Raw genomic sequence first — 71,318 nt, forward strand, 5'->3', positions numbered from 1 at the left:
CAGCGTATCAGAAACCGAATGCCTTGCAACAGTCGAGACCAAAACCGATAGCTGGATGACCCCCATCATCCAGTACCTCGAGCACGAACAGTGTGTTTAGTACACCATGATAAACGAAGATCTATACCGAAGGGGCTACTCGGCCCCCCTACTCGAGTGCATCCCCAATGAGCAGGCCGAGTATGTCCTTATCGAGATACAGGAGGGGGTGTGCGACAACCATTAGGGGGCACGAACGATGACTGCTAAGGTCCTCAGAGCTGGCTACTATTGGCTGATTGTCCAAGGAGACAGTGCTGAGTATGTAAAGAAATGCGCCAAATGCCAAAAGTTTGATCCCCTCCATCATGCTAAACCAAAAATACTACAGAGCATCATGTCCCCATGAATGTTTGCCATATGGGAAATGGACATCATCGACCCCTTCGCATCAGGGAAGGGGCAGACCAAGTTCCTCCTCGTCGGAGTCGACTACTTTACCAAATGGATCGAGGTCGAACCACTCGCATCCATCTCGGCCAAGAACGTCCAAAACTTTGTATGGCGAAGTATCGTGTTTCGGTTCGGCATACCAAAAACGATAATAATCGATAACGGTCGGCAGTTCATTGACCAAGGGTTGCAGTCCTTCTTTGCCGACCTCAGCATCAAATCAATAACAACCTCAGTCGAGCATCCACAAACCAACGGTCAAGCCGAGGCCGCGAATAAGGTCATTCTAAACCAGTTGAAGAAGCGTCTCGGCAAGGCGAAAAGCTGATGGAAAGAGGAGTTGATAGAAGTCCTATGGGCATATAGATGCAACCCCCAAGACAACCACACAAGAAACACCATATAACCTAACGTATGGGACCGAGACAATGATCCCGGTCGAGGTGGGTGAGCCCACCATCTGAAGGCAAATGTTCAACCTCACCTTAAATGAGGAAAGCCCAGCGGTCAACCTCGATTTGGTAAGCGAGTTGCACGACAAAAGCAAGATCTGAGAGACCGCATGCAAGCTTCGAGCGTCAAGACACTACAACACCAAAGTCCGACCGAAGAGCTTCCAAAAGGGAGACCTCGTCTGGAGGATGCGAAGCGACGTAAGAAGAAACAAAGGGAAGTGGAATGGCTTTCAGGCAAAATTGTACCGAGGACGTGGAATGCCACACACCTCAAGTTCTATTACAGCTAAAGAAATAAATTTTACGTCCTCCTTCAGCGCCCAGCCACGTCGGTCAGGGAGGTTATAAAGAGACGATTTTCTTCAATGTGTCCCGCTCGCATCTCTCGGTTCGGTCTGGATGTATCCTTAACCAACATACCCTGCCGGCACCGTTCAACTTGGATTGGTCTGGACGTAGTCATAACCGGCATACCTTGCCAATACCACACACTTGGTTCGGTCTACACGTAGCCTTAACCGACATACCCTGCCAAAATTGCTTAACTTGGTTCGGTCTGGACGTAGCCTTAACTGGCATACCCTGCTGAAATCTCTTAACTTGGTTCAGTATGGACGCAGCCTTAACCGACATACCTGGCCGAGACCGCTTAACTTAGCTCGGTCGGAATGAAGCCCTAACAGGCATACCCTGCCGAGACTAAGTAAATTCAACGTTTCGTTAATTACAAACCAAAAAGAATTACAAAATCAAATACTGACCACTGATGTTTTAAATTCAAAGACTTGTATAGCCGACCAATGTTTTAACTTGCAAAATTTTCAATTGAGAAAACAACTAATGCATTAATTAAGAAGGGGGGGCCACACCCCAGCTTCAAGGGGATAGAATAAAAAAAAGACCACAACCCGGCCAAGAGTACAAAAAGAAAAAGCCTAGAGGGCCTAAGAACCTTCATCCTCGGCAGAGGCAACAGTCTCCTCGACAACAACCTTCAAGGATTCCACCTTCCCACAAGGCAACATCCGGTCGTCATACACATCCATCTCAACGTCAAAGCTACCAGATGGAGGAGGACCACCATAGAGAAGGTGGGCCTGTCAGATGGCCTGATCAAAACTTTGGCCTAACATGACCAAAGTTTTGTCTATGTTCTTGTCAAGCTCTGCCTCAACCGACGCCTTTGACGCCTGCAGATTTTGACTCTCGGCCTCCAGCAAAGAGACTCTGCTAGCATACCTTTCCAAGGTTTCCTTATACTTATTGTTCTCAACCATCGTCTTCTGGTTCTTCTTCTCTAGCTCGGCCACCCGGGCCTAAGCAAACTCACGGTCAGCCTCTGACCGAATGAGCCAGTCTCCATAAGACGAGTTGGCCTCATTGGCCTGCTTCAGGTTATGCTGAGCCTCAGCCAACTTGTGTTTCAGTTGTGCAACCTCCTCCTTGCGTTGAACATGGCATCAACACCCAGGCGGGTAAGGACAAGGCCACGACAGAACAGTTCCAGGCCACTGTTCAGGAGGTCCTCCTCTGGAATGTCTTTCACCGTGGCACGTGAAGAAGAACCAATGCCTACCTTCACCCCTTTGGAGAAGCATACGTCAGCCCCCAACAAGGTCCTGGGTGACTTGGTGGCTTCAGCAACGACTCTGCTGGCGGCCTAGCGGTCTCGATAGGATGACATAAATCATCAATCGGTGGCGAGTCCACCTGGACAGAAGACGGTCGTGGCGGAGGAGGTGTCGGCAAGGATCCCAGGGATCGAAGGGTGGTCGCGATATTGCCCCCCTCCCGCTGCCTTTTCTTGCCTTTAGCAAGGGTTCGAAGAACCCGTATCAGCAGATACATGAATGCCCCCGATCGTTGTATCTATGCTCGGGCGGCACTTACTCCGCTCGAGAGCCTTCATGAGGAAAACATTCACTGAAATCTTCGCTTGAGGCACCCCTCAGCTCATGATTTCTGCAAAAATAAAACAAGACAAGTTAAAATCACCAAAAGCAAAGAGAGAAGACCCAACCCAACTGAGAATAAGCAAGTTATCGTACCCTCGAAGACCTCCCAGCGTTGTGGCGACGTGTAAACAACTGCGTAGGAAGTTTACGAGGGAGCCTATCAAAACGAGGCCATTCCTTAAACTCGGTCGGCTTACTGGTCCAAGACAAGGGGAACTTGAACCGACCGACTTCACAAAAAAAGTACTTCGCCCCTCGGGACGAATGAAAACCTTAAGAAAATTCTCTTTAAAATTCTTATAAGAAGTGGCAAAGGAGCCAAAAAGCACGTTGCCCGAATGACCAACCAGCGAATGCCACAAGGCCAACTTGGGCAGGTGAGAAGTGTAGTAACTAAGAAAAATCTAAGGAATAGGACAAAGATGAAATACATCACATATAAGGCAGAAAGTCTGGATAGACGCCCAGGTGTTAGGATGAAGTTGCGTAGGGGCCACGTTGAGTGCCCGAAGGACACCCACCGTGAAGTTATCAAAAGGAAGAAAAACATGCAAGTCCGAAAACAAGCAAGGATACATGTAAAAGAAAGAACGCTCGGTAGATGACCGAGTTGAGCACACCACATCGGTCGGCTCACAAGGTTTGATGCTTATCACGTCCAGACTCACATCTAGCTTCAAAACACCGACTTGATCCAAAAAAAACAGGAACCACGTCCCTCTTCACAAACGAGCAGGTGATCCGGGTCACCTTCGAATCCACCAGTCAAACCCATGAGGAGATGATTGCTTGGAATCACCCGACCGATCAGAAGCACCAGTCAGGTCATCCTCCCTCACCACTCCCACAGGGGCAACGTTTCAATTGCCCCAACCGATAGAGTCTCAGTCGTGGAAGAACCGGACGATGATGAAGAAGAAGAAGACTGAGACGAAGAAGGAGGAGATGGAAGAGGAGAAGCGGGACCCGTAGAAGAAGTGGGATGAGACAAAGAAGAAATAACTAATAATATCTTTAAAAAGATGGAAGGACGAGAGAAGAAATAGGGATCATTCAGCGAGACACAAAATCACTTGACTATCGAAGCAAATACGCACAAAGAAACAGTGCCTCGACACTATGGAGACCCCTTATTTATACCCTTAAGGGTCTCGGAATACGAAACACCACAATCACCTCAACCGTTAGATATCCTCAGATCCAACGATTCTAAAGATACCGAAAATTGGCGCCAAAAACCCCTCATTAATGAGGGTCATATCAGGTGCGTAGGCACTGCCAAAACATCACATCGAAGAGCCCATTCGTCACATCAGATCCCGACATATCCCAACTGCTATCACAAGCACTGAATCCACCAAACGGACAATAAGACTCTTCGGGTTAAATACCCTCGAGCATGGGGGCAAATGTACTGGTATGGACCGAACGGTCAAGTACCTTGACTGAGCCGACCGAGTTTGGCACGTCCATGTAGGCCGACCGACTCACCTAAACCATTAATTCTCAAATCAAGGTCAATAAAGTTAAACTACCGTTAAGAACTAGGTAATACGCCCCTAAGTACAATCCACATGATAAAAGTGGTATAGGCTATAAGAAAAAAAAAACAAAGAAAATTATAAAGAAACCCCATATTTATAAGGTTATAATGTTCTTCTCCAATCCTTTATTTCTTGGTGTAATCCTAAATCTTAAATTTCTATTTTCCAATTTATATTTATTTATTTATTTTCAAAGCTCACCTTTATAGTTACATCTATTAAAATGAATAATAATATTTATACACCTCCTTTCTAAGTCTCTCCCGAACTGTCCAACTCAATTTGGATAAGAACAAGTTGTTTTCTGGTGTTAATGCTTTGAAACAATTAACTCTTGAAACTCTAATTCAAAATCAGTGAGTTTTTTTAGCTCAAATTCAGGTTTTAGAAGTAGAAGACAATTCTATGCTTGCATTGGTTCATTGAATTGCACGACAGAAAGAGACACGTGGCAACTTGGCTAATTTTTTTTCCAAACACGAGCTAAAGACAATTGCTTTAAAAATGTCTCATAATCGCTGTGGAGGATCCTGTTCCCACGTTAAAAGGTTGTGTTTGTGCAAGGCACGAAATTGAATAAAAACTTGGAAGGTCTCTCTTTGATCCATGGAAGCAAAAGTAGGAAGGAAGAAGAAATTTAAAACAATTTAACTAATGGAATATTTCTCGAACAAGCCTTCAAGATCCATATGCTACAATTCTTACAAAAATTGAACAGCATTAAACAACAACAACAACAAAGAATAGGTAGACCTTTATTCTAGATGGTGATCAAGAAATCACTCAGCAAACTGAACACTTCATTCAGGAGCATCAATTAGCAACTACAAGAATTCCCCTCCCAAAGCAATCGGCATCTTGCTGCAAGAATCACTATCAAGGAAACACCAAGCTTATACTTATAAGCTTCGCTTCTGCAATGTATCCAAATAATCAAATACATTTTCGGATTACTATTACTCTCTCTATTCAATAGTAGATTCAGAATAAAAACAAGATACAAAGAGTATCTTTCTCCAAAAGTACATTAACCACCCAAGAATACGCTCAGAAGAGATGTTAACAAGTTTTGAACTGAATGATTAGGATGTGGGGGAAAGAATCTCCATCACAGAAGTGAAAGTTCCAGTAACTGCAATCACAAACCCAAAAACCACAATTGCTCCATCCCAAACAAGACAACTCCACCCCAACTCGTCCTTAAAAACAATAAGATGAAACAGTGCAGGCAACACAAAACTCAACACAACACACACACTGCTTCCCACCAGGGACAAAAAATCCGCAAAATTAGGCACCAAAAGCGCCACCAAACTAATCACCAACACCATGAACCATCTCAACCACAAGCAGTACCTAGACCCACAGAACCTTCTCTCCATCACCTCATTCACAGGATTCATCATAATCGGAAAAGTGAAAAACAAATTGATACAAAGCCCCAACTGAACCAAAAGAGTAATCACCCCAGGACCCAAATTGGTGGTGATAATACCCTTAGTTTCTTCCCCAAACGCAAAGTAACCTAAACCCCCAAACAAACCAAACAACACAGAAATCGACCCCATCCCCAAACCCAAAACCCTACCGAACTTCTCCTTATCCTTGGCCTCAGTTTCCAACGGCAGAACCATTCCGATTCCCTCAAAAGCATACACAGCCACACCGATGCCGTAGAAAAACACAGACAAACCCCCGAACATTTTCAAATCGGGCCTATTCTTAACAGAAACAAAAACATCCTGGACCATGACAATACTCTTGGCAAGAAGATCAACCACGTCAGCGAAGATACTCAACGGAGCCAAAAGAGTCAAAGTGCGAACCGAAATGAGTCCTAACTGGAAGGGGAAGCAGGCCCAGAGGAACAAAACCTTGGGGGTGAAACCGAGGAAAACCGGCGTCGTTTCGTTGTTGGTAAGGAACGCGAGAGTGGAGGAAATAAAGATGAGGTAGCTGACGCAAAAGCCAGATTGGGAGAGGACGATCATGAGGTCGACGGCGAGGCGGCCCAGTGGGCCGCAGATGGTAAAACCCAGGTCACCGAAGGAGGGGATTGCGGTGAAGGGTGTTAGGGATTGGAGTTTGCGGCGCGTGAGGACGAGGAGCATCATGCAGTGGTAGGTGAGGAAAGCGACGGAGAAGAGCATGAGGAGGCCCATGAGCCAGCCCGTTCGCTTGAAGCTGTAAGGCAGGCCCAAGACGCCGGCTCCAACCACGGAGATGAAGATGTTGGCGAAGGTCTTGAGATTGGAGGACAGAGCTGGTGCCTTCCCCAGGAGAGGAGTGTCCTCTCTAGGGTAGGGTGGAAGGGAATAGGACGACGACCCTGCTTCCTCGGAGAACACCATTGTTTCTCTCTCCAATGTTCAATTCTCAGTTCTCAATTACTGCTACATAGGATTATGTTTTTTTTCAATCTCTGTTACCATTATATAAGAAGTAGGTTGGATAAAATATTGGGATATGTAGAACGTGGTCAACTTGCTATGGCGGCTATGCTTTTTCTCACTGCACCACTTTTAGTTTTCGTGTTACGCTTCTCTATACCTTTTATTTATTTATTTTATTTCATTAATTGGGGTGTTTTTTCTTTATTTTTCTCAATCTTTAATAAATAAACGAGATCTAATCTCAACTGTAAGAGGGCTCCAGATTAATGGTTCTTATTGATATTTTATTGTTTTTTTTAATACAATATATGTCCCTAACAGTTAGCAGTCCCTAACAGTAATAACTATCTTTTTTGCCAATGGAAGCATGTAGGCACTCCAAAGAAATGGCAGGTGAGTTAAGAACTACCCAACAGAGAGAGAAGTTTAGATTAAATGTCTGTAACGCTAACGTGTGTGGGTTGCATTCAGTGACTTATGTTGATTTGGAAGCGGAAAAAATTACTAAAGTCGAAAACATCATACGCACATATATGTGAAGAATTATGTAGATCTGTGATAATTTATATCTCGCTACCTTTCCTTTTTGGTGAACTGGTGGTGTGTGATACTTGGTAATTTATATTTCTATTTATTTAACATTCTTAATAGTTTAGGAATTTTATATTTTTATTTAAATATAGTATTAAATAGTTTAAAATTTCTATTTTTTTAAGATTTTTAATAATTTTTAAGAATTTTATTTCATATTTTTATTTAAATAAGATATTAAATAATTTAAAATTTGTATTTAGTTAAGGTTTTGAATAATTTAGGAAATTTATTTATTTTAAATTTTAATTTAAAAAGGATATTCAATAATTTAGAATTTGTATTTATTTAGAATTTTGAATAATTTAGGAATCTTATTTATTTTATATTTTATTTTAAATAGAAAATTAAATAAATAGTTTAGGAATTTGTATTAATTTAAAATTTTGAATAATTTAGGAATTTTATTTATAACAACTTTTTTTAAAAAAAATAAATAATTTAGGATTTTTATTTATTTAAAATTTTGAATAATTTAATAATCTTATTGATTTCATATTTTTATTTAAATAGAAAATTAAATAATTTAGGTTTTATATTTATTTAAGAACTTCAATAATCTAGAAATTTTATTTATTTTATATTTTAATTTAAACAATATATTAAATAATTTAGGATTTGTAATTATTTAAAATTTTGAATAAATTAAAATTTTATTTTTTTCATATTTTTTAAATACAAAATTAAATAATTTAGATTTATATTTATTGAAATTTTTATTTATTTCATATTTTATTTAAATACTAACATTTAATAATTTAGATTTATTTTAGAATTTTAAATAATTTAATAATTTTATTTATCTCATATTTATATTAAATAGAACATTAAATAATTTAAGATTTATATTTATTTAAAATTTTAATAATTTAAAATTTGTATTTATATAAAATATGTGTCAAAATTTGTAAAATACTTTACATAAATTTTAATTTTTTTATGTATAAAACAATTTAATCATATTATATTTTAATTTAATTTAATTTTAAGTAAAAAGGTAATTAGAATCTTATACTTTTATCTATCTTAAAAAATTATTTTATTAATTACACTTATCACATTATTATCACACTTTCATAAATTTATTTTTCTTTATTTCACGTTTTTCTTTTAATTCAAACAATCTTGACTCGAATTCCCTCCTTTAAATTAATCTTTAAATAAAATCCAAAGAAATGTTTCACATCATTACGTTCAAAGTTAAGTTAGATCAAACTCTTTCAAATTGTTCAAGGACACCTCTTTTAAATTGTATAAATACAAAATAACTATATTATTAAACACTTGTAAAAGTCAACTGATAGTACTTTTATTATAATATTAAAAAGACTGTGAAATTTAACAATAATGCTTATAGCTTCTTATAATTAGCCATATTACTATATTGTATTTGAATAGATTAATTATTAGGATTTTATTTTAATAAAGTAACATCTTTCCCTCCTAATAAATTATATATTTTATTTAAAAATTAATTACATTCTTTGTTCTTTTTATAAAATTTATGTTAGATATTATTATGAATTTTGATATCTCATTGAGTTAGACACCCCGTCTCAAAATCTACCAATCATCTATCATCACATAAAACATAAGAAAAGAAAAGAATACAAAATATGGAAGGCCAAACCAAAACTCATATAAGAAAAATGAATACAACATAAATACATAATAAAGGAAATTGGTATATATTATGGAAAAAATGCAAACTAAGATAAGGAGGCATAACAAAGTACCCAAAAAAAAGTCTGACTTATTATCAACATCCAAATTGGCCAATTTATCAACACATTTATTTCTTTCACTAAACATATGAGAAACTTTGAAATTCATACAAAAAAAAGTGCATACACCTTCTCCACCTCCCTCTAAGAGTCCAAGCAACCATTTCAGCATAAGACAAAGCTTGATGGAGCAAAGTAGACTCACTCTCCAATCAAAGTTTTTCAAACTCAACCCTTTGAGCATTTTCAATGGCAAGAATGCCCGAGTGACCTCAGCATACAAGACATTTTGATTTCCCAAAAAAGCATAAAAATCACCAATATATTTCCTACAACTTCCTTTGAAGATACTTGCATGAGCAATAGGGCTTGGAGACCTCCAAATAACACTGTTAATGTTCACTTTAGTCCAACCCACAACAAAGAAGTTCCAACACACTTGCACATGAACAAAGACCTTACCAGTCTAGTGTTAATGCTAAAAAACTTCAAAACAAAGAATTCATCCATATCATTAGAGATATTACTTGAAATCCAAATGCAGCTTAACCATGTAAATGACAAAGACCATTGGAGAGAGCACATAATTTAACGTGCTTAATAATAAAGCTATCAGGAGACTTAAAAAATGTAATAAAACCAGAATATGAAAAATTATTAAGATAAGGAAAAATATTCTAAAGTCATGACTAAATAAAACAAGTACAAGGACAACTGAAAAACAGATGGTTAATACTCTCTTATTACTCCTTACATCAGAGAGCGCATAGAACATAAAACAACACCTCTTTTCTGAACCTCATTATTAGTATGAAGCTTTATGAAATGACTTTCTAAAGCACTATAGATTTAGCACGAGGAATTGAGCTAAACCAAATTAACTTTCCTCAGTCACAAGGAGAAGAGAAAAAAAAATCTCTGACAGATCTTTGATTAAGAATCCCATTGTGCTTCATCCTCCAAATAGGAACATCAGACAGACCATAGAACATCAAATAATTAATAGAATGAATATAAAGATGTTTATAAATATCCGGAAAAAGATATCAATCAAAGTTGTAGAAATAAGACTAATTCTTTCAAGACAAGACACCTTAGTAATAATGAAATGTATTTAGGAGAACATCATAAATCATTTCAGAAATTAATTTAATCATCCTTCTTAACCGTATTATTATCATAATATTCAGTAATGTGAGACTAAATAGACCAAAAGATATTACTGTAAACAAAACCACAAGCTAACCAAAAGAGATAGGTTTTTTTTTTACCGAAATAGGCTTTGTTTTGCACCAGTATACCCTTGCAAACTCTCATCCTGTTTAGAATTGTAAACATAATTCCATTCAAGAGTAACCTTCATTTCAAATGAAACATGTTCTTAATGTTTACTCAATATTTAAAAAAGATCGAAGTTTTCATCTCACTGAGAGATCAACCAAATCGTTGAAAAGGGCACTAATAACTTTTTCAACATTCGATTAAATACCAAATTAAAAAAAGGTTTAATAAATTTTAGGTGCTTTATTGGTTTTAGTTTTTCTTAAAAGTTATAATTTCATTAGATTTTTATGACAGGTTGCAATATTTGAAAACGGTATCAAATTAAGATTATTTAGAGTAATATCATAAGAGCATTGTAGAAATGCAAACACATAGGGAGCTGCTACTCCCCTGTTTATGCTAGTTATTATAATGAAAAGACATTTGATTCTCTTCTTATTTTTTTTATCAACATTTTTAATTTAGAAATATCCTAGTGTGGTAGGCACTTGCTCGCTATATAATATGAATATCCTACATCAAATTCAGATATTTATAAGGGAATTTATTTTGATCGTGGCTATTTTATTTATTCACTAAAGGCCAAGGCGTTTGTCGGTCCCCATTAGAGAAAGGACACCACAACTTTGTTTCTCCTTTGTTCATCTTTCAAGCAAGATTTGTCCAAAAAAGTCATGTCAAGTGTGATAGGGAGTGAAGATAATTCATTCGATGTAAATCTTAAAGATGCAGATAAAATAAAAAAACTCAAATATCTGTCGTGTGTGATAGTAACAAGCTAACTAATAGCCTACCATCATCATCCAACTGGTCAGGTGTCGGTGTACCCATTCATAAGTTTGAGGTGTTGCAGTGTACTATTTCTTGTCGTTTAACCCGAAGAAGACGTGAAGTTTTTTGCTGTCAATACGGAGAACCAAGAGAAATTTAAGAAGGTATGGACACCCATAGCCATTAAGATAAGGTTTGTAGGAATTAACTCGGAGTAAACGACAAAAACACTAGGTGTTAGATTTAATTGATGGAAGTCAGTCGCATCGATTTCCACCAAATAAACAATTCCTGAATACTTAATGTGTGGGGAGTATTAAGAGTGTGAAGCAAAGACATTGTTTGTGGGACAGAGTTTGCAATATGATTACTAGAGTATGTCATATACGTCGAGTGTATTCTTATTGATACGTCTTTCTTGACGCAGAGAGAGTAGCAGTGAATTCCAAATAAAAAGGTTGGGAAGGATGCCTTTGTCTACCATTTCTCTGAAGACTTGCATGGCTTTTTGAAGGTCCCCTTTCCTACATAAGACATCTATCAGAGGACAGTATGTTTCTGTATTGGGTGCACAACCTCTTGCGATCATGTCTTCCACCAACTTCAAGGCATTCTCAACTCTTCCCTGTCTGCAAAACCCCGTGATGACAGCATTGAGTGTAGATGGAATGGGAAAACAGTTATTAGCAATCATTTCATTCATCAGCTCAACTGCCTCTCGGACACTACCTTGTTGGGAAAATCCATGAACAAGGCAGTCATAAACTAAAATACTTGGAATTCCACCTTCATCAGTCATCTGATCATATACCCTCTTTGCATCCTCAATAGATCCCTTCTTGCAGTGCTCTAAAATCTTCAGGCTTCTGTCAACAGCTCTAGGGAACAAGTTCCCCATCTTTGTAAGAAACTCAGCTGCCTCATCAAATCGGTTTTGCTTAAACAGGCCATATATTATGCTATTATAAGGACTGATGTGCCCTCTAGAGCCTTCTTTGCTTTCCTCCATTAGCTCCAAAATAGAAAAACCATCTTCAATTCTTCCTTCTAAACACAGACCCCTAATTAATGAGTCGAATGTAACAAAGTTCCATTGGATCCCATCTATTTTCATATCATTAAATAGATCAAGAGCCAAATCCAACATCCCAGATTCACAAAAGCCAGATATCAGTGCATTAAAGGTATCCACATTTGGAAGACAGCCTTTACTCTCCATCTGCTTCAAAAAATGAAGCCCAACCTTCACCTTCCCCACTCCACAAAATCCCTTTATCAAGGTGTTGTAAGCCACAACATCTAGCGAACCTCCCATGCTCTCAACTCTCTCTAAAACCTCAGCAGCCTCTGTGGCGCGGCCAGAATTGCATAGAATTTCCAGCACCTTAGTAACAGAGACAGTATCAGGCACAAATCCCAGGCTAAAACTCTTCTCCAGCAGGACAAGAGGCTGAACTGAATTCACTTCCTTACAGTACCCAGATATCAAAATATTAAAGGTAACATCATTAGGCTCCTCCATCTCACTCATCAAGCTCCTAGCCCTCCCTACCTTCCCATTCCTACAAAGCGCATGAAGCAAAGTGTTGTAAACCACAGTGTTTGGAGTAACCCCTCTGGACTTAATAAGCTGCAAGAGCTTAAAACCTTCACCTATCCTATTAGTGAGGCACATCCCTTTCATCAAAATCCCAAAAGTGTAATCGTCCCCCTCAACCCCACTCGCCATCATGCTCTTTCTATAAAATTCCCGGGCCATGTCAATGTCCTCCTTCACAAGGACATCCAAAATTGAGTTGAAAATCTTGAGGGAGGGACTGCCATGGAACTTGTACGCCAAGTCAAGTACTTTGATTACAGTTCTAATCATCCGCGCTCGGCCGAGGCCGCGGATGATGGTGACGAAGATGGCATCATTGGGTGGTACACCGAGTGATTGGGGCATTTCGTCGAGCAGTTGCTTGACAGTGTCGAAACGGCGGAAGGTGCAGAGCTTGTGAATCAAGGCGCGGTATGTGGATTGAGAATGGGCGAAGTTGGGAACAGTGGACGCCCATCTGAAGCATTCCAACGCTTGGGTAGCAGATTTCTGGTCCAGTATCAGCTGCGAAACATGCTCCTCGGTTGGTGCAGAAGAAGAATACGAAGATGAAGATGAAGATGTAGATGAAAGCGTTTGGAATTGGAAACGCCTTAGATAAGGGATTGAGGAGGATCTACGATATGCCAATGCTTTCCAAAGTTTATGCATCTCATCAATCGAGGCTAAGTGCAAAGATTATTCAGAGTAAAAAATCTTGCTATAAACAATGACTTTCCCAATGAACAAATCGCCTCACTCAATCCAAATGTTTTCCCGTTAAAGAAAAAATGAGTCATTTTTGTCTATTCTTATTGAGTATCTATATCTATATACGTATATAAATTAAACTCTTCAGCATTTAAACACCATCCTTTCCCAAAGATTAATGGGTCTAACATTCGTAACTCTTGATAATCATCCCTAAGTTTTTACTGGTTCTCTGCTCCGCTATGGGATTTACTTCTGAAAGCTTATGTTTTCTTGATTATTGTATATATTTAACACCCTTTTTTCTTATAAAGGAAGGGGCCTAAAGTCCAAACAAAGGGACACTAACCACAGAAAAGGACAGCTGAATCATTTGCTGACAAAGGAATGCAAAGAAAAATAGGAAGACTTTTATTCATGCTCTTCAACTATATCAACCTACACCCTCTTCTTTCATTATACAAGTTTACTTACAATTGTAATTCTGAATTAAGAAAGTGTTTCCTTTCATTCCAAAAAGATTATTGTCCATTCCGGGTTAACCTTTTCTAAAATGAACAAAAGAATGTGTTGATATTATTGGAGCTTAGGAATAGCATAAAAAATTCTATGGCCTGAGATCATGCTCATGCCTTATCTTGCGCGCTGGACCATTAGCTTCTATGAAAATGTGATTGCACAACAAGGATTCCAGGGAATTAGTACTAGAGAGAATATCCCTGACAAGATTGTAGCAATGAGGCTGAACATGAACACTATCAATCCTTCCTAAGTATTATGTCCATTTATCTTTTTAACAGAATCATTTTCAACTTTGATAAGTGATTATCTGTTTTTCCTTTAATTTGCCAAATGTGTGCAGGCAAAGACAGGTCAACAACAATAAGAAAACATGGTGAATGTTCCTAACAAATTTACAATGACTTGAAAATGTTGTAAAAGATAAACTATGGGGGGGGAATACAAATCATTTACTTCATAGCTCTTTTCAGTGGACAATGGAAGTTTGCTACTATTGTGTTGTGTATTTGTATCACTTCCCGCCATTGAAAATGGGAAGACTGACACTGAAGGATACTCAAAAATTGGACTTCAAGAAGCTTGTTGTAGACAACAAGACCAGAAGTATGTGCGAACCTTGCCGGGTGATAGTCCTTGTAATAATCATATAGTACAAGTAATGAAGGCTCAGAATCTGATTGGTAGGTACTCCCCAATTCGAGTTGTTACAAGTCGTGTAACATTATTATTGACATTTAAGCAAACAACAATATTCAAGGGCAGTAGGGGTAGCAGTTAGTCAGAAAAATCCCCACTGAAGAACACCCTACTCAATAATCTGTACAAATCAGCAACAACATTTATTCATCTACCATTCAAGACACCCTTGAGAAGATCAAGGCCCTCAGCAGAAATACTCCTCCTCCTATATGATCTAGGAATTTCAATTTTAGAAGGTGGATCTTTGGAGAAACACACAATCACTACTGTGAGGTTGTCACATGTGTTGCGTTGGAGGGCCTCCAAAACAAGTACTTTTGCACATTTGTTGGGATCATTATGCTGCATGAGCTCCTTCCTCACCATTGTCACGGCACACTGGCTGCTCATCACATCCCACAATCCATCACAGCCCATTATCAAAAACTCATCCTCTTCGGTCAGCACAATCTCCTCCAGCTCCGGCTCGCAGCTTAAAGGACTCTTAGAACCTTTAGTGCCTTTTATGTGCCAATCTCCAAGAGCACGAGCAACTGATAGTTGGCCATTAAGGTATCCATCATAGATAACCCCACCCAGTTTTTCAATTCTTAATCTTTCAGAAGTGCAATTTGGTTTATGGTCTTTGGAAAGTTCAACGGCTCTGCCCCGTTTGCCCAATACAGCACGAGAATCTCCTGCATTGGCAATCAGCATGGAACTGCAAAATAGATTACTAGTACAATTAACACCATTTGCTTGTGCTAGAAGCATGCATTAAAATTCATATATGCAACCACCAACAGCGTCTAAAAATCATTATTCTAATCATATAGTTCTCAGTCCTTACCTTCCCAACATAAAGGCTATCAGAGCGGTGGTGCCTGAAGAGCTATCAAGAGCACTGGCATCTCTAAAAGCAAGATCAGCCTTCACAAATGCGCTCTTAATTGCTTTCTTAATGCCAAATGGGAAATGGGCATCTTCAACTATAAACTTGAGGATGTTCTTTCTCGTAAATGATGCTGCGTCAACACCACCATGTCCATCAAATACCTGTATATCATCAATCCCCATGAATACCTAATCTAAGGGACATGCAAAAGGCAACGGGATTGGAATACTAATCAAAACATGGTAGTCAAAGAAATAATTTCTATGATGTATTAATCTTTGTAAATCTTTTAGGTCAATGTGGTAAATCAGTGATTGGGAACTCATTCATATCTTATGGAATATTGCTCCACTTATGAAGAGAATTTGCCCACTTCATTAGGTTAATAATAGGATCGATCTAACTCAACACAAGAAACATACCCCATAAAATGCTGCAGGAGAAGCAATGTTTGCTCCAAGACCGTCACATTCACTAAGAATATCAATGCATATGAATTCATCCTCCATGTACTGCTTTGGTCCTTTATCAGAATAGCTTCCAGATCGAATATCAAGTGGAAAGTGTGATTTTTTTTCTGTTCTTGATTTAAGTCCAATAATATTAATATTTGATTCCTAGACAGAAGAAGATAGGGCATAATTACTGGCTAGGACTACGTCAAAATATATGGATAATAGCAGCTTGAACAAATAAACAATCCATTTTCTTTACATGGAATTAATTGTCTTTCTATGCTTTCATAGACATGAACACTATACTTGAAACAAACCGGTCAAAACAAGGACATAAACCAACAAATTGCTCAAAAGTTTAATAGTAAAATGCCATTTCAACTTTCAAGAAAAGTTATCCTACGGATTGCAGCTTTTATAAATCACCAGAAATTATATCGACCCTTTTGCAATTAGCTGCAGATTCAATCGGATCCAGATGCACGTTTGAAAACTGTTTGAGAAATAGGAAATCATGTCTGGGATATGGAAGTTATAACTATTAGCTTCTCAATAAACGCATAAAACTACATATCAAAGGTGGAACGAAACACGCCAAAAGCCTCTTTTGTAACAATACAACTACTATATTAACAAGTCCTAGGATAATATCAAAACAATAAATGAGAGGAAACAATATGTTCCAAGCTTTCCTAAATCCTATGTTTCTTTCAACCAAATTGTGTCGAGCCATCAAAATGCTGCACAGGTGTTGTTGAATTGAATCTAGTTGATATCCAACCCACAAGAACAGAAACATGGAATTTCAATTTGATTATACTAACCGGTTCAGCAGACCAAGAAGAGCTGCTGAAATGTCGCATAGACGAATAGTCCCTGGGAGGCTTCCCTGAATTCTGATTCAAATTCCCCACCGTATCCCCATTCAGGTCCTCCATGGAACCCTCACTACTACGCCTGGGGCAGGGGCATGCACCACTAACACCACCACTCATTGTATCTGCCTCACACGTGCAACATTTCCTTGTCCCATATCACCAATCCACCAATCAATCACAACCACAACCAAACAAAGAGCTTAAAAATTTATTTTTTCATAATATTTATTTATTTTAATTTACCCTTATACCAGAAGCTTCTCCAAAACTATTCAAACAACCACCACACCCGAGAAAGAAGCCATTTTTAAAGCACCCCAGAAGAACACACAGGCAGATACAGCTATAGGAAACGTGGTTGGCACTTGATCCAAGCAAAAAAGAAAAACTGTAGCGAAGGCAACCGTGAGAAACACGAGAAAAATGTGGTAGCGTGCAGAGAAAGGAAGAAATGGTGGTGGCAAAGTGAGAAGATTAAGAGCAGAAAAACGAAGACCAATATAGATATAAATGGATATGAGAGAGAAGGGGGAACCGTTGAGAAGAGTATATATAAAGTGATTGGCAAATGCAAGTTTTGCGGTCGCCATTGTAGCGCTTGAAAGGAACTGACATGTGGCTTCTTCTGCTGCCATTTGTGTTACTAGTTGACCGGATACAAGGCCTTCTGCTCCTCCAACCTCTTGCATTCCATCATCATTTTTCTTTCATCATATCAACATACTAATCATACTAATCATTCTTTTCACATTTTTCTATATAAATTCTCACCAAAATAACAAGGTCAACACATTCTCTTACCTTAATATATTTTTCGAATATTAACCTTTTTATTTCTTAATCATTGTACTGAAGTATGTTACTCACTTCAACTTGGAGGAATCAAATTTATAAGAGAATCCCAATTATCTGAACTCAGCAACTATACAATTTTTATCACCTGTTATTATCAAATTATGTACAACCAATTCATTTCACGCATATAAACAAATAAATTCACTAAAAACTTCTAATCCTTACAATTTATTTTGCCCCTAATTTTTGTAACTATTTTTTCCAACGGTATTAGTTCAATGTTAAAATAATTAAGATGAATACTTGTATTTGAGAGTTTAACTGTAAAGGCATTAATATTTATTTATTCTTTATTTATAATTTTTTCTACTTAAAAATAAATAATTTTAAAAAAAAAATAGTTTACTTCCTTAGTGTATTATCGTGTCAAACTAAATAATATATTAAGTTATTTTTTTATGTTATTTTTCTAAATAAAACAGTTCTTTTAAATATTTTAGGGGTGCAGTAGTTCTCAAGTTAATGCATGCATAATTAATGGCATGTGCTCTGGTCACGTATTCAGAGAGTTTATCAAGTTGCTAATTTTTTTTGACAAAGTTTGAGTTGGATTTAGATACTTCTAACATTTCTAATGTTTTCTATTCTTTTATTGACTTTTGCACTATTGACGTATAGAACATTTTCATTTATTATCAAGAGCAATGATTAATACTACCCAATATTTTTAATATATATAGAATTTTTTTATTTTATTTTAATGGGAGACTATAACCAATAAATTTTGATAATTGATGTATTGAATGATGAATATTATAAAATTTTGCAATTATACATCTTTTTAAGACAATGAAATTCAATCTAAAATATTGGAAATAATTTTTTCCATTAACTATTCATTATTTTATAAAGAAGTTTTTATCTCATTCTCTATGTAAAAGGAACTTGTGAAAAAGAGAAGTCTAAGTAAGTGAGAATACAGAGAATAAATGAAATGAGAATTGATATTCATCATAATTTGAGATTAAAAATTCTAGTAAGAAGCTATAGAATTGTATTACATCCTCCTATAGTGAGATTAAGTGTTATCATCGTAGGGTGAAATAAACAAATATTGTAATAATACTTTATTATAGTAAAAACATTTTTGACATTTTTTAGACTAAATTAGATGAGTTTTTACTTCTCAAGTTAATGATATTTTTTCATATTAATTTTTTCTTTATATCATTATCTTATTTTATTCTATTTTTTTATCTATTTATTATTTCTGTCCGTAATTATCTCAAAAAGACTATTTTTTAATTCAACAACATCATAACATATAACAAAATTTATAACATTTTAAAAGGCTAAATACAAAATGGACGACAAAAAGAATAGGACGACATATCCAAGAAAGTTATAAATTAAAATAAAAAGTGATTAATTTTTACATTTATCTAAAACATTAATATGAAAAAGATTTTAAAGTAGATTAGAAAAGTCTATAACAAATAAAGTATGAGTCTTAATTTTTTAATTTATCTGTACATTTTCTTATTATTCGACTATCATTTTTTTTTAACAAATTTCCTCACTTTTCTTTTTTTATATTTTAGCATCATATTTTTTAATTTCCATACACTTTACCAATTTCTTAAATAAATAATAACTCAGTAAATAAAAAAGGTAAAAGCAACTTTGAATTTATTTTCATATTTTATTTTTTGTTTCAAGGCACGTTAATACGTAATTGGATATTTAATAAATGAATAAATATGAAACTAAAATACATGCCAATAAACTATAAGAAAAAAACCTGAACAGTAAAAATTTACAGAATAATAGTTAAATAATAAAATGAACAATAAAGAAGAATCATTAAATTATTAGTTATAATAGTAACATAAAAGAAAATAAACTATGTCTACATCACTTTTGTTTTGTTCTCTTATTCTGTTTTTTTGATGACTTTATTTTGTGGATTGAGAAGGACGTTATACCGTAAATGAAACATTGCTTTCGACACACTTTACTGTCAACACAGTTACACAGTATTAAGCTTATTTTTTATTTCACTTTAAATTGTGCTAAAAAATCAAATTTCAATTAATATTGAAATTGATCTAAAATAATAATAAAATTGTGTTACGCAGATAAATATTAAAATCGTATTAAAATTTATTTATTTTAATAATTTTTAAAATTTTATCTATTTTAATAATTAATTTACAAAATTATTCTACTTTCGTAAAAAAAAAACTCATAACCAATAACTTTACTTTGAGGCGGAGATCCCGTCATGTGTTTCACATGAAAAATCAAACATATTACTACTATTATTAGTATTTTATAGTAAATATACCAATTGTCACTACATGACAGTCCTTAAAGTTGGAAGGGGTTCAAATCTGTGCTGTTGTGGACACGACAATTATCTCCAACTGTTTCGAGGCAATTTCACACTTTGAGGTGCAATTTCAGTACCCAATTTATTGGTGCCAAGGGTCATTATTGCACATCATCACTCAAATAAAACAGAAGGAGGAGCAATATCTTCCCAGTGGCATTAATTTTGATGGACCATATCTCCCCTCACCAACCTTAGCATTAGCAATAGCCTTAATTCCAATTTCTCCCCCATTTACTTTTCTTTTCATCAGTGTTCAAATTCTTCATATTCCACTATGTTTTTCAAGGTCTCTTGCTTTTACTTTTGGTTCCCTCTTCCTGTGCAAGTATTGGCCACTGGTTAAAGTTTGTCTTTTTGTGAATCTACCAGGCATGTATAATCCTTTTTGAGAAAAGTTGTATTTTTACATGTTGGTGTATTGCAAATCTGTACTTGTTTGCCTTAGTTGTAGGCACTTTAGTGTTTTTTTGTTTCCCCATCGAATGTTTGTCTAAGATTTATTTATATTTGGTATGTTTAAGATTTGGTTTTTGAATTTGTGAGCTATCTTGTTTTGGGGGGAGGGGGGGTTCTATTACTACCTCTTTTCAAGAACTATCTCTTTTCAAGATGTTAGTTTAGTTACTAGTAGTTGTTGTACTTTCTTTTAGAAAATAAAACAGAATTGGAGATATTGCTTCACTTGTTTGTAGAGGAGGTTGTTCATTTGTGGTTATTGTTTAACAGGCCCCTTATCCAACCATGATTAAAGTTTGGCCCTTGGTTTTCATGATTCTCTCCATTGGATGCTTTTCAAATGGGCGTGGCGGGCAAAATTCCACAGTACCAGATTTTGTAAATATTGGGGCTCTCTTCTCCTTCAATACCAGTGTTGGTAGAACTATAAAAGTTGCATTAGAAGCTGCCTTTGAAGATATAAATTCTGATCCAACTATTCTTGGTAGAACCAAGCTAAACCTCTCACTGCAAGAAGATTCTAAGTACAGAGGTTTCCTGAGCATTGCCGAGGGTATGTCTTTCATAGTATCACCCTTGTTATGTGTTAAAACCATAAAAATAATCTTTCTCAGCCACAGATCAAGTTACTTCAACTCTGTGAAATTATAGCTCTACGTGATAACAGTTTTGCAGGTCATGGCAAGACAGACGGTGGCGATAATAGGCCCCCATAGTTCTGTAACAGCTCATGTCATAACTAATATTGCAAATGAGCTCCAAGTTCCTCTTTTGTCATTTTCAGCTTTAGACCCTACTCTTTCTTCACTTCAATTCCCATTCTTCATTAGAACTTGCCATAGTGATCTTTTTCAAATGACTGCAATAGCAGACCTTATTGACTACTATGGCTGGAAAGATGTTATCGCTGTCTACCCTGACGATGATAATGGGAGAAATGGAATTGGCGCATTAGGTGATAAGCTTGCGGAGAGGCGTTGCAAGATATCATATAAAGCAGCTTTGAGTCCCCAAGCATCTATGGAAGAGATTACTAATGTGCTTGTGCAGGTGGCTCTGGCAGAATCACGGGTAATAGTTGTTCATGGCAATACTCTACTTGGCCCCCAGGTGTTTACAGTTGCAAAGAATCTAGGAATGATGGGAACTGGTTATGTCTGGATAGCCACTGCCTTCCTCTCTGCTCTGCTTGATATCAACTATCCCCCTTCTCCTGATTCAATGGATGAAATTCAAGGAGTTCTTACACCACGTATCTACACGCCAGATTCACAGCGCAGAAGAAGTTTTGTTTCTAGGTGGAAAAACTTGACTAGTGGAAATACTGCGAATGTCAAACTTGGATTGAGTTTTTTACCTCTCTTTGCATATGACACTGTTTATGTACTTGCTCGTGCTCTTGATGCATTTTTCAAAGAAGGTAACCAAATTACATTCTCAACTGATTCAAAGCTATCTAGCATACATGGAAACAACTTGAATCTTGAGGCCTTGAAAATCTTTAATGAAGGAAATATGTTACGTAGTAACATCTATGAGGTAAACATGGTTGGTGTATCAGGTCCATTCAAGTTTACATCTGATAGAAACCTTGCTAATCCTGCATATGAAATCATTAATGTGATTGGAACAGGAACTCGGAGGATTGGTTATTGGTCTAATTACTCTGGTTTATCAGTTGTTCCTCCAGAAACTCTTTATTCCAAACCAGTCAATCTTGCCAGGAAAAATCAAAAGCTGTTTCCTGTGATTTGGCCTGGAAACACAGATGAGAGACCTCGTGGTTGGGTTTTTCCAAACAATGGAAGGCTCTTAAAGATTGGAGTACCAAGAGGTGTTAGTTACCAAGAATTTGTCTCACAGATAAAAGGCACTGATATGTTTGAGGGTTTCTGCATTGATGTATTTCTTGCTGCGGTGAATCTGTTGCCTTATGCTGTCCCCTACAGGTTCATCTCATACGGGGATGGTAAGAACAATCCTAGCATGACTGAGCTTGTCCGTCTGATCACAACGGGTGTGAGTATCATGCCGATAACCTTTTGTGCAGTTTGGATGTTTTATGGTAATCCTCCAAGACCAATTTTCTTCTTCTCATGCAGGAATTTGATGGTGCGGTAGGTGACATTGCAATTACTACAGAAAGAACAAGGATGGTGGATTTTACTCAGCCATATATTGAGTCTGGTCTAGTGGTAGTAGCTCCCGTTGGGAAGGCAGAATCTCATGCTTTGGCCTTTTTGGCCCCTTTTACACCAAAGATGTGGTGTGTCACAGCTGTCTTTTTCATATTAGTGGGAGCTGTTGTTTGGATTTTGGAGCATAGGGTAAATGATGAATTTAGGGGACCACCCAAAAAACAAGTAGTTACCATTTTATGGTAAGGAAATCTGGCATCTCTCCTCTTTGGACCTTTTTTAGAACTCATCTTTGTTAATGGTACATACTACAATTATAAAGAGGCTTCAATTTTCCTATTATATTTATGTGTATACAGCTTTGTTTGTAACAAACTTGAGGTAGGAACAATTATGTTTGTAACTTGTTTGGTTTGCATCTTGCAGGTTTAGCTTTTCAACAATGTTCTTTTCCCACAGTAAGTGCCAAACTTTTGTCTTTTGTGACATCTATTGTCAAAGTGATAGCTCCCCTTCGATTAATCAAGCTGCTTTTCTCTAAACCATGTAGGGGAAAATACAGTGAGCACACTTGGTCGTGCTGTGTTGATTATATGGTTATTTGTAGTTCTTATAATTAACTCAAGTTATACGGCAAGTCTAACCTCAATCCTCACAGTGCAACAGCTTTATTATTCCATTAAAGGCATTGAAAGTCTAGTAAATAGCAAAGAACCTATCGGCTACACGCAGGGTTCTTTTGCAAAAAACTATTTAGTTCAGGAAATTCATATTGAGGAGTCCAGGCTAGTTCCTCTGACAACACCAGAAGACATTGCTAGAGCACTGAGAAATGGCCCCAAAAATGGGGGTGTTGCTGCTTACATTGATGAGCGTGCCTACACTGACATCTTCCTCTCTAGCCGTTGTGATTTTACTGTCGTAGGTCAGGAGTTCACGAGAAATGGTTGGGGATTTGTAAGTATCACATGCCCTTTACCTTGGTTTTTTTCTTTTCCTCTTGGAAGAAGCAAGTGTGACAATATGATCTGCAGCTCATGTTGCATACTTAACTGCTACTGTCAATGGACTTTATGCTTGGGTAAACAAGGATAGGTCATTTCAATCTACAGAAACATAACCTACCTGCAAAATTCAGACCAACTGCCTATAGAGCAAGGGCATTGTTAATGACTAAAAACACATATTAAAGAATGAAAATAACATTTTTTTACTCATGTTAAAGAAGAAAATATTAAGTGTTTTTTGAATGTTTGAGATATTGGATATTTATACTTGGCATCAAATAGTTTCTAAGGCAGAGGTTACCGAAACCCATATAGGAATCACCCTAGCCGTTCCTAATCTTGGAATTCATTAATTCTTTCTGCCATATATGATCATAAACACAGCCGCCCAAGATCCGGTGATACATTTGTAGAATCATGAAACATCAATAGTACAACTTTGTTTTGGAGGCAAAGTGGAAAAACAAATGTGATTTTCTTTATATATTATATGCTTTACTTGATCATTTTTCCCCATGTTATATTCTTAATCTATTTACTATTCGAATGAATTAGTCCAACTTGCTGAACTTAAATAGGAAAAAAGATTGAAGGAAATTACCATTCAATATTTAGTTTAACGACTATACATTGGAAGTGTAAAAAAGGTATACTAATTAGAAATCACAGTTGATGTGAGTTTTAAGGCAATCATTGTAAAACTCAACAAATCTGCCATACAGTTTGTGATTGGATGAATGTGTAAAACAACTTTGTTCAGTGTTAGTGCATTACCTATTTTTTCTTTAGTTTTTTACATTTTGAGTACAACATGCTTAGTACTAGTCCTTGGAATCAAGTTCAAGATTAATATACTCCTTAGTTCTTGGTTCCCATATTTGATGTTACCAACTTTGGTAATATGTCTTGTTTTCCTTCATTTTTCTTCAGGCTTTTCCACGGGACTCACCATTAGCAGTTGACATGTCAACTGCCATATTGCAAATGATAGATAGTGGAGATTTGCAAAGGATCCATGACAAATGGCTTTTGAGTAGCGCTTGCTTATCACAAGGGGCAAAGCTTGAAGTGGAAAGACTCCAACTTAAAAGCTTTTGGGGCCTCTATGCTATTTGTGGACTTGCCTGCTTGCTTGCACTCTTCATGTATCTCATACAGATTTTGAAGCAATACCACAAGCACTACTCAAAGGAACCTGAGTCCCCTGACGGCCAAAATGTTGGATCATCAAGATCTTCACGTCTTAAAACTTTCCTTTCATTTGCAGATGAGAGAGAAGAGACTGTTAAGAGCAGATCCAAGAGAAGGAAAATGGAGAGGATCTCATACAGAACCACTGAAGGAAGCTCATCCATCGACTCGAATAAGGGATATGCTTCACGCAGAAGTGAATATGCTAGTGAAGTATTATGACCAACATTTCTACATGGATCAGCAACACTCTTATTCCTACTGCAACTAGTGGTCTACTAGAACTTCCTCTTTTTCCTTTTAAGAAAATATATGTAGGATAAATTAAAACTTTGGCTAGCTATATGTAACACTTCTTTTAACTTGGTTTTTAATTCTTCATATATGTAGGATAAATTAAAACTTTGGCTGGCTATATGTAACACTTCTTTTAACTTGGTTTTTAATTCTTCACATATGTAGGATAAATTAAAACTTTGGCTGGCTATATGTAACACTTCTTTTAACTTGGTTTTTAATTCTTCATATATGTAGGATAAATTAAAACTTTGGCTAGCTATATGTAACACTTCTTTTAACTTGGTTTTTAATTCTTCATATATGCAGAAAAAAGGGTTTTCAGTTTATACTAAATATACATTAATCATTTTCAATCCTCTTGCTGACTGTAGTCACAATAAAAGTGTCATTTATGTCTTATGTGACCAATGGATTAAAACATAACATCACTCTATATCTGACTAACTGCTTTTAATTAATGTCTTGGTCTATTTAATTACGTGGAATTGTTTACTTTAGTTTTTTTTATAGGTGAAAAGAATCGAATTAGCTGCTGTATGCACTTCACTGTGCACCACAACCACAGATATCGAATGAAAAATTTTCCGAGACAAAAAAATAAGTTAACCTATATATAATGTCAGTTTGGAACTAGACATCATACAAGATTTTCAACCTATAGATAATTTAACCTCCGCTCCTTTTAGATTTTCGTAGAATACTCAATGTAGAACGAAATTAGTTAAAATTTACATTCAGGGGATGTTTGAGATGTCTTAATAAGGATAACAATAATCTATTTTACATGAACTAAGGGGCAAACTAACTGCCTGCTTCCAATTCCTGTTTGTATAGGCCTCCAAGACTAGAACTTCAACGTGTGAAATTCTGATAGATAAGTTCTTACAATTCTGAATTCTGTATGGCTTAGAGTTAAAGTAAAGAAGTAACCGTTGAAGAATACATTAATGTACATTTAGCTGAATTCTATGAGCACTAGGGAAAATACAGATGGCATTCCACTGTAACTTTGGGTTAGTTAATCTGTGAAGAGTGACCACATATGTACATTGCATTACACTACAAATCTATTGCTCCGTTCTGTAAATCCGAACACATTTCGCTCCAGACCATCCTGTCTTTTCCGACTGATAAATTCCAAGTCATCAGAACAAAGCGATGGTACTAGTTAATGTATCTAAAATATCTTTGAAAACATTCATCGTTCTTGCAATTTCTGTGTATAACTTTGTACACTTCAATCAAGAGCCTTGGGAATCGACTTGCAAAGTAGTCATTGAATCCTTCTGGAAGAGGACCTATCAGTTCCTAATAAGTAAGAAGAAATAAATTAGAAGGCACAGCATTCGTTATATGTATTTACAGCACATTACATTCACATTCCCTCAAGTTTAACAATATTACACTCAAGAACCTTTCATTTTTAATTTTACGCTGACCTCCCTCAATTCATAAAGAAATCGATAAGTCATATCAAAAGAACCATAAAAAAGGGAAAAGAAAAAAGACGTTATGCTGGAAATGAGTAGAAATATCTCATAAAAAACCCCTCCTCCTAAACAAACTCTGTTTCAGCCCTATCCTTCATCATTTGTGAGTTGTAACTTGTATTTGGAACGTTTTTTTTTACCAGAAAGGGTACATTATATATGTTATATGAATTGAGGGAGGTTCAGGAGGAGTGGTAAAAAAAAAAGGAATGTCAAGTATAATTTGCCTCATATTGAGTATAATTTCATTAAACCTTAACAAGTGAGTAGAATTTGTCTTTTATCGAGTATAGGAATAAGGAATAAACCTCATATAAGTCAAAGATCTGGAGGATTGTATCATTACATTAATGGAGATTCAATTTCAATGAAATTCATTGCGAAAATTTAAAACTTCAACTCAAGCACAATCAAACAAAAAATGCAATTGCAATCAACAAAGGCTAGGATGTCTAAGAATAACCCACACTGTTGCATTTCCCAATCATCACACAAGATAACAACATCAGTAACCACAAAGTTACAATACTGTCGTGACAACCAATTATCAGAATTATCACTGTCATGTCGTGCAGTAAGGGTTGATGTACTAGGCTTAAGATAAAATGCTCAAGATATTCATAATGTACAGAATTGCTTTACTGTTACATTTCCTCTAATAAATATGCTTTGCTGGTATATTTTATCTAGTGAATATGCTATTTAAGCGACAATTGCCATTATGATAAAACATCAACATTCAGATATGGCTTTAGCTTAAAATAAATTTTGTAAGACATTGTTTTGATATTGGGAGAAGAGTTACTTACAAGAGTTTATTAGAAAAAAAAATTGTTATTAAAGCGAACAGTCACTAGAATAGTCATAAAATATTCAGAATCACCGTAACATAACTGGTATCAGGGATGTACTTTGAAAATGAAGTTGACCCCAACATTTAGAGCTGATTTGTACAAGAATTACATTTGTTCACTTATGCTAATTGATGCATTTGTTAAAAGCAGCATTGGACTATTTAATAAAATTCTGGATGAGACCTATAAGTGAACAAATAGTTTCATGGATTTCAGCCGGAGAAAAAAAAAATTGAGAAAATGTAGTTCAAGAAAAAATACCTGGATTTCATGAGGCAGTTCCCTGTAATGATTTAGCTTATTTCTCATGACCCTCAACAAGTCCCGAACACTGTCAAATTTATATCTCCGGTAACGACCAATGTTAGTAACGAAATCAGGATCTAGCTTCTCATCCCATTTTGCACCTAAAGCCAGTGGAGCAGTGCTTTCTAATGCCTTCAAAAGATCAGAACCGTATTCTCTATCTTCAAGTTCCACCCTATCACTAACATCGCGAAAAAATGAAAGTCTCATCTCAGAGCTCCAAAAGAGAGGATGTTGCAATACTTCAATCGCCATTGGCCTGATAACAAATGACTTAATTTCTTTAATGAATTGAAAACAAAAGTCCAGTTCTCTAATCATTGAAAGCCATCAGACAAACCCTCTTAATCTTATCATAATTTAGGCAATCAAATCTCACGTAAATTTAGCAAATGTATGCAATATAATCATCCTCTTTGATAACCTCCCAGGGATAATATTTTTGCTGCAACCATGCATGTGAATGCCAATCACCTTTCCTCGCAATTTTCACTTATATAGCTATACAGTAAATAAGGAAACAAAGAAACATAATTATATAGCCAGATTACAAATCAGAATAGTATATAGATCCTAAATAAATTATATTTTCACTAAAGAGATTTAATTTTCCTAAATAAGAGATATTTTCCAACAAGCTTCTTGTTTTGGACTTCATTAATGGCCAACGCACCAAAATGAGTATCCATACATCTAGAAATATCTGCCAATTTCCAAACTGCAATTGGAATTAAAAAGCCAGTTGAAGGTGCACTGCCACTGGCAATGCCATTAAATACAGATTTTTCAGTAGCATTCACTAGATATCAAAGTAATAGTACCAGTAACAAATATTACATTATGTAAAAACTGAATGACCGTTTTATGCATCATATTTGAGATGAATAACATGATAAATCAGATCATTTTCATTCAATCCATTTTCACCAATCTTAGGCTCAACTTAAAGGCAGTCTGATCAATATCAGCCTATTTATAAAGATTTCTACAGATTTATCAAAATAGAATAAAGTTCCTGTTTTATTATTTATATTGACATTTCATACATGGAAACAACTAGCAAAATCAAAAGCTGAATTTTCCGAGAGGTGATAATGTATTAGAATTTATATTGCACAACAATCAAGTAATTCAGAAAGAGATGCAAATTATTAATAAATATGAAAGGTATAACTCTATTCTCCTAAAACTGATTTTGGATGAGAATGATATACCTAAGATCAGGATTAGGGTTTAACAAACAAGAAATAAGATCCTCGGCTTCAGGAATAAACTCCACTAAGAAAAGATCTTTTTGATTTTTAACAATATTGACATCACGCTCAAGCCGCTCTCCAAATGGATGTCTTCCTGCAGTCATGCAGAAAAAGAGGACACAACCTAAACTAAATAAATCCACAGCTCGTGTTTGACGCCCTTGAACAAGTTGCTCCGGTGCTTGCCAGCCTGAACTGCCACAGCCTACATGCAATTAACATTAAACCTTAATGTAAGATTAAGAATAAGAACAAATAATTGACTAAGACTGGTAAATTAATGCAGCATGAGACTAAATGTGTGTTCGGATTAACATATTTTGAGTTCAATAAAAAATATGAAAACTGGAGAAATTCCTGTAAAGCTTGTCCCAAAATTAAGCAAAACTAACTTGTGAAAGGGACTTGTACGTAACTAAAATCATACAATGATAGAGCCATCTCATTCTAGACACCATTAGTCATTCATAGAGTCAATGCTTTAAAAACACAAATAAATTATTCTACTCACCCGTAACACTTTCACCTAGAGAAGACATATCTTCGAGAAGGCGTTTGCTAATTCCCATGTCAGAAAGCTTTGCAACTAATGATCTTTCTTTTATTATCAAAACATTTTGAGGTTTCAAGTCCCGATGGATTATTCCTAATTCATGCAAATGAACAAGCCCAGAAACTACATCCCTGTGTTGCAATAACGTGAAAGTCAAGATGATGTCCACAGAAAATAAACAAGACAAATCAAAATAAATGTCCATGGTTGAGTTATAACTAAGTCATATAATAACAAACAACTATCAACCTTCATTGACTGAATCAACTGTGAGAGTCCTAAATGAAAATTAAAAAGGACCCTCCCTGCATATTCTTATCTCTTTTTGTCACGTCTACCATTTCAACCAATCTTTGCTATCTTATCTTTTTGCCTTCATATGTAGTACTCATGTCTTTCTTATCCTATTTGGATTCTCTTATGACAAGGTAATGCCCGTATTATTCTAGTCAATTAGCTCATACTCTCTTTATGAAAACTACCATCTTTAGATCCCCATTGACAATAGATCCTTCCATTTTTTCCCTAGTTGTAGAAATGCTCCTACACGTCACCTTAACAAGGTAGATTTCTCTAGCTGAGAACTAAGCTACCATATCAAAACTTTAGCTTGTATATTCTATTGAAAAACGGTTTTCGTAGTTCTATTTATAATAGCAAAACATTAAGTGCATGTCAATTGCAGAAGTTGCTAAACTAGTTAGCTACTATGACACTCATCCATGCACAAAGATATCTCCCTAGCAACTCTCACTCACCGTTTTTACACATTAGCCAAGAGAAATATAATATTTCTCTAACCTAGGAAAATGTAATCATTGTCACCTTGTAGATCACATCCATAACAATCAACAAGTGTTCAATATTTTCACTCACCTCATCAGTTTAAGTAGCAGAGGTGATGGAAAACCATTTGTTTTCCAAAGATTGTGCATAACAATCTTCTCTGTCTGCATTTGAGAAGTTCTAACTGCTGGATTATCTGATATATCAGAGTACAAATGAATCAAATGGTCCAAGTTGCATGTACAGCGTTCCAGAGCAAGGTAAACAAAATCATGATCGCATTCCACCCCATACCATCGAACAATGTTTGGATGTCTGTCAGATGCAATAAGATTTTGGATTTCTTTATGGGCTACATCGTGATGACTTTGCACAAGACGTTTGACAGCAACTGTCCGACCTTCGTATGTCCCCTCAAGGACAACAGTACCATTGCTTCCCTTAGCAATTTCTTTATTAGATACAAATAGTTTACCGATCCTGCGTCCATCAACTTGCACCTGTGTACTGGAGTTTGTTTCATTAAGTGTGAATGTGTCCTCCTCCTGGACCAATAACGATTGCTTATTCTGTGTGACAGCAATGATGTTGTTCTTTATTGACTTGCGGGCTTTCTTCTTCTTAGGAGGTGAACTTTTGGTATTTATCTCCCTATTCTGGTCTTTATTTGTAAAGAAAAGAGACTGGTATATAATGAAAGAACCAAGAAAGATGGTAAATAATACAAGAGGTACTGTTTTTGACCATTTATTCACCCTGCCTGGATCAACTTCTTCTGTAGTGATCTCCATACGAGACCGAGGGAGCATAGGTACATTATCATTGCTCTCAAAGAAGCCATTTTTTTGTTGCAAAGAAGGCAAAGAATTTGGCATAGGCAAAGATAGGATCGTATATCCATCCTGGCCTAGGACAAATTGATCAGTAGCAGGTTTTGATGGAAGCATGAGCTCTGAAGTACGAAATGGAAGCATATCAACCTCCTCATAAACCTCAGACAATCTCTCAGCAGATTCTATCAAAAATTTCTTACGTTGGCGATATACTTCATTCAGTTTCATGTCCCAACATGCATAGGGCATAGCAAAATCTAAGCCACCGTCCAAATCATACCCACCCTCTGCATCTAATGAAATCCTTCCAGAAGTATGTGGGCAAACCAATGCAGCCTTAAATTCAGCCACTTTCATAGTCCACAAAACTACCCCAGAACCAGGAACAACGGATTGCAAAGTATAATCCGTCCTAGTTATCTCAAGCAAGAACTCAGGTGGCTTCAGCTGGGCAGGATCAACAAGCTCATTATCATTCGTACTTGAAACATGCAGCCGGTCATCAAAACTCGACACCACATTAGAAGCATGATCATGTTCAGAGTAACTTCGAAAAAGCCCTCCAGTTTTAGCATTAACTACATACATAGTGGTTCTCTTGTGACCAAATACCGATGCTCCATCCTTTGTCTTGATAGGGGTAGAAGCAACATACTCTTCAATCGATTTCGATAGTCTCTGCAAGCATGAAAAAGGTCCTAAATATAATTTCTATTTGAATCCAGAGAACCATCCAAGTAGACAATCACAAATTTGCAATTACACTAAACAAAATATAAGTCACCACAAACCTAACCTTCTCAGTCATATGAGAGGAACAGGAAGTGCAGAAAAAAGCAATGAAATATTTGATATGTTAAAAGACAATACCGTTTGACCCAAGTGGGGGTCGTGGACGATTAATTCCCAATCATCTCCACATTCAACGAAGGCGGTGAAGTTGTGGTTAGGGTTGTTGATGGGAGCATGATAGGAATAGTAGATTGGAGATCCAGTTGAAAAAGACCAAAAGACCCTTCCAGAATCACTGTCCACCAAATACACGGTGCCATCAAGGGCGGCGACGAGAGCGGTGGCCGGTTTAACTGAGGGTGGAGAAGGGCGAAGGGAGAGTTGGGATTGTGAGGTGGAGAAGGTGAGGAAGGAGAAGAAGAGAAAAAGGAGAAGAAATAGGGAAAACGGAGAGCTTAAAACAGAACAAGTTTTCATCTCCGTTCTCTGGAAACAAGGTGACCGACCGACATCAAAACACTTTTATACGCTGTTTTTGGCTAAGCGGTTTTGTGTTTTTCGTCAAACTAGGAATTATGATGAAACCCAGTCACAAGAATTCAAGATTATGCATTCTAAATAATATTCTCCGTTTTTCCCAACCTAGAGTTTAATTATTTGTTAGTATTGGACAAATAATTATTTGTTACACAGTCCAACCATTTAAGCACATACTCTTTTTTATTATTTTGTTACTCTGAAGATCATACTGGTAAATATATTTTTTTGTTATAAAGGTTTATGAGATGATAAATTTAATTGATTGATATTCCTATAAATTTTTATGACAATATTTTGGTTTTTTATAAATATTTTACAAGAATAAATATAGACAAAATAAAAAATAAATAAGAAATAATTGATTTACAAAAATATCCTTATCTAATTGTTAGAGTCAATTTATATATATATATATATATATATATATATATATTTATTTGTGTTTCAACTTTTTATTTCAAGAAAAAAAACATCACAATTATTTTGATGATCATGAAGTAAAAAAAATTATAAAAAAAGTTTGTTAATGAAAAAAATTGTGAATGATTATACTATTCGTGCATTAAATTTCATAATTTAATAAAATAGGTAAATTTGACTATAATTATAAAAATAAAAATAAAAAATTAAATGAAACAGAAGACTATTTCAACCTATCCGGAAGTTTATAGTTCATACTTTCATCAACATTAATCATATCATTGACATGGTCAAGATCATGAGAAATGTGGAAAAGAGTATTCAAACATAATTAGAGTCCTTACATACCTTGTTGCAATCCCTATCTCTCCATATTCATTTTCACTTTTCAGGTTTTCTTCTTGTGGTTGTTGTTATGGACCATGCTTCCATAAACTATTTATGATGATTCAATTTTTCAAAGATTTTTCATTGAGAAAATATGGTCAAAGTAATTTTGAGTTAGCCTCCAACTTCAAATTGAAGCCTACATGCAAGAGTATATGAGTTATCATAAGAGCATAAGGTAGAGGCATGCCATTTGACTTACAATTTCACATATGGCAAATAATATGGTATGACCAATTAATGACAATGTTATGTTTCATGACCCACATCACAAAGACATCATCATGTAGTAGTTATGCATAGTTTCTATTGTGTGGAATGAGAATATGGACATATACGTAATGTAATAATCTATCCTTAACAGTTAAACTTCATACATTCTTTCTTGGACGACCGCGAAGTTGTTACAGTAACATTTCATCCAAAACATGATCCTTGTCGTAGTTTAGGTCATCAGGGATGACACTTAGGTTAAACATCATGTTTGCAACATTAATCCAATAATCTAAAGTGATCCATATCTTCTTCTTCAATACCTATATGACTAATCGTTAGTGTCGAGGAGTTTCAAATTTGTGTAGAAGACCTTTACGAGATCGTCATAGTATTGACCTTTCCATGACACGAATTTATCCAATGACTGAAAAGATAGACCTAAGAAAATGTAAAACCAACCATAACAAAGAATGAAAAATTCATGACCTTTGGTTGCACAAGGGGTTTATTCTCATAATTGGCGTAATATTTTTTCATTTGTCATTCATTTGAAAAATATCATTTGTGATCTAAGAAATGGGGAAAGGAGGTAGGTTTGGTGGAGGAGAAGGTGGGTTATCAGCTTGCATGAGTTCTTTCAGTTTTGATATCTTCAATCAGCTTGTGATATTCGTTTATCTGGATTTTGATGTCTTTGCCTTCGATCATCTCCTAGCGGTAGTAGTTTGCAATTACGAACCTTTGTCTGACGATGTCTTCGACAGTATATTTGAGGATAAGAGAATCCCAAATATCTTTTGCGTTCTTATAAGAAGCATAGACATCGAACAGATCGTTAGATAACACACTGAGTAAGGTGTGATGACATACCTTATTTGCATGGTTCCAATCATCAACTTGTTTCGCAATCGTGGTTGAGTCGGGTTTGGAAGTTGTAAGTGCAAGAGCAACTTCATACATGTCCAATAGGATGGACACGCATTCTTGCCAACGTCGGAAATTCTGACTGGTGAAGACTTCAATTTTCAAGACATCCGGAAATGGTTTCGCAAAAATGATTTGCGTTGCGGAAACAACATTTGACGTTTTCGGAATTGTGTTGTTGTTGTTGTCTGTATTTTCAGCTATTAAGTCCTTACGATTGTAGTAAAATAGGCTTTAAGACGAACAAAATTGGTTTCCCGAGGCGTGAGTAATCACTGTCCGTAAGGACTTATCCGCGGTCTATTGGCGCAAGTCCCCCAGGATACAACAGGAACTTCCCAATAATTTATGAGGATCAGAACTAGCAAGTTACTATTAAAAGAGTAAGAACCCAATATAATATTAAAATAAAATAAAGTAAATGAGGAGAGAGAAAGTGGAAAAAGGTGAGAGGAAGAAGATGGTGAACGAAGTGCGTTTGAAGAAGATGAAGAGGTGAGTGTGTGAGATGTGTTTTCTGAAGGGGATGGAGATCTCTTTATATAGGGAGAGGAACAACAAAATTTGTTGCAACTTCCAGACCCACGTGCTTCCGTTTAACATCTCAATTGCGACAACGTTCTAAAGTCCCGAAAGACCAGCTAGTGCGAGCGCGAAAGCGGAGCAACGTTCTTCAACTTTCGAAGGACCAGGCAGAGCTTTCCCGGTCATGCGGCCACGATGTTGAACCAAGTGGTGTTCAATGTTTTGAAGAATCCAAATCCTTTGAAGGATGTTGAAGCCTCTCTGGTTTAAGCTTTGTTCTGGGGTAGTTTATATGTTGTAATCCACCATTTGATTAAATCTCAAACAATTAGCATCTCAATCTTTATGAAAGTAAAATGTTTTTCGAACTAAGTTGAAACAACTGATTGTTTTGTCGAAACAACCGATTGTTTATACTTAGGTGTTTTGAGAAAGATTGAAAACTGTTTTTGAATAGTTGAAACTGTTAAGTACCAAAACAACTGATTGATTCGAGAAAACAACCGATTGTTTGTTTTGGAATCATAACAGAAAAACTGTTTTGTGTTTGACTGAGCTTTAAATGCTTTAAATGCTTTGACCAATCTTTTAATGCAATTTAAGAGTTTGTTAAGATTTGATAACAAACTACATCTTTGAATATATTAAGAAAAACAGATTTGAGAATTAAGTATCTTTTGACAAAGTTTTTCTAAAGAGTTTTTCAAAGAGTTGAGATTGCTAAGAGTTTGTGATTGATCAAGGTGCTGGAATAGGATTCTACTTGTATTGATTTCAGATATTCATCTGTAACAAGTGTAATCTTTGTACTCTATTGAACAATTTGTTTCTGTGCTTGCTGAGATTGGTTGTGTGTTCTTGAGGTGTTCAAGATCAGCAATCTTAGTGTTGGCCAAGGAGAGTGTGTTTCTTGAGGTGTTCAAGGTCATTCTCTTGGTTGTTGTGTAAGTGATCAAGGTGTGGTTACTTAGTGGATATCCTCGGGGTTTCTGAGAAGACTGGATGTAGCTCTAGTTTGGAGTGAACCAGTATAAACAATTGTGTACAATCTCTCTATCTCTAACTCTTTAAACTCAGTTTATTTGTTGTTTGCTGGTATAAACAACCGATTGTTTTTCTGGTACTACAACTTTTGCTTGCTGTTTTGGCTAACTGAATTGCTGAATCAATTGGTTTCTAAGATAAACTCATTCTAGTTATTGAAAAGTTTGCGAAAACCCTTTTAAACTATTCACCCCCCTCTAATTTAAAGCCATCTTTTCTAACACACGATCCTGGGTGGAGGGTGCAACGAGCGCGACAATCTCGGTGTAGTTCCAGTTTCAACCGCATTTCCGATATCTCCTCCAACGGAATCGAAAAATCTAGGGTTTTCCACGCACACTCTTATTTGTTTAAAAACATACTCTGTTTTTCATTTATTATTGTGCAATACCAGATTCTGTGATTCTGTTTCACAACAATCCCCAACATATTGCAAAAAAAATACATAGAGAGAAAGAAAAATAATATTGGATTCGTCTAAGATGTAATGCATTAGAGCTGGTATAGCAAGCTATATGAACCAGTCTTAGATTGATGAATTTAACACATAGTGTAGTTGGTACAGCAAGCTATATGAACCAAGACACTTAATATGTGTTAGAGGTTTATCAATCACAATACACCCCCACATTACTTCCTGTTATGGCTATGTTGCGCTACTAGGCCATGCGTGTGCCTGATATTCATGAGTGTTATAGAGATCTTGCCAAGATCGCATGCAAGCGGCCCTACTTGACACTCATATAGGTGATTTCATCAAGCGTATGCTGCAAATCATACACCACTCATAAGATATATGAAAATCATTAAAAACTTTGTAAATGTTAAAACTCTTTTACCTCGAGATTTTAACCACAAAGTTTATGCTCTCGATAATGCATTATCTAGCACTTTCACACACACCATAAGAATGGAAAAAATTGATTTTGAATCAATATTAGTGCTAGCAGAACTAACAAGTGACTTGTTTTTACCCATATGAACCTTATTCATGGGATCTCCAATTACAAAGGTTGGGTTTCCATCACTTGTTTGTTTGCAAGTGGCTTAAGTCACATTCCCCTCGATGTTTCTAAAATTATTTTTCTCCCTAGGGGTTTTGTCAGAGGATCTGTCAGCTTCCGTTCTGACTTGTGTATGTCTATTCTTCCCATTGTAACTTTTATTTTTAGCTATAGCTATTGCCGATTGGCAATCACAAAGCATTGATACAGATGGGGTTGGTTTCATTCCTAAAGGAATGTTTGCTAAGAAGTTTTTCAACCACTCAGTTTCACTACCAGCCATCTCGAGAGCAACAAATTCAGATTCCATTGTTGATCTTGCAATAATAGTTTGTTTGGCTGATCTCCATGTAATTGCACCACCCCCAAGTGTAAATACATAACCACTAGTGGATTTTGTCTCATCTGAATCAGAGATCCAATTGGCATCACTGTACCCTTCTAGCACAACGGGAAATCCACTATATTCAATGGCATAATCCATTGTACCTCAAGTATTTCATGAGTTTAGCAAATGCATCTCAATGATCCTGACTAGGACATTGAGTGTACCTACTTAGTCTACCCACTGCATAAGCAATATCTGGTCTAGAAAAGCTCATCAAATGCAATAAGCTCCCAATCATTTTGGCATACTGAGTTTGAGAAATAGATTCTCCTCTGTTCTTCTTTAATTTAGAGTTAGCATCATAAGGGGTACTCACTGACTTAAAGTCATAGTAACCAAACTTCTTAAGAAGTTTCTCAGTGTATTTTTCTTGGGATAGTAATATACTATCTCCCTTCCTTATGATTTTAACTCCTAGAATCATACTTGTTTCCCCCATGTCTTTCATCTGAAACTTAGATCCAAGAAACAATTTTGTTTTAAAAATTATATCATTGCATGTACCAAAAATTAGCATGTCATCCACATACTAACATATAATGACATATTCACCATTTTCAGATCTAGAATACACACATTTATCAGCATCATTGGTAGAAAAACCTTCACAAAGTAAAACATTATCAAGTTTTTCATGCCATTGTTTTAGTGTTTGTTTCAAGCCATAAAAGATTTTAAAAGTTTGCACACTTTTTCCTTTTGACCTGGAACTACACATCCTTCAGGTTGAGTCATATAAATTTCCTCTTATAGTTCACCGTTCAGAAAGGTTGTTTTAACATCCATTTGGTGAATTACTAACTTATGGATAGATGTTAAGGCTAGCAACACACGGATAGAGGAAATCCTAGTAATAGGGGAAAAAGTATCAAAGTAATCTATGTTATGTTTTTTAGTAAAACCTTTAGCAACTAATTTTGCCTTATATTTCTCTATGGATCCATCAGGATGATACTTCTTCTTAAAGATCCACTTACAACCAATGGGTTTTGCTCCTTTAGGCAGATCTACTAAGGTCCACGTATTATTTTTCTTAATTGAATCAAGCTTAGTTTTAATGGCCTTATCCCAATGTTTAGCATCAGGAGCACTAGTAGCTTCTATAAAACTTATTGGATCATTTTCAACTAGATAAGTGTAAAAGTCATCTCCAAATGATGTTTCCTTTCTCTGTCTTTTACTTCTCCTAACATCCTCACTCATGGCATCACTAGTACTATTTACAGGTTGTTCAAATGTACCACTACTCTTTAGGGGAAAGATATGTTCAAAGAACTCAACATTTTTCGTCTCTACTATAGTGTTACGTTCAATTATATCACTATTAAGAACAAGAAACCTATAGGCAGCACTATGTTCCGCATATCCTAAGAACATGCAATCAGATGTTTTAGATTCTTAGGATCAGGTAACATCACTTTAGCTAAATACCGCCACACTCTTAGGTATTTCAGATTAGGTTGATAACCTTTCCACAACTCATAGGGTGTTTTACCAGTTTTCCTATGTGGTATCCTATTTTGCAAAAAAACACGCAGTAAGCAAAGATTCACCCCATAAATTACCAGGAGCATTAGAACTAATAAGCATGACATTCATCATTTCTTTAAGAGTCCTATTTTTTCTTTAAGCTAATCCATTAGACTCAGGTGAATACGGTGGAGTTACTTCATGAATAATACCTTCTTTTACACAATAATCATTAAATAAAACATATGCACCACCTCTATGTGATCTAATTCTTTTAATTTTCTTATTCAATTGGTTTTCTACTTCCGTTTTATAAGTTAAGAACATGTCAAAAGCTTCATCCTTATGTTTAATTAAATACACTTTGGTGTATCTAGAAAAATCATCTATAAAAGTTACAAAATAATTTTTACCACCTCTAGACATGGTTTGTTTTAAATAAGCAAGGTCGGTATGTATTAAACCAAGAAGTTCAGTTTGACGTTCTACAGAGTGACATGTTTTCTTCGTTATTTTAGATTTTACGCATACATCACATTTACTGTTTTGTTTGTCATGCATGTTGATTAATCCTAGTTGTTGCAATTTCATAACATACGAAGAATTCACATGTCCTAATCTAGCATGCCATATATCATACGAGTCAACAATATAAGCAGAAGATTCAGTTCATTCATAACTTCATAAATGTTCTATACAAAAAGACCTTGATCACAATATCCCTTTCCCACAAAAACATTGGTTTTTGTCATAACAATCTTGTCATATTCAAATGACACTTTAACCCCAACTTTGCTTAGCAATGCCACAGAGATCAAATTAACTCTAATTGGTGGCACATGTAGCACATCACTCAAAGCCAGAGTTTTACCAGATGTGAGCTTCAAAAGAACTTTTCCTTTTTCTAGGACAGCAGTTGTCCTGGAATCACCGATATATACTTGTTCTTCTCCATCCCCCACACTTGTGTAGGAGGTAAACACATTTTTTTTTGCACAGATGTGTCTGGTAGCCTCAGAGTCTACCACCCATTTGCTCACATTTGTCACAAGATTTACTTGTGAAACGACTGCCACAATTGTATCTTTCCCATCCGCTAGATTTGTCTTAGGAGGATAGTCGTTTTTGGCCCTATGTCTACATTGTGGTGCATGATGACCTGGCTTTCCACAGACAAAGCAATTACCCTTTTTTTATATAGTGGGGTTAGTTACATTGGGACGAGAGAATTTATTATTATATTTCTTTTTGTGATCAAATTTTTTCTCGTACCTTTTTGGAGCTAGTTTGTCTTCTACCACGTTTTCTTTGGCAGACAAATTTTTGGCCTTTGCAGCAGCGCACTCCTTCCTGTTTGTGTCTTTGATGATGATGTTGGTGATCAGATCTGATAATGACATCTGTTTGTGTCTGTGCTTCAGTTGTTGTTTGTAATCCGTCTAAGATTGCAAAAGCTTTTCGATCAAGAGTTCGAACACGAATTCATCCGGCAAGGTTATGCTTTCAGTTTTGATATCTTCAATCAGCTTGTGATATTCGTTTATCTGGATTTTGATGTCTCTGCCTTTGATCATCTCATAGCGGTAGTAGTTTGCAATTACGAACCTTTTTATGACGATGTCTTCGGCAGTATATTTGAGGATAAGAGAATCCCAAATATCTTTTGCATTCTTATAAGAAGCATAGACATCGAACAGATCGTTAGCTAACACACTGAGTAAGGTGTGGCGACATACCTTATTTGCATGGTTCAAATCATCAACTTGTTTCGCAGCCGTGGTTGAGTCGGGTTTGGAAGTTGTAAGTGCAAGAGCAACTCCATACATGTCCAATAGGGTGGACACGCGTTCTTGCCAACGTCAGAAATTCTGACTGGTGAAGACTTCAATTTTCGAGACATCCGGAAATGGTTTCGCAAAAATGGTTTGCGTTACGGAAACAACATTTCACATTTTCGGAATTGTGTTGTTGTTGTCCATATTTTCAGCTATTAAGTCCTTACGATTGTAGTAAAATAGGCTTTAAGACGAACAAAATTTGTTGCAACTTCCATACCCACGTGCTTCTGTTCAACATCTCAACTGTGACAACATTCTAAAGTCCGGAAAGACCAGTTCGTGTGAGCGCGGAAGCGAAGCAACGTTCTTCAACTTTTGAAGGACCAAGCAGAGGTTTCCTGGTCATGCGACCACGATCCTAGGTGGAGGGTGCAACGAGCGCGACAATCTAGGATTTTCTAGGATTGACCAAGCAGTTCCAGTCTCTACCGCACTTCCGAGATTTTCTCCAATGGAATCGAAAAATCTAGGATTTTCCACGCAACTCTTATTTGTTTAAAAACATACTCTGTTTTTCGTTTATTATTTTGCTATACCAGATTCTGTGATTCTGTTTTACAACAATGCTTAGTCAATTATGTATGATTATGTCCCATGTCCGAATACTCCACTACCATGTTGAAGCCCCACTAAACATGCAATCTCACCCTTATTTGACCAACCAAAGCATTCAATTCAAAACAGTAACACAAACTATACAAAACAAACATTCAAATTGTGTTGAATGCCCTGATTCTTCCCGTTCTATCAATGGTTACATCACACACACATATATATATATATATATATATATATATATATATATATATCACTCACCTATATCTTGAAAGTCAAAGAAACAACCAATTTTTTTTTTTAAACAGAGTATAGGACTCTTGCTTCCACCACGTCCAATAGGTTGCTTATCTCATGCAATATCTTAAAATTCATAACATTCAACAATTTCTTGTAATAATCAATATGTTGTTCAAATTATTTTCAGTCAAGTTTTTCATTAATGTATATTGTGAGAGAAAAATTTCATCGGACCTCATCAAACTTTTTCCTATATGTAAAGGCCTTCAACCATCTAACACCCTAACCAAAATATTTCTCCTTCTACTTTTTATAATATTTGTTCCAAGTCAAGAATGCTTAATATATACTCCTAACTTGAGGAGGTCAGTCAAAATTATACACAAATTCGAATTTGATGGCACTAGATAATACACTTAAAATACATCAAGTCATTGGTATGAATGTTGATTTGACTTTGAAATGACATAGTATAATAAGAACCTGAAAGTGGAACAATCTCACAACTCAAAGAAAAGTACAAGTTTTGGCTTGAGACAAAAAATTTCATCACTATTTTGTGTTTGCTGGTGTGTCATTTTCGTGGCTTGGTTTTGAAGGTTTTAAAAACATCAAATATAACTTTATGCGTGATGAAAACAAAGGAAAAATCACTCAAAAATATATTAAAATGAGACATAGACTTTTTAATATGGGTGTACACAAGAATACGAAAATGGAACAATCACTATTTTAAGCCTTTAGAAAAATGGGTTAGGAGGGATCACAGGTTTTGCCTTGAAGTGTTAGGAAGACTACAAAGCAAGACTTTCGTGAATAGCAATTTTCACTCTCTAGTAGTTAAAATTTTTACAAAAAATGGTGTTATGGCTAGTGAGATTTTTCGACCTTGTTTTCACGCTCGTTTCTTATGATTTTTGAGAAAGATTTTGGTTAACTTTAGAGGAGCCATGAGGTAAAATAGTTAGTATTACGTGTTATAAGGACCAAGAAACAAATTTTTCAAGCCCAAGATATAATTTTTAGTCGTTAGGAAGTTTTTTAATAGCATTTTTGTGAGGACAATTTCTTCCTGCACCATATTACACTTTTAACCTGCACAGTATATTTTTTAAAATTTCCAAAATTACTCTTATTTTGAATTTGAAAATCTAGAATAATAAATATAATTCGAAACTCAAAAAATACATTCCAGATAAAAAAATTGAAGAATACAAAATTAAAAATTCTCTCTGAATAAAAAATTTTAGAATTCAAAAATATGTTTCAGAAATTTAAATCCAGAATACTTTTAAAAAAAAAGTTTTGAAAGTAATTTTTATCAACACCCTCTTTTTATTTAAAGTTATTTTTATATTTTTAGGAACATTTTTTTCATTTCAAATAGCAGATTGAGTGTATGCAAGAATTAAAATGGTGCAGAGAGAATTTGCCTTTTGTGAGTCCAAATTTTTCATCCTAGTTTTCGTGCAATTTAGTTCATGTTTTGGTTACCTTTTGGATGGTCCATGAACTAAATTTTTTTATTCTTTATGTTTTCAGAATCCAGAGATAAGAACTATTTGAAATGCATTTTATATTGCAAGATATGAGATTTTTAAGAAAATTGGCTATGACCAAAAGTTTTGGAAGTACGAAATCATACTCTTTTATGTTCTTGAGATTGTTTAGCTGTGTTATGAAAATCTATAAATAATAACCACCAGTCTTATATGATGTGTTATGCATTGAAATGTTTGATGATTTTGTGCATTGTAAAGTAAAATATGTGTAATACATATAATAGAAGACTTGTTATTATACTGAAACTTCTATTAAATAATGGAAACTTTTATGACAATTATTATTATTAAACACAGACTTGTTACTAAAAAAACTTCAAGAATTGAAATAAAAATGAATAAAATACAAAGAATAATAATAATTGGACTTTCTTTTCTTTTTCCAATGGAGAACTCTATAAAAAAACACTAAAAACCTAATGATAGAAGGTGGTCGAAAAGGAAAATATGTATATGTTGTGTATGGGGCATGATCAAAGCCATTCACTTCAGGCATCTAACTTCTTTGTTGTGTAGCAGGGGTTGATATAAGAGCAAGCAAAGCCAAAATTGCACTCAAAATTGCAAAAGTACCATTCTTCTTTCATGTGACCTCGACTAGGACAAAAGGGGTGAAAGAAAACTGCTGTGTACCACACTAGAGTCTGTCACACAGCCATAATATGTAGAAGAGTTTGATCTTCTGAAGAGTTTTTGTATTTGTTTTTTTCTTTTTTGTTTTAGGGTTGACTTCAGAGGCAGTGAAGTCAGGAACTGAAGACTCCTTAAGATAATAGCCACAAGAGGAATGTTGACCAGGCAGTGAGTGCTATGGCTGCAGCACTATATGTCCACAACAGAATAACTGAACACTCTTCATTTCCTACATCAAATAGCTGAGCCATGGTACCTGCGTGATAATTGCATTGAATTTTGTCAATGAGAAATCCATAGCTAATGAAAGATCAAGTAAAGGTACTTCAATTAAAAGCATGTGCATGGAATGGAATCTTTCACTTACTGATATTCATAGCCGGTGGCATGGCATACTGCATCACCAGCACATACTGAAACAAAGGATCAACTGGGAGTAAGCCAAAATTTGCTGCTGCTTTTACAATGAACAATCCAATCACAGGTAGTAGGAAAAGTCGGCCTATGATGATGCTGATGAGGGTCAATGGTTTGATAGTAGATGATTTCAAGCCTGCAATTTCAAGACAAGGTTGACTAAGTCATTTTTTGGACCATGAAATTGGTTAAAGAGTATGCTATGATATATATGGCAGCTAGTTTTTTTATACCTTGAGTGAGGTTACCACCCAGCAAAAGGGTGATGCAAGGAATGGTCCCATTCCTGAAAAACAATGAGTTCAATCAGATAACAACGTGGTTGGAATTGAACTGCAGAACAATTTGGTTTTATGAGCAAAGTCACGTACCCTAGTAATTGAAGAGAGTCTTGGATGACATGCAGTGGAGCATTGTCTCCTATTATTAGGTTTCTCAGCCATGCAACCGCACCGAAGAGGAAACCAAAAAACTGATGGTGCAAATAAGGAAGTAGGTGAATGTCAGAATACATTGAAGTAGTGCAAACTAGAGACCAAACCAAGAAACGAATCTAACAAAGGAAACAGAAAGGAAAGCAGAAGAAAAAGAAACTCACTGTTGCAATTGCTGGTGGTGACATGAGTTCTTCCAGAAACTGACTACTCACTTCCACTATTCTATGCCAGAGCGATTCGGTCTTCTTTGATACACTGGACTGACCTTGGTCTACAGGCTGAAAATTCACACCCCTTTTATTAACTATAGCTGTATTCGAGGATGTTTGATATAGATATGTGCTATATTATGCATGCTTTGATCAGGTATAAAGAAAATAATACATGCATACATTTGGATAGGATTATACTAATCGTTAATTTGTTACTTGATTAACCGTGTGGATAATCACTTTCATGTAGTTAAATAGATTCTCACATTTTTTATTAAACTGATGCCGAGTAAATGTAAACTATAATTTTCATTTTCAAAACCTTCCTTCGTACTAAAACAAGTATAGCAGGTTGTTGGTCTTACAATTTGGTTTTCAGTGTCACAAACATAGGTCGATGTCGGCACCTCTATTGAGTTTTGGCTGTCATTGTCCTTGAGAAGGAGAGTTTCTGCATTAGCATCAAACTCTTTGTTGGGAACCTTAATGATCTCAGCAGCCTCGAGTGCCTTAAATTTCAATGATCTGCTTTTTATAGTCTGAAAAGTGTAGGTCCAGATGAAGATGCCACCAAGCTACAATTAACATAACAAGACGAGATAATAAGATACACAACACAATATGCTACAAGCAAAATTTTAAAAGTAAAATAGAGGCCTCACCGCCATAGAGAAAGATGCATAGGAGAGTGCATTATTGCGGCAAACGTCACGTGCACCAAATGGTCCTCCCTTCTCATCACAGATAGCAGGGATGATTACAATAGGAAGGTTGCCCATATTTCCTGATCAAGAAGCATTCATGAAACAAGAACATTTTAGATGAAGTTCTTCTGATAAAATTATTAAGACACGGCTTAGAAGTAGTGGAAAAGGAAGTATTGGGGGATGGTGGCATAAATTTTACAGTGTATCAAGACATGCATTCATGTCTAAAGACACAGTCAATTTTTTCCACCTTCAGCTTCTCTATTCCTTCAAATTTTACTCTTGCTGAACATACTATAATTTTGATGCCATGATACCTGATGAACATGCAGCAATTATAAGACCTTCCACTTTCAGATTAGGCTTCAGTAATTTCACAAGTATCCATCCGATAATTCCTCCAATTAAGAAGGTAAGTCCAACGTTAACGGGCATAAACCACCTGCATGAAAGTTAAGCCGAACACAATCATGAAACATGCACAAAAATTCCATCAGTACTATCGGTGAAAAAAATATGTAACAAAATCAAAGTCTGTGTTATAATTATGAAGCTTATAGTTCTGACTCTGCCCCTAACAGAGGTTATTATATTCTAACAAAAATAAACAATGCAAACATGGTCATATGATCCGTATCCTTTTTTGAAAATGAGTGACGAAAAAGTGAACGTGCAATAATGTCACTTTCATAAAAATAAATACAGATGAATAAAGTTAGCAAAATTTAACACAAAATTTGACGGAAATCATAAAATTGCTTCATCTCTTTTATACAAAACTTGGCTCATAAAATTGATTGAAAAATATAGTTCTTGCATGTTTGACAAAAACTGTTTTCGTTCTGACCAGCATTTCTCTAAAACTGACTCAAAAACCATACAAAGTACTTGAGTTGAGAGTGGAAAACAAATCTATCTATCCGTACCATGATATCATATCTTCTAGTGAAACACTCTTGGCGAAACTGGCAAATATAAGTGAAGGAGTGAATATAAAGAAGACAATCTGCAAAACAGGAAAAAGAAAACACAACAAATGTTTGATAAGAACCATGCAGAATCTGTGCTGCATTTGTTGTCTATTAATGGAGGAACATTTAACAGGTGTATATTAGTACATTAACCATTACACATATGTTTAATATGACGTGCATATATATTATCTTACCTTGTTCAAAGCTTTCCGAATATCTGACGAAAGAAGATGGTCGAAATACCGAGTTGCCATCAAAGCTCCCAATGCACTGATAAGAAGGACTTGAATAATTGGCATAGAAGCCACCTCTAACAGTTCCACAAAACCCATCTTCCTTTGACCTTCTTGTGCTGATCTACTTCTTCTCTTTGCTTAATATTACTCTTGAACTCTTTTCTTAGTTTTATTCACCCCCTATATACATAGCATAGGAAACAGGAAAGAACAGACGAGTCATTAGATCCAGGACAAGAAAAGGAAAATGATGAAGCGTGACAGCAACCTATGATTAACTAGTGTTTTGAAGTGGGGCCAGTGCCTACAACCAATCTGTGAGTATCATACTCAATATATTTACTGGACTAACTAGTGAGTGTAGTTTTGGAAACTGTAATTGACCGTGGTTTAGGTTCTTCAAATTGTGAAAAGACTATTAGATGATCTAATATCACCAAATCAGTTTTTAAACGTATTCAAAAAAATTAACTAAAAAAATTAGTGAATGATTTCAAATCAGCTAGAAGTTCATAAATGTGCATGCCTTACTATATGTGATGTCATTGCCTGGCTCCACTGCACCACTGTCGTATTATGCAGATCACGGAGTGGGTGGTGCAGTGACAAACAGGATCACTGAACTCAATGAAATCTTTTATATGCACTAATAATGTAGTGACAGATTCCTACCACATCTCCAACTTGAATCCTTATTAAACATGCAGAGAAAGTGACTAAAAACTGTACTTTATAACTGGCATGAAGAAACATACTAGTCCCCACGTATTTAACTTTACACCATCGTTAATTTATTTATAACAACATAGTATATAAGACAATTTCCTTGTTTATGTTCAATAACTATTTTGGTAAAATTTTAATCTCTTAGAGTGAATAATGACACGAAAGAAGATAATCCTAGAGTTTCAATTCAATGTAGTTCAACTTTTTGGGAGAGTTTTTTTGAAAATTTTCCCACGTTAATGAATTCCCAGATCCTACCTCCCCGTGTGGATGGCTTTGTTCCGTGTTTGGCCTCCACGTTCCAACTTCAGCCCACCTTGCCGTTTTATCTCTATTATTATCTCCAGAAGTGAATGATTGATGACAACACAGCAAAACCAAGTCCAAAATCTATTTTAAAATTATTTTAATTGTTTAGTTTATTTATTACAGGTGGGATCACATCTTTTCTGATCAATGGTTCATTTGTTTTTAGCTGGTTCTTTATCATTGTTAGTCAAAAGTAGTAACTTTTAATCCAGTCAATTCAAATTTGGAATGAAGATATCATTACTTGTTTAGAATAATTGAAATTGCATAACTAGAGTACGTCTCTTTTGGTTATGGTAAGTTACCCGAGTCATACAGATATTTTGATGGTTGGTAAGTACATGTACTAATACTTTTAGCAAATGTATCCTATTTTAGCTGCTTTTTGTGTAGACATCTTATAAGAGTGATTCTCTTAAATTTGTTTGTGAGTAAACTTTAATTGGAAAGATGACTCAATGATATGATGTAAATAGTTTTAATCAGGAGACCTTTCAACTCTTTTTATAGGTGAGACTAATTAACTAATCATAATATTTTTTGAAAATTTGGAGTATTAGTTAAATACTTCTCTTAATTTTATTCATTGTTTACTGATAAAAAAAATAATACCAATAACTATAAACTTATTTGATTTCTTCCTTTTAAATTTATCTCTATCTTTAAAAATGTATTATATGAATAATAATCTATTTAAAATATTTTATAACCTAATAGATCATCGTCTAAGATATGACTCTACATATATCATAAATATACATCTTTATAAATAAAAGATGGAGAAAGAAATAAAAAAATAAAGAATATAATCAAATTAAAAAAAGTCAAATAAAACAATTATTTGAAACAAAAGAAAAAAAAAATTAAAGTTGATAACCCTCCTCCCAAAAAAGGAAATGATTATGAATTGTACCAAAGTTGACTCTATAGATAAATTATTAGGTTTCAGATTATTATATATTTAATAGATCTCCTTATGACATAAGATTGAATGTTAATTGTAGTTTTTATATGCTTAAAAAACATAAACGTATGTAAGCTTACAGTTATGGTTATGTCATTATAGATGGGGTCTGAAAAAGAAAATATGTGGTAAAAAATACATCTAAAACCTACAAATCCCATGATTTAGAAACAACCGACTAAACTTTGTTTCAGCAAAACATGTTTTCTTAGAAACCACGTGTCTGCAAAGTTGTAGTTGCAAAGTTGTGTTATAACTCTATCATCAGAGGTTTCGTAAGTACTTACACTTTTGCTCACATCTTTCCGAAAAAACAAGGGAGCACACTACACCTTAGCTGGAACGACAATACAGGGAAAAAGATGAAGCATAGAATAATTCCACTCACATCTGTAACGATAATATTTATTATTTGACAATTCTAAATATGGTGTACATTTTTTTAAGTTTGGGAGCCATATAAATAAGTTAAAATCTTTCCTGATAAAAAAAAAAGTAATATATAAATTGGTTGAAACACCCAAATGTTTCATTTAATTTTATTTCTTATAATTGATAAAAAAAAAGAACTTACACATTTACTCTTTGTTATCGTATTTTCAACCAACTTTCCTTATCTATCAGTGGCCTCTAAATATAATTTTGTTTTAAATGTTATTTTGATAAAGATAAAAATTAATGATTATTGTTGTAAACTATGAAAAATATATATAAATTTATGGGTCAAATGAAAAGAATATATTTCAATTCAAACTTCCTGTCAAGTTATATATGTGATCACTTTATCTCACATGAAATCTAATCCAATAATTATAATGACATTCATAAGTCAATCTCTAATTACTAAAAACCACCAATCAAATATGATTATTTTTTTATCTCTTTTTTATTTTAAAAATATTTACCACAATTATTTCTTTTATTACTGATTATACACCCTATCTTTGGGGTATATATATAGATGGAGAGAAAACACATAAAAATATTATATTAATATAAGTAGATTACTTTCTCTCTTATGTTTTTCCATTTTCATTGGGCAAACAAAACCCTTCATTTCATTATGAAAACAAAGTAATACAAAATCCTCATTTCATTTTAGAAAAAAAATACTAATGATGTTTAGTAGATGAGACGATAAATGAGAATAAATTAGTGTTTGAAACAGGAAAAAAAAGTTAGAAAATAATTCTTAAAATAGGGAGTCTCAATGTATTATTTCTGTTCATTTATTTCTATTGAAGAACTTAAAACTTGTAGTCATAGATATGTACGTGAAAAAATTTAGGTATAACTTTAAGATTTTAAAATATTTTCAATGGTGTTGATTTTTCTTATAATTATAAGTTAGAGTTTTAATGATTTCTCTGTGCATTAAAATGTAATTGAAATCTCAAACACCATTGATAAAGTTAGATTTACCTCCGATCTTAATGTGGTCATGGGATGAGGGAGACAAAGAGAAAGGAGGGACGCAAGGCTTCCCACCAAAATACTTTGGATGAGAACGATGCGTGTGCTCCGGTTGCTTCGGAATGATAGGAAATTCACAAACACATGTACCATATGATATGTACATGAAGGTGAAAGACAATATTTTAAAAAACCCGTTCACAACCACCAATATGAAAATCGGTTAAAAATCTCACATAATATTTATTTATTTATTTGTAACTAACTATAAATCTCACTTTATAAGAAATTAAGTTAGGTTTAAAGTTTATTTTTATAAAAGAAAATATTTTAAAACCTATGAATTTGTTCAAGAGTTATGTGAAATTGTGAGTTAAGAAGGATGAACCTAAATGGTTTTCGCTATTCTCACCCTAACTCAATTAACATATCTAAACAAAAATCAACATCAAATATAAAATACGTAAGAAACAGTATCTATAGGGTTATTATTCTATATACATACATTTGTACGTATTGACACATGCATATATAGGTATAAATGCAACACACAAGCGTCCCCAAAGAACATCTCAGCAGCCAAAAAGTTTCCGACGAAACGGATTTTCTTTTACGAATATGATGATTATAGAAATCATCTGAAAAGGAAAACTAAATGTAAAGCTATAGGTCTTGAAATTGAGAAGGGAAAGCAAATAAAATCAGATTTTGAAACAGTGATTGATTCGAGTAACTAATGCATTTGAAACGAAAACATGCTTTGTGAGTGGAAAATTACAGTTGAAATGAATGATCAGAGAAAGAAGAAATTCAAACCTGGAGTTACAGAAATATTCAGCAAAAGAACAGCAAGGAGAAGTGAGTTGAGAAGGAGAGAAGATATTTGCCTCAGAAGATTGAGTTTCATATATATATATATATATATATATATATATATATATATATATATATATATATATATATATATATATATATATATATATATTGACAAATAGAGAAAGAGATATTGTTCTTTATCTCCTCCAACTTTGACCAAGTTAACAAGTCAATAACCAAATTCAATTTTATCATTCTATGTATTATTTCGGGGATATAGTTATATATATCATCTACTCATTAACACCTAGGCCTAAATGATTTTCTTTATTATTTATTTCTTTCTATAAAAAATAATCTACTCATTTATTAATACATTCATTATTTTAACGTTTATCGAATATAATTTAGAACTTGGACTATATATGTTAACCTTTTCTTTTCATTCCTATATTGTATGTTACATGCCAAGTAATAATTAATAATATAATTTTAATCAAATGTGTTACAGTGAGCAATTGATATTTTCAATTAAAGAATTTGTTAATTACACAGCTTTTTTTTTTTTAAAAAAAAAAAGGTATTTTGAAATTAATCAGAATAATAACCTGTCAGTATACTCTCTTGTACAAGTGGATATATTATTTCAAACTTATTGAATACATTTACATCTTTATACCTAATTGTTTTTTTAAGAAAGAATATTTGACAAGTTACAGCCAGATATTTAATGATAGTTGTAGATAAATTTCTTAGGATATATACTTCTTTTGAAAAGCAAGTAATTATATGTTAACAAATCTCTTTAATTAAATATTGAGTAATTTTTAATCAAATGTCAAGTAATTATATAACTTATCCCAAAAACAAAGACTAATCATTGAGAAGAAAAAAGTAATATTGTCAAGGATCTTAGAGTGCATATAAAGTGGGTAAATTCCCTTTAAACATAGTTTAATAATCTATATCATCAAAGTAACATCACCAAAAATAAATCTTTCAAACAGAAATACGTGTAATTACTATTATGTCTACCAACATTAATTAATTAACTAATCTTAATAATAATCGTTGAACCACTTAAAAGGCTATTAAATTATGTTATAATCAATCATATCTACCTTGGAAACAATATCTATCAAAATAGATCTCAAATCTTATCTTTTTAATTTTTGCTAATTGATATGAAATGAACGTCTTGTTATTTGACTTCGTGATCATATGATCTCACACTATGTTATGAAATTAACTTAAAAGTTTGTGAAAAATGTTTACTATATATTTTTTCTATTGTTTTATAATAATAGTTTAAATTTGTTTCACTCAAGAAAAAAACATTTATTTTTTATTTTTAATGTCATTTCACATATTAATTTCTTTCGTTCCAAGATCGAGTCATTAGCTTCCTACCCAATATATAAACAAATTATTATAGAAATCTTGTTTGAAAGCATAATAATCTGTGAATAGTATATGATGTGGCAGAAGTCGTGCCAAGTTGACACGACTTCTGTATGACAGGGCAGAAGTCGTGTCAAGTTGATATGATTTCAGTATGACGGGGCAGAAGTTGTGCCAAGTTGGTACGACTTTAGTATGACATAGCAGAAGTCGTGCCTAATTGGTACGACTTCTGCATATGAAGTCGTCCCAATTAGGCACGACTTGCCTAAATTTATAATTTTTTTTAAACAGACATCATTTTGGTAAAAACCAAAAAAAATAATCCCATCATAGTCAATAAACCATTCAACGTTGCTTGCTATTTAATAAATTCAACTTTAAACAAAAACATAGCTTAAAATGAGAATTACAACATTCGACTGGTATTAATTATTGAGCCACCAAACTTTGCTACGTTATAATCAAGCTCATCACATTGATTTTGCAGAGAAAACTTTATTTGGAGCATAAATGAGTTTTTTTATAATAACTTTCAGAAGAAAATAAAATAAATATTTTAGATAACTTAAAATTAAGTTATGTATAAATTGAAAAGTAAAATTTATATAAGAATTTTTTTATATATTAACCTATGTATAAATATAAATGCATATAAGTTAATACTAACTTTTATATATATATATATATATATATATATATAAGTTAGCTTAAAATTTAATTTGTGCAACAATTCATTCCATATGAGAGAAAAGTTATCTAAAAAAATAATTTAGTTTTATCTCTTTTTATTTAACTATCTAGTTATTTTAACTTTTTTTTAAATTCAAACATGGTCGTCATTATTGCATGTTTTTTAAAATGTATATGATCAATATTAACTATGACATAACTTGTCATGATCAATATGTCAACATAATTTCATTTGTCATCATCATATAATCATCATATAAATTGCTGATAAAAAAAATCATATAAATTAATAAATAACGATAGTGCTAGAACAAAGTTGATATTATTCTATAAATAAACTTAAGAGTTACTTTTAAAATTTAAGGTTAAATAAGTCTTTGTCATCTTTAAAATTTTTCCCGTATTAAATTTGATATATTTTTAATATTCAACATTTAATAAATACTTTTAATTTGCTCAATGAAGTAGTTTTGTTATTCTTGCGTTAACATATAGCACATATAATAATTTTAGTAGCAAATGTACATATATATTAGCATTTGACATAGTAAAAATAGCATTTTAATAACTATTAGAATCAACATATTTATCAAATGTTTGACATAAAAGATAATGATTTTTTTAAGATATCGATACAAATCAATTTTGAAGTTACCAACAACCTATTTAACCCTAAAAATAATATTACTATTTACTGATAAACAAAAAGTATCAAGCAAGAAGATTTCATTTATTAATACAGTGTTGCCTAACGAAAATATTAAACCGTTGGTAAAAAGATTGTTTGTCTATAGTAATAGTGATGTACATAGTAATATTACATTATATTTAAATGTATATACTAATTTTATATTAAAAACTATTTAATCAATACAACGTTTAAGTATAAATTGTTAATATTTTTACTAATAGTTCAATTTTGTTTAGACCAAATTATGCCAATAAAGGGCAAATCAAAGCAAAGTTGTAAATTTTGCATAAATTTATGCGTGAGTTTTACAAAGAAGCATGCATGGTAGTGCTTAAAACAGAGCCAATACATTTTTTGAGCTTATTACAAAATAAAATGGTTTTGCAAAATTGCATATATATTTATTTTAATTTTAATTTTTTTAAAATTTATAGTGTTTTTAACAAATATTGAAGATTTCACATTAATTTAAAGTATAATTAAATAATAATAATAATATATAAGAGTAAATCTTGTCTTACCAAATCTCTGTCCGGTTTAGGTCACCTTAAAATATATTTTCTTTATTTACAATTGCATAAGTTAGTATCACTATTTTTAGAATGTTTTTTTCCTAATCGATTAGTTAAATATAATGTCTGTTTCTTTGACACAATTATCAAACGTATTTTATATATTTATATATGAAAGAAGAAAATTTGGAATGAACAACAACACTTGCATGTGTTTTGGCACAATTTTGTGGGCATTGGGATGTTTCAGTGTATCTGTCAGCATCTCCATTCCAATAAGTGAGGTTGTTATTTTCTGATTTGGCTTTCCTAATTGTTTACAGTAAATATTGATGGCCGTTGACATTGATTCATGCATCAACTTTGTCTCTCTGATTCTTATGGGGACGTTATCACCCATCAATGTAACAGAGAGGTAACTTACCAATTATTTCTCTCTTCAGTATATATATATATATATATGGAAAATGTTACTATTGTCAAATTCTGCTATGGATTGATAAATAGGATTCTGTGGCAAATTTCTCAGGAAGTAGTTATTAATTTGAAAGAAAAATATGCAGATTACTTCTTTAGAATCTGTGTATAACTTAATTTAAAAACTAATGACAAATTATTTCACTTTACTTGTATTTTTTAAAAGTGTATATGAAAAATTTCATCGGAAAAAAAAAATAATAAGCATTTAAAAGAACTGCATATTAGTTTCATGAAAATTCCCATAAATACTGTCAAATGCTTCAAATGTTAATAATAATACAAGTTTCCGAAGCAATCCACAATGAATTATTGGTATAAATTGTCATCGTCACACAACCAGTTGTGAACATAATGATAACTCAAATATATACTTTTGCTGGAATCAACTTGTGACAACTGCATACATTAATATATTCAATTATGCAGAAGCAAGTTATGGTCATCACTTCACAACGACAATCTGTTTATACTTTATAATTCTTATTTATCAGGATAAACCAGAGTTTCCGCTAGATATATCTTATACTTGAACAATGAACCATTATAAAATGAAATAGTTGAAATATGATAAGCAAATTTAACTCCTAAAACTTAAATCCAATAACCAAAGTGAATATTTTGTGCTCAAATATCGTCAAATGATTATTGTACGTAAGGTTCCATTTCCTCAGTGTTCGCTGCCAATTCATCTGGGTCTCCTCCATCTGACTTCAACTCTGCAGAAACACTATCTATGGCAGAATTCAGCTGCGCTATTTTCTCAGTCATCACCTTGCGAGTCTTCTGTTTTTATCACTCATAAAAGAAAATAACAGGAATTTAACTATATTAGTTTGTATGACAAAAAGAGAGGATAAGTTAATTGATCAGGTGCAATTGTCACATGTTCTTTTTCATTAATAAATGCATATGAGAAAGTTTGATACGATCAATAACAATATCCAACCACACACCAAAATTTCGCAGGCATGTTAGTGAGTCACTTTCTTCCCCAAAAGATGTCTCCCATTCCACAACACAACCACTATAGAAGCACTTACATTGTAGCTCAGAAATGCACATCCCTCGGCCCCCTCGCCCCCCTCTTTTTGCCTGATGTGGTTTCATACAATATTTTTAATTTCTGATATATTCCATTATTTATAAGGATTTACCTTCACTACTTGCATAATACACATAGATGACTGTAAATAAGTTATATTAACAATGAATTTAGCTTATTATATTGTGCTTTTTATGTCAATGTGACAGTCTTACAAATATTTACTTATGTGCAAGTACTGTCCTCGGTCATTCAGATTTTCTGGTTTCATCACTACTCATATTTTGGGTCATTGATTTCAATTGTTGGATAAAACTCATGAGGCTGTACAAGGCACCAATTTTTGGTAATGTTTTTCCTTTTTGTGTTGGAGGTGGGAGGAGTGAATTTCGTATACTAAATATAGGTTATTCCACTTTAATAAACATTCAGGCACACTCAATGACCAGAATGATAAACTTTCAAGTAAAGAGTCACTGCGGGGAAATTTTCTGACCTCCAAAGCTTTCTCTTCATCGTACACAAATTTTGGAAGTTTCCTCATCAAGTTTTTACGGTCTGCTCCAGCTATTACCCTGCTTATCTGCAGTCAAAGATAATCTCTTTACACTCAGTAAACAATCTTTCAAGTTAAAAAATCGACATATGTACATATCAGACCATTGCAAACAATTGCAGTCCATAAACCAGATAGAACAAGTTCTAAAATCTAGTAAATTTGTCCTTTTTTTCTTTCCAAGTGCCTTTGGAAAGAAACCCTAACACAACAATTGTTGAAAAGCAACATATATTTGATGATTCCAAATAGAGCTGACATAAATAGATGCATATTGAAATTTAATACACCCATATATAATGAGGGGAACTATCTTGCGCCTTAAGAAGAAAAGAATGATGGAAATTAAGTAATACAGAATTCAATGTGTAAATGATTTGTAATGATTATATTCAAATCTGATTTGAGCAAAACTACCTGTAAGAAAAGAGACCTGCCCAGACACATGAAAAGCAAAGAGTTAAAAACGGACAAAGTTGGTTCTGCACATACCTGAGGTGCATAAAGACAACCCAATGCTCCTACAATTACTCCTCCTAATATAAAACCACCAACAAAAATACTTCCACCACTTGATCTTCCACCATCACCACTGTTCTAGCAGAGAGATTAGAAACACTACGAAGTTAACATAATGCCAAAAGGTACCAACTTGTTTAAATTATGCTGCCAATATTTTAGACAAGCAAATGAATTAAATGTAAGATACAGTTGATGATCACAACACTATTTAATTAGAAACACAAAATGAAACAACAAGAATAGCTGGAGCTTAATAATATTTGTGATACTCACGATATAGTCAACTGCTTTTACTGTTTGTGGTTTTTACTTGGTTCATTACTCGGTTATATAAGGACGTGCAAATAGGAGACAGTTTCTTATTATCGACCAGTCATCCATGATAAGGTGGATCAGATATAGCTTTCTGTTTTATATATCGTAAGGTTATTAAGATAACTGTTGTAGTTTTCCAGTTTTTAGAAATAGCATTCTCTTTGAAAATCCGTATGGCTATTGTTTTATTTTAACAGCCGAAACTATACTCTAGCCTTGTATTAAACAGTAATGTAACTCCCACCCCACAAAAAAGAATGCACAAGAAGGTTAAGTCCTCCTACCCAGCTCGAATAACAAGTGGCTGGTTACGTGATGTTTTAGCTCTAAAAGAGGAACCTGGAAAGTGTTCACCAGAGCTGATTTTCAACAAGCATTTCTCCATCGGCATCAATGAGGAACCTGATATTAATCCAAGTATTAGATTTCTGGAAAATAACTAAAAAAAGGGGTGTTGTTGGATATGTTGAACTTTAAAAAGTTACCATTCATAATTACAGTAGCAAGGATCAAACACCATCCTTTATCCCATGAATTTTGCTCAAAGGTGTTTTCATTAAGATATTTGCCACACGTACAGATATATAAAAGTCTCTAAAACCTGTAATGATAAAAAGACCCATATACTTTACCCAACACTGCATCTCCTGACATCACAATTATGTTCTCCAAAATTATATTAACATTGTAAACAGACTTCAACACAACTACAAAAGGCAAAATAAAACAAAGAGCAAATATAATCTGATCTTTGAAATAGGTTAGTTGTATTGTTTTGGTTTTTCAAGATTTTCTTATACACAAATTGGTCATGAAAATGTTAGCTTGCTAACAAGTTCACTGTACCAATGTCATAAACTTGCTAACAAGTTCATATCTTTAGGGATCAATTTGTACTTATGGAAACTTTTGGGGCCCAAAACAACACGATCACACACAAGTAGCATGTTTGGCAGCCCAAGTATATATTTCTCTAGACAAAACATAGAAAAAGAAGGCAGCAGGCATGTACCATCCACCTCCTCAAAATGAAATATACGTTCAATATGCTATAGTAGGTTGGACTGAAGAATGACAATGTCTATAGGCATACACAATAATCAAGTTTAGTTCACATTCTCATCTTCCACATGTTCATTTCACCCCCAAACAAACTTCCCCACTATCTGGAACCAAACACCAAAGTCACACGCAATCAAAACCATTCCAAAAACACGTATCTCCTCGATTTTCAAAGGACCCAACAAAAAAAAAAGGGACTTACGGAATATCCGAGAATTACAAAATACACAAGCACAAATAAACATAAGCGGCAAACTTGATATAGTGAACTACGTCAGAAAAATCTAAGGGAGAATAGTGGAAAGTGCAACTGAGAAAAAAAATGTAAGGAAGAAAGGGAACAGTTTTTCACTTTAGAAAGGTGCCCTTTTGGTATGAAAATGATAACGATGAGGGTGATGGATGAAATGACCTGAGAGAAAGTGGGTTTTAGGATTCTTGGGCACAGCGATGAAGCTTGATAGAGTAGCCATTCCTACGAAGCCAAAATAAAAAACTTGCTTCTTCCCTCCTTTCCTCTGTTGTTATTTTTGTTAGTTTGCTTGTCCTAGGAACTATAAGGGAAACAGATCCTAGTACTTCTCTTGCTTCGATAATGTCGCTAGATCTCGTTTTACTTTCGTTATAAACAAGACCGTTAAAAAGTTGGGCTTTGGGCTCGTTTCTTCGGGTCTTGGCCCATCATTCTGCTTTATGGGTTTCTATTTTTTTTTCTGGCAATTGCTTCCTGCACCCAATCAATTTTAACTCGCACCCAACGAAAATTTTAAAATCTCATTCTGCCATTTTCACACATTTGCTTATGGATTTTAATATCCAGAAGTCATTTTTATACATTCTGAATTTCGAAACTCGGAAGGTCATTTTCATATTTCATTTAAGCTTCTGGATGATCATATCCAGAAGTGAGTTATGAGTTCTGGATTTTCATATCCAGAGTGGTGTATTGTAAATGGTACTGAAGATTGAGATCCGGAACTCATTTATGTTTGCTTACGGATCTTGACATCCGGAAGGTCATTTATGTTGTCCAAATAAGCTTTTGGATGGTGAAATCCGGAAGTGACATATTAGTTATGGATTTGTATATCCAAAACTTTGTAATTTGACTTACGAATATGAGTATCTAGAAGGCAAAAATTTAAAATCATTAAAGACAAAATGGACATTTCATATGAATGTGTTGGGTGCAAATCCGAATTGATATGGTGTAGGGAGAATCAACCTTTTTTTTCTTGGTATTTAAACTAACATTTATATTTCAAATTTCATGTAAGTTAAAAAACATTACTACAAGAAAAATCTAATTTATCTACGGAATAAATCCGTAGGTAACAGCCAAAATCCGTAGGTATATCAATATTACTTACATATTACCCACTGAAAAAATCCGTATGTAATATGGACGTCGGTAATTTACCTACGGATAATGTGTCCGTGGGTAACGAAAACAGTAGTTACCCACTAACTGCAGTCCGTAGGTAATGTTAATATACTTTATTTTTAAAATTTTAATTATTATTTGAATTTTTTTTTTCAATTATTATTTACATATATTATTTTTTGCCAATTTTTATGATTATTTTTAATTATTATTATTTTTATCGAAGCCAAGTCCCTTGAAGAATGTCCATAAAAGCTTTAACCATTACACCAGTCAAGTTTTGTTGTCATGTTATGATTATTATTATACTTATGAGTATAATTATCAATATAAATATAATTAATAAAATAAAAATAATAACATTATTCATATATTTAATATCATTATTATTAATATTGTTAAATATTTTTAATATTATTAAGTATTTTTAATATTATTAAGTATTTTTAATATTATTAAGTATTTTTAATATTATTAAGTATTCTTAATATTATTAAGTATTCTTAATATTATTAAGTATTCTTAATATTATTAAGTATTCTTAAAATTATTATATATTCTTAGTATTATTAACTATTATTAAATATTATTATTATTAATATTATTAAATATCAAATATTATTAATATTATAAAATATTATTAAATATAAAATATTATTAATATTATTAAATATTATTTATATTATTAAATATTATTAATATTATTTATATTATTAAATATTATTAATATTATTAATATTATTAAATATTATTAATATTATTAAATATTATTAATATTATTAAATATTATTAAATATTATTAATATTATTAAATATTATTAATATTATTAAATATTATTAATATTATGATTTTATAATTCTTCATATTATATTAATATTTTTAATATTATGTAGATAATTATTATGATAATAGGTGGTAAGTAATAGATATTTGTGGGTAATAGTTCGTAGGTAATAGAGATTCGTAAGTAATAATTGGTAGGTAATAGAGATTCGTTGGTAAAAGTTGGTAGGTAATAAGATTCGTGTGTAATAGTTGGTAGGTAATAGAGATTCGTAGGTAAAAGTTGGTAGGTAATGCTGAATTTTACCTACGGATTCAGAATCTGTAGGTAATGTCCGTAAGTAATGTTGTTCGTAGGTAATATCCGTAGATAATGCTAAATTTACCTACAAACTCAGATCCGTGGGCAAAAATCCGTAGATAATACAGATTTTTTTTTGTAGTGAATACTCATACAAAATAACATAAAAACATTTATCAAGTTATTATCAAATAAGGTTGTATTTTAATTTCTATTAATGATAAAAAAAAATTATTCATTGTTATCAGAGATAGAATACAAATCATGTGTCCTTTTTGTTGTCATAATAATTTAATATAGATGACTCAAAATAAAAGAGAAGTCATTGGCACTTAAAATAACGAGATTAAGTATGTTTGGGTAAATTTTTCCTTAACGACATTTACGAGAATAAAATATGAAAAATAAAGTATTTTTTAAAATTAACTTATACCAATTATAAAATTATCTTATATTAGTTTATTTCAAAATATTATTTTAACTTAGCCATAAAACTTGAAGTAACTGGTATTGAGTGTCATAGACCATTGTTCATTTATAATAATAATACACATGAAAGAAAACAAATTCTGGTTTTTCTCCAAATAAAGATTTCTATGTACATATTTAGGCAGAGAAAAAAAATAAAATTAAGATTTCTATGTACATATTTAGGCAACAAAAATTCTAAAAATCTAGAGAATAACTTTAGAGTATAAATGATATATCACTACAAGAAAAACGCGAATTATAACATTACATACGGATTTAATTCCGTATGTAAATTTTGGCACCAAAATATAAAATTTGCAATGAGATTCAAAGCCAGGTTCCTTCAGATAACTCAAAGAAAATTTAACCACTACACCAAGCAAATGCTTATTATACTTATTATTATTAACAATATTAATATTAATAATATGAATATAATATTAATAATATGAATATAATATTAATAATATGAATATAATATTAATAATAATATTAATAATATTCATAATATTAATAATATTAATAATATTAATAATAATATTAATAATATTTATAATAATATTAATAATAATATTAATAATATTTATAATAATATTAATAATAATTATATTAATATTTATAATAATATTAATAATAATTATATTAATATGTATAATAATATTAATAATAATTATATTAATATTTATAATAATATTAATAATAATTCTATTAATATGTATAAATTATGTTAATAATAATAAGTATAATAAAAATTATAATATGACCAAAGAACTTGTCTGGTCTAGTGGTTAACTCATCCCTTAGACACTGGAAGTACTTGGGTTCGAGTTTTGGCTGCTGGTGTATTTTAAATGAAAAGAGTATATAAATAAATAAATAAAATTATTCAAGTTTCATTTTAAAAGAATCATAATCTTTTATAAATTTCCTTTTCCACCTTCTTTTTAACTTTCTGAACTCATATGTCATCATGATCATTGAATTTCTGGCAACGAATACTACAAGACTTTCGACCAGAGTTTTAGACAGATTAAGTTTATTTTTGCTCATTTTTCTTTGAGTTGGTTTTGAATTTATAGGTAGAAGATCTGGATGTGGGAGTGATGTGGTTACTAGTTTCAAATCTCTTTGCAAGATTATTTGCTTTTGAGTAAAGTAGTGTATTGAGTGAAATTAAATGTGAAATGATTGATTTTGTTAATTTTGTATAGTATGTGGCATTTGATATGGATAAGTTATTGAATTGTTTGAATATGAACGATTGGAAGTGGTTTAGAAATAACGAATATATAGGTTGATAGAATAGCTTAATGAGAGTAACTTTGCAACTAGCAATTTATGTTTTGTGGCCAATTCAAGTTTGAGTATGAAAATTTGTTGAATATCTTGAAATATAAGAAAGTTATGCAGTTATAATATGCAACTTTCGCTTAAGCAATAAGATTCTCGCTCAAGCGAAACTAGAGTGAAATATGGGGTGCTTTCGAGTCCATTTTCGCTCGAGCGAATGTGGTGAATTTTGAGATGCTGTTGAGTTGATTTTCGCTCAAATGACAAAATTTTAAATGAAAAGAGTATATAAATAAATAAATAAAATTATTCAAGTTTCATTTTAAAAGAATCATAATCTTTTATAAATTTCCTTTTCCACCTTCTTTTTAACTTTCTGAACTCATATGTCATCATGATCATTGAATTTCTGGCAACGAATACTACAAGACTTTCGACCAGAGTTTTAGACAGATTAAGTTTATTTTTGCTCATTTTTCTTTGAGTTGGTTTTGAATTTATAGGTAGAAGATCTGGATGTGGGAGTGATGTGGTTACTAGTTTCAAATCTCTTTGCAAGATTATTTGCTTTTGAGTAAAGTAGTGTATTGAGTGAAATTAAATGTGAAATGATTGATTTTGTTAATTTTGTATAGTATGTGGCATTTGATATGGATAAGTTATTGAATTGTTTGAATATGAACGATTGGAAGTGGTTTAGAAATAACGAATATATAGGTTGATAGAATAGCTTAATGAGAGTAACTTTGCAACTAGCAATTTATGTTTTGTGGCCAATTCAAGTTTGAGTATGAAAATTTGTTGAATATCTTGAAATATAAGAAAGTTATGCAGTTATAATATGCAACTTTCGCTTAAGCAATAAGATTCTCGCTCAAGCGAAACTAGAGTGAAATATGGGGTGCTTTCGAGTCCATTTTCGCTCGAGCGAATGTGGTGAATTTTGAGATGCTGTTGAGTTGATTTTCGCTCAAATGACAAAATTTTTGCTCAAGCGAAATCATTTTCGCTCAAGCAAGATTATTTTCACCCAAGCTAAAAAAACTTAAATTTTAAGATTTTCTTTTATGTTTATGTTTTATTATTGTTTTTAGTTTATAATTAATTTTTATATAAATTTTAATTATATATTTAATTGAAAATACTTTAGTTTATGTAGGGATGACAATGCGAGCTAACCTGCCCCGCATTTGGTCTGCAAAATGCGGGTTGGGATGACCCACCACACATAATGAATGCGGGTTAATTTCTCTGTCCTCTCCCGCATAAGGATCAGATCAGCCTGCGTATGGTGTTTTTTTTAGAAACTCAATAAAAATGTTTGTTACTTTTTGCTACTGAAAAATTGAATGTAAAGGAATTCAATCAAAATATTTGTTACTTTTTGCATTGTTACTGAAAATTGAGGTATATTAGTAATTCCTCATCCGTTACATATTGTTTTTCAATATCATCTCCCTCAATTTCAAATTCACAAAGAGACATATTTCTCATTCATTCCAATCCAATTTGCAAATTAAGTTTTTGTCAGAAAATATAAAATAAACATATAATCGAAAAATAATTATAACACAAAAATATAAAATAAACATATAATCGAAAAATAATTCTAAAAAATTATTACATATAAGAAGAAATAGTAATAATAATAATAATTATAATAATATTTAATAATCAAATAAGTGAGACGAATGTGCGTAAATTAATAAAGTTAAATATTTTGTTGTTCAATTATTTAACTGTTAAATTACAATTAATGGTATGGATTAACGTACAAAATAAATGGTCATGGTACAAAATAATTTTTTTACACTTTCTATTAATGTAATTTCTCAATCAACTCTTCTTTCTACAACAACTATGTGATGGCCTTGTGCTCGTGCGTTGTCAGGTAAATACTTTTTGTCAGACACCGAAAAATCTGAAAGAGAGACAGAAAGAAATCAAAAGACCCTAAAAGAGATAGTAAGACAATCTATCATTTAAAGTTTCATACTTAGTATTGATTGTTCTCTTGTTCTTACATTTTTTAACAAGTCATCAGACATTAATATGTGAAGGAATTCTCCATGAAAATTATTTGATGATTTTAAGTGTTCTCTTAGACGAGTGAGAGTGACTTTTTTGTCCTGAAGAACAAATGCATGTAGAAAAAAAAAAAATCAAAGATCACATAGAGGGATTTTTCGATTGAAATCTTAAAGCCCTCAATACTCCGAAATAAGTTTCCTCCTCAAGATTGAGAGGTTGATCCTCCATATGGGTTCAAAGAAGTCCAAACCTTGAGAGAAATAAAAAATAATTGACTAAAGAAAGACTTTAATCCTATCATGTGTATTTACTCTTTATTTATTTATTTATATATATATATATATATATATATATATATTCTTTGTATGTTTTGTATGTGTTCTACAATAAATGTTAAAACTATTTGTAATACTTACAAATTAGTTATAAAAAAAATTATTGAGGAATTATTTACAAAAAAAATGTGTTTTAGGTATAGAATTAATGACTTTTTCTTTAATTATTTAATTATTGATTAATAGAAATTCAAATTTATATATAGTAATTAAATTTAACACCACTTTGATAATATAATTAATTATTGAAATATAAATGATTACACCTTGAATAGGGACGACAATGTGGGTTGGTCCGTCACACGTGACACTACAAGAAAATCATCAAATAGAAATCAATTTTAGATACAAAAAATAATTAGTTGCTATATTAACTAAATTAGAGACTAAACAAAATTGGTTTCTAAATTACTTTCTATTATTGTTTAATAATTTCTAAATTGGTATCTAATTAGCTATCAAGGTTTTAACTACCAATTTTGTAAATAAAAATATTCATTTTTTCGATTGTAAAAAGTAACAAATATTTTTATTGAATTTGTAAATAAAAAAACAAGAAAAAACATTGTACGCGGGGTGAGCTAGCCCCTATTGCCATCCATAAGCTTATGTGTTTATTTAATTGGATAACTTTTGGTTTGTTTGTATTCTAAATTTTGGTGTGATTTTGTGTAATGTGAGATGTGAAATATGAAGTTGTAATAGAGACATAGTATTTTCAGGAAAAGGAAATACCATATTGAGATTGTTAGGATGTACATTGGCTAATGCTTAGTCTATAATGAAGTATCCTGACTCTACTAATATAACAACAAAATCATATAGATGAAGTTATTAGGTGGTGAGAGTAGGTTTATATGAATGTGTGAGTTGTTTGAAAGATAACTCACTTAACATGTTATATGAATTAATAACCATGTCATATAAGGTCATTTCATATTGAGAGTATTATGTGCATAACTGTGTGGATTCATAGTGAGGTAGCATGATAGGTGCAAATATTTGAGTCTAAGTCAACATACAAGTCTTTTGTAAGTAGAGTCAAGTATCTATGTGTTTGTGAATCACTAGAAGTTTGATATGAGAAAGATGAATTATGATTTTTTATAGACACTTTATTTCTTTATGAGAATGTATGGCGATTAATGTATTTATGCTTATTAATTAAAGTTACAAAGAAATTTTAAAAATAGTTAGTTTATCATATTGTTTGTGTTGTGTTTTATTTTCTTTATATGCGATGATTGTGTATTTAAACAGAAACATATGATGTTACAAGTGATAGAAAATTAAGTTCCATAGTGAGTAGATAAAATGTTTAATTTCTTGAGAATTTTTGTTTAATACATCTATACATATTAGGTTTTCTACGTATTTTGAAGTAATGTACAACTTATATGTAAATATTTATTTTATATATTATTGTTCTCGTCGGTTGACTCGACGACAGCTTCTAGCCCCGACTGTCTTCGTCTGGAATCGAACTTCCCTACTCATAAGAACGCTTCACCTGTAAAGACAAAGGGCGCCCTTACGGCCGTTTGCACTTCGACGCTCAAGTCAGTAAGGGCTAAAGAAACAGTAATGTGTGTAAAGCAGTTTCAGTCTTAGAAACGACATACCTTGTTAGGGTTCTTACCATCCTCTTTATAGGTTGTATCTAGGGTTACTTTTGTGTTGCTCTCACGTCTCTTAGTGGGCTTAGGGTTCCTAGGAGAATGTCTTTGCGCCACTATTACACAATCTCAGCGTAATCTGGCGCATAGGACTTCCCTTTTCTGGAGTGCATAGACCTAACAACGTAGCCGCCAAGGTACCTACTCATGTACCAACACTGCGACATCATCTGTTCTATGGGTGCCCTAAGTATTCACGTGCCATGCATGCAGTCTTCCCCTAGAAACCCTAACTCTAACGGGCCTTAGTGCCTCCAAGGAACACGTTCTTGTGTCGTACCCGAATGTACCATACACACCCCATGCATGATCCTCTCGTGACTTAGGTCCTTTTGGTATCTGGGTGTTAACTCATATTGTTCGTGGGGCCCAGCTTACGTGGCCCACTATTGTTATCATTCCACCGATGTCCCATGTCCGATGTCTTTCTCTCAGGTCGATGACCGAGGTCTGGTGATGTGATTCCAATAGCCACATAGAACAAGATTCTTGACATTTTTAGGAATCACCTTGAGCTGGAAAATATAGAGGCACTTTTCTTAGAGTTGGATCATTGTTCTAAGACAAGAACTCACCAATAACTAGTACCAAATCCCAAACTCATTTGGATGAACCAAATATTGTCAAATTGAATCAACAAAGAGATTAAAACTGGAATTGACCGAACAGAATTGAACAAATGATCAAATGAACTGAACCAAAACAGAAATTAAAAACAGAAACAGAACATAGTGCTGGAAAAAATAGAAAAACCGAAACTGAAAAATTCAAGAACACAAAGCAACATGAACAATTGAAGAAGAAGAAAGGAAGGAGAAGAGAATGCTCATGAAGATGGAAGGAGGATGGATGATCTCGCCACTAGAAGTGTGGAATGCTCCTAGATGAGAGTGATGCCGCCACTTGAGGACTCCATTGATCCATCAAGATAAGACTAGAGAAGAAGGCTCCAAAAGCTCTCCAAAGGTCACTCAAAATTTGAGTAGAGTTTTCTTAGATTAATTCCAATCTGAATTTTACAAAGGAAGCACCTCTATTTATAGCCTAAGGTGCTGAAAAATAGGTGGGAAATTTCAAATAAACTCATTTGAAATTCCCACCAAAAACAAGTCACATGGGAGGTGTGACCTTTTTCTACTATGACACCTCCCAAAAACTACACCTACACCACTCTCCTAAGTCACATGGACAATGTGACTTTATTTTACATTTTCACACACCTTTATTTAATAACCACACCTCCTAAAACTATACAAGAGTATTTCAAAGCTTGGCCTTGCCCCTCATGGGATGGACTTGGGCTCTTTGGGCTTTGGCCTTCTTGGGCTTGGGCTTGGGCTTTGGGCTTGGGCCTCATCTTTATTTTATGTCTTCTTTTAATTTTGAGAAGACTAGAAGGAAGAACTTCAAATGTGAGGGTGGATGTCCTCTTCCTCCATTAATAAAAGCCTCATTTATTTGATTCTCATCATCTGGCCTGTACACAAACCCCCCAATCTCGAACTGTAACTTGTTTTAGTGAAAGAGGCTTTAAAAGATCGCCCGCGGCGACCTACGTGGTATTGGGGTGACACAATGTGAATAGTGCACCGAAGTGACGTCTCACCATACTTTTTTTTAAACAGCGTACACGTGGCAAGATCAACAGCTAAGACCCGTTGCCGCTTGCGCTTCTTCGTATACGTTAAACCTTTCAAAACCCCTACGCTCCTTCACTGTTTCATTACTTAGCATTTCTCAAGCATTCCATATTCTCGAAATGCTCTATCTGCTTTTTCGAACCTTTCAACCTTCGAACCTGATAAGTGTCTAATTTCAGTAATATTTCATATTAAAATATAGGCACTTATGAAGATTTATTGCTAATTTACATATAAAATAATCCTTATTTATGAATTTATACCTTTTTACATTTTTTATGAGCTTTATTTGAATAAGAGCATTTTATTCCCAAATTTGGTGTTAATTGCAGATTTCTAAGGAGGATTGAAGATTTGGAGTAAAGGAGAATAATTTGAGCTAAAAAGAGAAAGCTGGAAGGTCCCATAATGGAAAAAGATGCAAATAAAGATTGGGTTTTTTATGTTTTATCATTTAGCCCATTAGCGCGACATAAGAAGCAACCTAACCCTAGAAAACTAGGATAAATAGAGGGCTAGAGGCTCAACCCTAGTGTGCCAAATTGAGAGGAAAACACCATAAAGTGAATTGTAACCCAATTGGGAGAATGGGAGGTGCTAGAAGTATGCGTGGCTAATTCTATCCTTTGGGATTGGGAGTAATCTACTCAAACTCTTATGTATTGAGGTGATATCTTATATATTAATATTTAGTTCTTGATTATTGGTATTGTTGTTTTACTTTTAAGTTTTCGTGACAAATTGAGAATCTTATAATTATGCGAGGAATCGATAGTTAGGGGACATTCTTAAGGAATTTATATGCGAGGAATCGATATAAATGATTTTTATACCGGCATCAATTTCAATCAAAGAACTTAATATTGACATGCTAATCAAAATACATGAGAGTGAGAGAGATGAAACCTAATCCTTATTTTTTCAATTGAAACAACTAGTTCTTTGTCTATTTTCTTATTGATCATTGCCAACACAGCCACTCTCAATACACTTTTAATTGTTTTGTTCTATATTTAGGCGATTATTGTACTTGATAATGAACGGTTCCTTGTCGAATCGATATCCGTCTTTAGGGACAATTATTACTTCTGTCAAAGCGGTGCACTTGCCGTAAAAAGTCATCAAGTTTTTGGCGTTAGAGAACAAGTTTGATTTGTTGAGTATAGTTTCTTAAATATTGTGAATATTTTAATTATTTTGGTTTGTTTTAATTTTGTGTTTATATATGTTACTGTTTTTATTTTGTTTTAATCAGATTGTTTTGATTTTATTTTTAATTTGCAGTTTTGCTGTTATTATTTTAATTATTATTTTGATTTTAGTTGTTTTTATTTATTTTCAGATTTATTTTAATTTTTCTTTGATTTGATTTTAATTTATTATATTTGATTTTAGTTTATTTTTATTTTTATTTTATTTTGATATTGTTTTGTTTTATTATATTTTATTTTAGTTTTTTTTTCTAGGTTTAGTTTACGTAGTTGTTATTTATTTGTTTTAACTAATTATTTTTCTTTACTAGTTTTAATTCGTATTCTTACGTAAGCTAGTGTAGAATTTTAGTTAGTTATTTAGAATTATAGTTTTTAGTTTTATTTTATTGTAGCTTTATTTTATTTTGTTTTTATTTTGTTCCTATTATTTATTTTATTCTGTTTTTATTTCTTGTTTTTATTGTTTTCTTTTATTCTGTTTTTAGTTTTTATTTTATTTATATTTTTTTTTCTTTTTTTTCTGAATATTTTTGTTTTATTTTCTCTTAGTATTATTTTAGTGTTTTGTTTTGTTTTATTTTATCTTTAAGTTTTAATTTGTAGTTTAGGCAGTTATTGATTTTATTTTAGTTAGCTATTTAAATTCTGGTTTATTTTTTTATTTCAAAAAAAAATATATATATAAAATATAAAATTTCGGTTACTACTTGTGAATTTTTCCTTCTAATCCTTGCATTAGCTGCTTTTATATGATATTGAGATGTGAGGTTCTAGAAGACCATTTGCTATTTGAAGCAGAAATTGAGAAGGTGGTCAGAAAAAATCAAAAATCAAAGGCAAAAGAGAATCAAGAAGATAATAGAGAGGACTCTTCAACATCTTCTTCTTTTTCCATTGATATTTTTCAGGAGAATAACAATATGGCGGGGGAGGAAACACCACCTCCTAGGAGAACTCTTGGAGATTACGCCATACATCAAGGGCCTAGACACTTTTCTAGCATTGTAGTGCCTGCAACTAACAGGGCCTTGGAGATGAAGCATGCGTTCCTTACCCTTATTAGTACCAATCGATTCACGACGATGGATCATGAGGATCCTCATACACACCTGTCTACTTTTATGAATTGGTGGGAACTATAGGTTTCCAATTAGGTGATCTTGAGAGTGTATACATGCGTTTATTTCCTTTTTCTTTGGCAGGGAAAGCAAAAGAGTGGCTTATATCTCATCCTAATCAGAGTTTAACCAAATGGAAGGATGTGGAGGAATTTTTTTTGCATAGATTTTTCCCAATCTCTCCTTACATCAATGCTAAGTCTGAAATATCTATGTTCAGACAAGGAGTAGAGGAGTCTTTCTGTGAGACATGAGAGAGATTCAAGAGGATGCTGAGAAAATGCCCAAATCATGGGTTTGAAGATATTGCTCAACTGAGCATATTTATTAATGGTCTCAGATCAAATACAAAGATGCTCATAGATGTCGCGGCTGGTGGCACAATGATGGTTGTTGATGCAGATCAAGCAACGAGAATTATAGAAGCTTTGGCCACAACTCACTATCAAGCTCAACATGATAGACAAAATCATAAAAAAAGAGGAGTATTGGAGTTGAACACTACAGATGCATTGATAGTTCAAAACAAAATTCTGACACAACAACTTGAGCAACTGACCGCACAGATGACCCAATTACCCCAAAAGTTGCATGTTGTTCAATCACTCCAAAGTCAAAATGTACCTCTCAGGTGTGATTTTTGTGGAGGTGATCATCTTAATGGTCACTGTTCTTATCAGAACAACGCATTTGAAGCTGAGGTGAATTATATGGGCAATCAAGGAAGGCAAGGCGGTTTTTCCAACAATTATTCTCAAGGTTGGAAAAATAATCAAAATCAGAATTTTGGATGGAAGCGAGACTATAATTCATCCAACAAGCAAGGGCCTTTCCAACAGCGGCATCAATCAAATTCTCCATCTATTCTTGACAGGATGAATAAA

At 33.5% G+C, this 71,318-nt stretch overlaps 7 protein-coding genes and 1 pseudogene across 15 annotated transcripts; 1 reads left to right on the forward strand and 7 right to left on the reverse strand.

Moving 5' to 3' along the window:
* Positions 1-5,022: 5,022 nt before the first annotated feature.
* Positions 5,023-6,916, reverse strand: LOC137811039 (Transmembrane amino acid transporter family protein). The gene has a single exon (XM_068612601.2). The coding sequence runs from the start codon at positions 6,735-6,737 to the stop codon at positions 5,469-5,471; it is 1,269 nt and encodes a 422-aa protein (XP_068468702.2). The 5' UTR covers positions 6,738-6,916; the 3' UTR covers positions 5,023-5,468.
* A 4,448-nt stretch (positions 6,917-11,364) lies between these two features.
* Positions 11,365-14,021, reverse strand: LOC137811040 (Pentatricopeptide repeat (PPR) superfamily protein). The gene has a single exon (XM_068612602.2). The coding sequence runs from the start codon at positions 13,398-13,400 to the stop codon at positions 11,520-11,522; it is 1,881 nt and encodes a 626-aa protein (XP_068468703.2). The 5' UTR covers positions 13,401-14,021; the 3' UTR covers positions 11,365-11,519.
* A 275-nt stretch (positions 14,022-14,296) lies between these two features.
* Positions 14,297-17,589, reverse strand: LOC137811041 (putative protein phosphatase 2C 47). 2 transcript variants are annotated; one of them, XM_068612603.2, is made up of 4 exons: positions 16,814-17,589; positions 15,957-16,151; positions 15,490-15,695; positions 14,297-15,360 (listed from the first exon to the last, which is right to left on the reverse strand). In XM_068612603.2, the coding sequence occupies exons 1-4, from the start codon at positions 16,982-16,984 to the stop codon at positions 14,805-14,807; spliced, it is 1,128 nt and encodes a 375-aa protein (XP_068468704.1). In that variant the 5' UTR covers positions 16,985-17,589; the 3' UTR covers positions 14,297-14,804. The 2 variants fall into 2 exon arrangements, with proteins under 2 accessions (XP_068468704.1, XP_068468705.1); XM_068612604.2 differs by lacking the exon at positions 15,957-16,151 and having other exon boundaries at positions 16,814-17,082.
* A 2,438-nt stretch (positions 17,590-20,027) lies between these two features.
* Positions 20,028-25,264, forward strand: LOC137811042 (glutamate receptor 3.6). Of its 3 annotated transcripts, none has more exons than XM_068612607.2 (7): positions 20,028-20,116; positions 20,784-21,066; positions 21,181-22,532; positions 22,616-22,893; positions 23,078-23,109; positions 23,202-23,608; positions 24,589-25,264. In XM_068612607.2, the coding sequence occupies exons 2-7, from the start codon at positions 20,799-20,801 to the stop codon at positions 25,069-25,071; spliced, it is 2,820 nt and encodes a 939-aa protein (XP_068468708.2). In that variant the 5' UTR covers positions 20,028-20,116; positions 20,784-20,798; the 3' UTR covers positions 25,072-25,264. The 3 variants fall into 3 exon arrangements, with proteins under 3 accessions (XP_068468708.2, XP_068468707.2, XP_090154544.1); XM_068612606.2 differs by having other exon boundaries at positions 20,063-20,426; XM_090298418.1 differs by lacking the exon at positions 20,028-20,116 and adding an exon at positions 20,468-20,567.
* A 592-nt stretch (positions 25,265-25,856) lies between these two features.
* IRE1A (Endoribonuclease/protein kinase IRE1-like protein) lies at positions 25,857-32,589 on the reverse strand. The gene is made up of 6 exons (XM_068612609.2): positions 32,098-32,589; positions 30,485-31,905; positions 29,567-29,739; positions 29,014-29,260; positions 27,755-28,058; positions 25,857-26,457 (listed from the first exon to the last, which is right to left on the reverse strand). The coding sequence occupies exons 1-6, from the start codon at positions 32,434-32,436 to the stop codon at positions 26,314-26,316; spliced, it is 2,628 nt and encodes an 875-aa protein (XP_068468710.2). The 5' UTR covers positions 32,437-32,589; the 3' UTR covers positions 25,857-26,313.
* A 10,712-nt stretch (positions 32,590-43,301) lies between these two features.
* On the reverse strand, positions 43,302-51,041 carry LOC137811044 (protein PIN-LIKES 7). 5 transcript variants are annotated; one of them, XM_068612611.2, is made up of 12 exons: positions 50,917-51,021; positions 47,673-47,745; positions 46,647-46,868; positions 46,405-46,484; positions 45,796-45,920; positions 45,434-45,555; positions 45,137-45,346; positions 44,721-44,837; positions 44,494-44,594; positions 44,356-44,408; positions 44,073-44,258; positions 43,302-43,961 (listed from the first exon to the last, which is right to left on the reverse strand). In XM_068612611.2, the coding sequence occupies exons 3-12, from the start codon at positions 46,782-46,784 to the stop codon at positions 43,837-43,839; spliced, it is 1,257 nt and encodes a 418-aa protein (XP_068468712.1). In that variant the 5' UTR covers positions 46,785-46,868; positions 47,673-47,745; positions 50,917-51,021; the 3' UTR covers positions 43,302-43,836. The 5 variants fall into 5 exon arrangements, with proteins under 5 accessions (XP_068468712.1, XP_068468713.1, XP_068468711.1 ...); XM_068612612.2 differs by having other exon boundaries at positions 47,673-47,804; positions 50,917-50,981; XM_068612610.2 differs by lacking the exon at positions 47,673-47,745 and having other exon boundaries at positions 50,917-51,041.
* Positions 51,042-55,139: 4,098 nt separating this feature from the next.
* On the reverse strand, positions 55,140-58,785 carry LOC137811045 (uncharacterized). 2 transcript variants are annotated; one of them, XM_068612613.2, is made up of 5 exons: positions 58,603-58,785; positions 57,413-57,530; positions 56,784-56,883; positions 56,232-56,318; positions 55,140-55,476 (listed from the first exon to the last, which is right to left on the reverse strand). In XM_068612613.2, the coding sequence occupies exons 1-5, from the start codon at positions 58,661-58,663 to the stop codon at positions 55,336-55,338; spliced, it is 507 nt and encodes a 168-aa protein (XP_068468714.2). In that variant the 5' UTR covers positions 58,664-58,785; the 3' UTR covers positions 55,140-55,335. The 2 variants fall into 2 exon arrangements, with proteins under 2 accessions (XP_068468714.2, XP_090154547.1); XM_090298421.1 differs by lacking the exon at positions 58,603-58,785 and adding an exon at positions 57,614-57,775.
* An 11,841-nt stretch (positions 58,786-70,626) lies between these two features.
* LOC137813183 (small nucleolar RNA R71) lies at positions 70,627-70,732 on the reverse strand (annotated as a pseudogene).
* Positions 70,733-71,318: the final 586 nt, after the last annotated feature.

This window comes from Phaseolus vulgaris, chromosome 2 (assembly GCF_051622355.1).
Source record: "Phaseolus vulgaris cultivar YP4 chromosome 2, ASM5162235v1, whole genome shotgun sequence".
NCBI lineage: Eukaryota > Viridiplantae > Streptophyta > Magnoliopsida > Fabales > Fabaceae > Phaseolus > Phaseolus vulgaris.

Excerpts from the sequence above, each read along its gene's own strand:
- LOC137811039 (XM_068612601.2), bottom strand. The coding sequence starts at position 6,737 with ATGGTGTTCTCCGAGGAAGCAGGGTCGTCGTCCTATTCCCTTCCACCC.
- LOC137811040 (XM_068612602.2), bottom strand. The coding sequence starts at position 13,400 with ATGCATAAACTTTGGAAAGCATTGGCATATCGTAGATCCTCCTCAATC.
- LOC137811041 (XM_068612603.2), bottom strand. The coding sequence starts at position 16,984 with ATGAGTGGTGGTGTTAGTGGTGCATGCCCCTGCCCCAGGCGTAGTAGT. Across the intron at positions 15,696-15,956 it reads CTCCTGCAGCATTTTATGGG|GTATTTGATGGACATGGTGG; the intron begins GTATGTTTCTTG and ends GATGATATACAG. Across the intron at positions 15,361-15,489 it reads ATAGCCTTTATGTTGGGAAG|TTCCATGCTGATTGCCAATG; the intron begins GTAAGGACTGAG and ends TCTATTTTGCAG.
- LOC137811042 (XM_068612607.2), top strand. The coding sequence starts at position 20,799 with ATGATTAAAGTTTGGCCCTTGGTTTTCATGATTCTCTCCATTGGATGC. Across the intron at positions 21,067-21,180 it reads TTTCCTGAGCATTGCCGAGG|TTTTGCAGGTCATGGCAAGA; the intron begins GTATGTCTTTCA and ends ACGTGATAACAG. Across the intron at positions 22,894-23,077 it reads CAAGTAGTTACCATTTTATG|GTTTAGCTTTTCAACAATGT; the intron begins GTAAGGAAATCT and ends TGCATCTTGCAG.
- IRE1A (XM_068612609.2), bottom strand. The coding sequence starts at position 32,436 with ATGAAAACTTGTTCTGTTTTAAGCTCTCCGTTTTCCCTATTTCTTCTC. Across the intron at positions 31,906-32,097 it reads ACCCCCACTTGGGTCAAACG|AGACTATCGAAATCGATTGA; the intron begins GTATTGTCTTTT and ends TCATGCTTGCAG. Across the intron at positions 26,458-27,754 it reads AACTGCCTCATGAAATCCAG|GAACTGATAGGTCCTCTTCC; the intron begins GTATTTTTTCTT and ends CTTACTTATTAG.
- LOC137811044 (XM_068612610.2), bottom strand. The coding sequence starts at position 46,784 with ATGGGTTTTGTGGAACTGTTAGAGGTGGCTTCTATGCCAATTATTCAA. Across the intron at positions 46,485-46,646 it reads TTCGGAAAGCTTTGAACAAG|ATTGTCTTCTTTATATTCAC; the intron begins GTAAGATAATAT and ends CCTGTTTTGCAG. Across the intron at positions 45,556-45,795 it reads AATTGCTGCATGTTCATCAG|GAAATATGGGCAACCTTCCT; the intron begins GTATCATGGCAT and ends CTTCTTGATCAG.
- LOC137811045 (XM_068612613.2), bottom strand. The coding sequence starts at position 58,663 with ATGGCTACTCTATCAAGCTTCATCGCTGTGCCCAAGAATCCTAAAACC. Across the intron at positions 56,319-56,783 it reads GTTGTCTTTATGCACCTCAG|ATAAGCAGGGTAATAGCTGG; the intron begins GTATGTGCAGAA and ends CTTTGACTGCAG. Across the intron at positions 55,477-56,231 it reads ATGAAGAGAAAGCTTTGGAG|AAGACTCGCAAGGTGATGAC; the intron begins GTCAGAAAATTT and ends TGATAAAAACAG.